Below are 61,606 nucleotides of genomic sequence, written 5' to 3'. Positions count from 1 at the left end.
AACATGCCATTCAATTCTCATGAATGCCGTCAGTATTATGCCCTGAGTGAAATTGAGCTACGAACTAGTAGTCCTCATTATCCACGCAGTAATGGGTTGGCAGAAATGGCAGTAAAGATTAGCAAAATGCTGCTACGCAAAAGTCAGGGCACTGATTTCAGAAACTTACTTCGTGAATATAGAAACACCCCTCTTCCTGGCTTAGACTGGTCCCCCTCTCAGTTACTATTTAATAGGAGACTTCGGAGTAAACTGCCTGTCTCATATAACACCCTCAGACCTAGGGTCATCTCCCCAGAACACGTGGTGAGAGCATTAATGTCAAAGGAGAAGCAGATGAAAGACGTATACAACAAAACGGCCAGGCGACAGGAGATAACATTCGTTAAGGGGGAAACTGTGGTTGTCAAAACCCACAAACATGACAAGTGGGAGCCGGGAGTCATTGTGGGCAAACACTCATCACCTCGCTCCTATTGGGTGCGAGGATCAGGTGATAGGATAGTGCGTCGCAATGTGATCCATCTGAGGAAAACCACGACCTCGCAGAAGCCCCACCAGTCAGCTCCACGCCTGCTCGAGGTTCCCAACACCAAGACTGATGGCGAGGAGGGTAACCGCCTGAAGCAGACTCCACGCACCTCATCATTGGAGCCTGACTTCTGGGGGTTTGAGCCTCAAACTTCGACGAATGCAGTGACTGATGTGTCTACTGTGCAGGGTGATGAATCTCAGGAAGCAACAGACAGCAGTGGCCATACCTTGGCTACCAAAAGTGGAAGGGAGGTGAAGCCTGTGAAGCGCTTAAATTTGTAATGTTGTCTGCTTGTCAATTAGTGTGTTGTAAGTGAGTTGTGAATTGCACATGTGTGTTTCATGCAGTATACTTGTTTTCTGAATTATAGTGTGTACTGTTAATAAGCAATTGCACAACTTTGTATGTAAGTTTGGTCTCAACAAGTAAACCTTAGAACCCTAGCAAGTGGTCACATGTCTCGCAGTATAAAGGGGAAGGTGTTGTACATCTGCCTTGCTCGTGATGGTTGGCATCACTGATAACAGGTGAATGTCAGTTCCGGTTATGGCGCCTGTATATGTACCACGGTGAACGGACAATAAAGAATATTAAGTGCTAACTACATGTACTTGCTTATCTACAACTTAAAACCTATGATCTCAAGTAAAACACTTACGACGCCCATATGCAGAGGGGCGAGTAGACACAGCATTAGGCACAGATCAGCCAGTCGCACCTTCCCAGTTGATAGTTACAGAGTCTACTTGTATCTCGGCGCAGCTTGGTCGCTACGCTTTGTTTCTTGAAGCTCTCGCCGTCTCGGACATCTGTCCACGTGGCACGGCGTTCTAACTTTCCCACGACAACCACGCCTAAAATTTGGGGACACTTGCACTAAAGCAGAATGTAATACAACGGAGCCTGTTTCCTTTTCACCTTATTAGTCAAACACACACCTTCCGCTCGTGATGAGAAAATCTACAGCAAAGCTGGTGGTCAGGTTGTTTTCGTATATCGACTGATTTGCTGATAAGTCTTCAGTGATAAAAAATATTTTTAAAATATTAAAATTATGCCTGCACATACGTCCCAAACAAACGGCAAGATACAAATATAAGGTGATTCAGGCTACTGAAAGTCTACATGACAGGGTTTTTTCATTATAAATATGAATCTATAAATTTTAAGAAACAATTTTGATAACTGTCAATCAAAGTGTAACTGTTTGTAGAATTTTAGAAAGGGTATTTGACAAATTATTTTCATTATTAACAAATTTAACCAAAAAAAAAAAAACGATTTATTTTAAAATTTAGCTGAAATACCATTGTTTAATAAATTAGCGAAAAATTGCATTATTGTCAAAGTAGCCAAAAAATAGCATCTAATCAAGATGCTAATTTTTCCTGACCCTACTCATGGATAAGCAGTACTGGATGAATCTTTTGTCAACCATTAAATTGAAAATTCCCTAAACTAGCACACATCTGCCCTGCTATTTCCTGATTTTACCTAAGTGATACATTTTCTGAAAGTTCCTTGTTTTCTCTGGTGATAGGCAGACAATTTAATGAATTAATTTAAATATTTATCACGAGTTTAGGTTCAAGTGAACATTTGAGAGGATCAGTTTGCTTCTTCAACAGGTGGAGAGTTGGCAAGATGGAGCCCGCCGAGCCCGGAGAAGAAATGTTGGAGTACATAAACAGGCACAAGGACCATCTTGGAATGGTGAATCTGCTTCTAAAAGACGTGATGGGGAATCTTGAAAATCACAATCGGTCCCTGGTCAAGTTGGTCAAGAACCAAAGAACGTTGGCCCAGCGCCTGTGGGAGGTGTGGAGGAACTCGCAAGCAGGAGTGACTCAGCAGGCGGGAGGGGATGGTGTTCTCAACAGCAATGGCATACTATGCTTCAGGGAGTACGGCGTTCAGTTGGACGAAGTCAAGGTGAACCACGTTGAAGATGTGGGTGACTTGAATGAAGATACGTGTCACTTCAATGAAGACGAGATTCACTTCAACGAAGTCGACGATCACAAGAAAGAAGCCCTGCCTCGCTTAAATAAAACTATGGGTCACTTCAAGGAAGTCACAGGTCTGTACAAAAAACGCTTGAAAATTTTTATCAAACACCTGCTCGAATTAAACCAAGACATGCACAAGTTATACCAATACACACGTAATTACCATGAACACATGCGTCACTTCAAAGAACACACGCATCAATTCTTTGAATTCTTGCGTGATATCACTGGCAAAGACATGAGTCACATTGACGAAGAAATATGCCACTTCGATGAAGACCTAGGTCACTTTGAAGAAGACTTGCGTAAAATCGATGGAGACATGTGCCAATTTAACGAAGTCATGAAAATCTTGGAAAACCTGGTTCACTTTGATATAGCCATGGGTCACTCTAAAGAAGACATGGATCACTTTGAAGAAGACATGGGTCACTTCAAGTTTGTCAGGGGCCAAACATGAGGCTTGTCACTCAAATAGGGTACAGTGTTTAACATACCTATGAAAGGGTGGTATTTTCTCTGTAAAGATAGGTGTTTTGGTTGAAAACTATTTTGGTGTGTGTGTGTGTATATTCCTTTTTTTATATTTTCAATTTAATGAAGCTTTAATCAAAATTATATATCAAGGTAAAGTTCTGCATGTATTTTTATTACTTTTTTCCAACTTAATAAACTATTTTCTGATATTATACTTGTCAAATTATCACACAAAGTGAATCCTAACTTTTTTAGAATGTAATTCTTAATAATTGAATTTACAATTATTATCTGTCTGATCATGGCTACATACTGATATATTCGTTTACTAGTAAGATTTTGACAGTAATTAATTTTGTCTGGGCTGAATAGTGGTTTAAATTCGTAATTGCTAGTGTAGAAATATAGGTCATAAGGTCGCACTTGGTTGTATACTAATATGCATTGGAAGAGCTGTGATTGCTTCTGGTAGGACCACTGGTATACGACAGTTTATGAACTTAACAAGATTGATGGGATGATAACCAATAAGCTTGGAAATAGACAAGAGTACAAAGACTTCACGGCACCTTCTCATTTAAACATTTTTATTCATACCATCATCTCAGTGACAATCACAAAATTACCAATGTGCCTTTACACCTTCACGTAGACTTCTTCCTTCCACAGCAGTCTGCAGCAGCCGTACACATACAGAACGAAGGTTTAATGACTACAAACTGGAAATAATGGAGTCAACCTTGAACATAACACACTGAGAAAAATCCGCGTTGGAATACTGAGACTCGAGTGTATGTCACTCGCTCGGCTTCAGTCCAGAACACGAACTGAACTGCGTTCAAAAGAATAGTCACCAATGGCATTAATATTCTGCAACTCACCAGCAAATTGTGAGCTCTCAAAGTTCTTAATACTCTCCATTATTTACTCTTCTCTAGGAAAAGCTACAAATTTGTAAACGATCTGCTTAAACCAACAGTCTCAACTACTGCTGAGCACTAGCCTCATTTCTTCTGTGCAAGCAAGAAGTCTTGTACTACACTCCATAACCGTCATCTCTGCGGTACTCGTTCTGAGACCAGCGTTCCTACCGCGTAGAGTCCCCACTTGACCAGAAACCAGAAACTGTCTCCCACTGGCTCAACTACAGACATCTCGGTAGCTTCGCTATGCTACTTACGTTTCAATAGTACTCACCCCGTAACCGATTTTCTACAGTAGCAAGTTTCGCTCGTTCACAGGGACTCACCCAGTGAGTAGCATAATGAAATGATATCGTTTGGGCAGAGCTTTTGCTTGCTGATACCTCGTTGCTAGTAGTTTTGTCGTTGAGATTCTGACCGCTCGTCTGCGGAAGCACTGCCAGTGTTAACACCCGATGTTCTGTGTGTCGACTGACTCTGAGGCTTGGTGTTGGGTAAGCCATTTTCCTTCACATCATCCTTGAAACACTCCCATTCGTTTCCTACTTTTCCTATCATCATCATCCTATCCTTAACAGAATAACACAGATTGGAAGAAGTTAAATAGCAAACATGTATAAAAGTTATAGTTAAAATAATCTGTTCATTAAAGTAATAAACATATTTGAATTAATGAGTGCAAATAAAAGTAAATTTATCAATTAAATTGTAGATTTCATTTCACTCCTTCTTTGTATCCATACAAAATAGTGATAATTCAATTTTATTCATAAAAGTATGCAATCATTTCATCAATGTTTTGTAATGACGTCACGTTAAACTATCGTCCGTAAACCGACTTTACAGACAACCGATTTTTTACATGTACAGACTTTACTGCAATTCACATACAAATGTAAAATATTCCAAGATAACTAGTTCCAACACATACATGTTTCGCAGCATGGGAAAACCCCATTCAACGATATTCGCATGCAGCAAGCAAGCGATATTTCATGCATTGGAGATAAGTCGAATGACGCAGTTAGAGAGTTAAGTCATATTAGTGGAGGCACAAATAAAACAATATGAACTGGATGAATGACTATCAACTACTGCTAACCTGTACCTAACATTTAAGAGAAAAATCACAAAAATGATTGTCCTATCCGAAAATTATTTGGTAAGTAGTTATCGTAGGATGCATATGTATCAAATGCATCATTCCATGCCAGATCATCCAACCAAGATACACACTGTCCACCATTTTAGATTGGATGAAATTTGGCACATGGTATATTTGGACAAATATAAGTACCTGTATTTTTCATTTTTGTAATGTTGGCTCTAGTTTGGACTTTAAAGCCCTTCAAAGTTTCTCTCTGCTTGGTGGAATTTTTTTAATCCACAACCAAAGTCGAGTGAAACATCTTGCTTCAACTTACATTTGTAACAAAAGTTATTAATGTAGAAACGTGAAATTCACCATACTTATTCATAATATTATGTCGATTTAAAATATCACTCGTAAAATGTCCTTTGTAGGTCTAAGCCTGTGAGGGTCTGGGTCTTTGTTAGAATTATTGTGTGAATTTTGAAACTCTTGTTCTTGAAATAACTTCGTCCTACAGTTGGAACACAGTTTTTGTCCAGGAACTAACAAAACACCAGCTCTCCTTTTCACATATGGCCATTTGAGAAGGGTTACGGGAGTTAACTACGCCCCCCTCTCACAGGACTTTGGAGAACTAGCTCCGAGTCTGTTTCGCCTGTGTTCTGACAGAGCGCGCTGCTTTCGGAGCGCAACAAGTTACCTCCGATGCCCCTTCAGTTAGGCTAACAACCACTTTATTTTTTTTTTCCCCGGAGCGATCTCTCAATTACAACCTCCAGCCAATCTGAAGCCTGTTCCCCACTTCCTAGGCCTCTGGGCTCCTAGCACGAGTTTTAACTACAAGCAGCCCAAGGGACAATTGATTGGTCCTTCTACCGTCACCGTGCTTCCGGTGCTTCTCACCCGCGAACACTTTCGCGAATCAGTCTCGCGGCGACTGGCCGACTCGCTCGAGGGATGTGATCCCATGAAGTCCGGGAGTGATCCCTATCTTATTTATTTCTTGGCTGATTATCATGTTATTTTTTTTTTACTAGGTAATCATTTAGCATGACTCGCGTGTCGCTCCCGCGAGCGTTAGTAAACCTCCAGAGGGAGTGATTTTCATCATTCCACTCCCAGAATGGTAAGTGGGAAATTCTACTCCATTCGCCTATTGTTTGACTTTTTTACTTAGTTTTTTGCCCTGATTTCACTATCCCTTTTTATCTCTATTCTCGACCACTGGGCCTCCTTTTCATTTGGTTCCAGTGGGGTCCAAGAGTTCGGGTCTGTCTCTGGCTCTCCAGTCCATTGCTAAATTCAGCCACTGGTTTACATCCCCTTCTTTCTTGAACTGACATGACTTCTACACGTCTCTCCAGCCGGCTAACATTTCAGCCGCCACCTCTTCTCATCGCTTCTAGTCAGCGCCAGCGAATGGTCAACGATATCTGATGATGTTAAATCAGGAATTGTGACCTAAATTATACATAGTCCCGCACTAGTTGGACTAAACATAAGGCAGTATTTGAAACATGAACTATCCAAGTAAAATTTAAAGGTATTTTTTTGTGAAAGCTTGATTATGAGATGTCTTAGTTGGTCAAAGAAAAAAGTTAAATTTGTTTTTCAGGTTCAATTAACAATCAATTTGTAATTGATAGTTTTTACGGCCGGGGCCCCAGTAACTTGTCTCTGTGTAATTTTGTAATTTTTGAAACTAACAAAGTCTCAGTTATTGGTTCTCTAATAGGAACTGCTAAAATATAAAGTTCTGTCTGCAATCTTATGTAACTAACACTGTTAGCAAAAAAAAATGAACGTGTACCAAACCACTGTCAAAAGAAAATAATGTAAACTATAATGCCAAATAACAAAGGTAAGCTTTGAAATAAACCACATTTTATTTATTTATATGAATCACCACTCAATCCACTTTATTCTCCTTCTTTCAGAGAGTATTTAAATTTGTTTAGTGTGTTCCCTCATGTTCGTCTCAGTTTTAATTGTACTCACCTTTACTTTGCCCGAGCAGCTTCCTTGGCTTAGCATGAAGTATTTAATGATGTACTCAAGAGAACACGAGGGGTGTGACAACTTGTACACTAATAGTATGGAACTAGATCACAAGGCTGCACTTGCACATGTATACACACGCATTGGAAGAGCTGCTATTGCTCCTAGCAGGATCTCTGGTATCCCTCGGATTTATAAACACAACTGATCAAGTGCAGTCAAGAAACACTGTTTCGAACGGCTGGTTGATCATCCCTCCCAAGTGCCTGAAACCTGAAGTACAGTCCACAGCCATGGCGTGTGTTGATGCAGCGTCTGCACCACACGCCTGTTCTCCGACATTGACGGGCAAACTTTTTCCGCGATGTACAACCCCACTACATATGCGGTTCCATACAAAAAATGTACTAAAATCACAGTTTTACTACCCAGAAATGTTTTTTTACATTTGTGAAACTCCAAACGAACAGTCAGACTAATATTTTAAATAAATGTACAAAATTTTTCTTTGCCACTGAGTGGCAGCTTATAGACAGCAAAATGCAGATGTTACCAAAGAGTTACAGAAGAATATGAATGAATTTATGATGAAAGCTATTGCTTCTCCTAAACTAAAAATAAACATATAGTAACAATAGTTTTTTTTTTTTTTTTCATTTTGGGCATAACATCTCATCAAAGAAGAAATCATTAAGATAACGAAATGGACACCAACACAAATAAGGGATATTGAGGGAAAGAATTGGCCGTGGCATATAAAGTAAACGAACCATCCCAGAATTTTCGCCTGGAGTGATTTCGTAAAACCATGCAAACCGCAATCAGGAATGAACCTGGAAGCTCTAAAACATGAGTCGAGTACCTTAACACTGGCCACCTAGTCCAGTAGTACTTGATCACTACAAAAGACACTCTTAGACAATTTCCCAGAGTTTTTCCGGTCCAACCAAAATTTTTTTCCCTGTCTGGCAGGGTTGGCCTATTTAAACCAAAGTGGTTTTTATAACAACACAAATTTTTTTTTACATAATGTATGTTTAGCTAGAATATCCTAATTCTTTTAATACAAAGTCTAATTCCACTCTAATAAAAACAAAAATTTGCTCATTAATGTTTCTTGTGATTTACAGGAACAGAAAATTATATACTAATCACGATTTTATCATTAAAAATATCTGAATAAATTGTAAATTATTCCCAGCTAAATACTACTCTAAATTTAAAAATTTAAATATCTAATTTGTATTCTGTGGGAAACCCCTGACTGAACTGTAAAATCGCTATTCTGTGGGAAACACCTATTCTATAGAGAACCCTCCTCCTGTGGGGAAATACCTATTCTGTGAGTAAGTCCCAATCAGATATGCAGATTTACTGGACTTCAGTTCTTTGATGTTACAACTTTTCTGGTTCTACAAGAGTGGCAGAAAGTGGAATGTTGTATGGCTTTCATTTGAACATGCTGAGAACCAAAATAACTAATGTATTAATAATAAAAAAACTGGTTTAGACAGAAAAAAATCTGGTTTGGACCATAATTCCTGGTTTAAATTTAAAAAAAACCAGGTTTGGTTTTTTTTATGACCTCCCCCCTCCCCCAACCCTGCTGCTGATTATGATTAATTTATCTCGAAAGAAAACATAATTATACAGAGCTACAAATACTTAAGAAAACACTTGAATTTTCTACTGCAAATGAATTTAACATGAAAATACAGACTGGTCTACAATATTACAGGAACACTTCAAAATTATGTAACAGCCACAAAAAAAAGGATGCACACGTAAAATTTGGATATAAAACTTGATTGTATAAAAAATATCTAATCCAGTTTGGTAATTAATACTTTGACAATTTTCCCTGCCTTTTCCAAGATAGGGAGACACCTTTTCAATTGCCTGAGTTTTCCATGTTTTCAAGATTGTTCCCCCCCGTCTGTAGGAACCCTGCTACGAGGCACAATTGGTAGTACGTCTGCTGCAGTAATGGATTCCCGTCATTTAGTTTTTCTTTCATAAAAAAAAGCATAAATCCTGGCAAAATTTAACAGTGCATGGCATGTTTTTATTTTTTTTTTCTATAGTCCGAGTTCCTCCAGTATTTTAAGTGTCAAGTGACACATTTCTGTGTTTTCAAACATGTGTCTTATATGGAGTCATTTTTTGTGGGTTAAAAACCAGAAAGAGAAAAAATAAGCACGAGGATGAGAAAATATTAAGGCAGGCATGTGTCCTCAACAGTTCTATTCGTCACGTCTGTGTGCGAAAGGTCAGGAAGTCAACAACAGTTGAAAGTAAACCAATGCAATCTGTTACAACAGCGCGTGTAGTTATGCAACCACGGTGTTTCACACACGCTTAACCACATTAATTTTTTTTTTATGACTTTCATAAATTCACAGGATTTTCTCCAGAGTTTTTCTACAACAAACCATCTTCACGGTGCATTCATTCATGGCACATTACTGGTTTCCCAATATTCCTAGTCGGGTATTCGAAAATTTTAAGTTCAATTAAAATCATTTGATATTCATTTCAAACTCTCAATTTGAATAATTGTTTTAAAAAAAATATTTATTGCATATAGATACCACAATAGCCAAAGGACTTTCCACTGTCAGCTGTTTTTAAAACAGAATCATAAAACCTCACTATTCAAGTCATATAATATAATTTCATATTTACAGTACTCTTAGATATTCTCTGATTCAATGTCATATCAATGCGGTTCATAACATTTGACACATCAGCCACCTTTAAAGAGGTAAAACATTAGCAATCCAAGTTTAATGCAATAATAAAAAGACGTTTCTGTATTTTGGTAAAATTATTCTTAGACTCCTTCGAAGTTTCAATTAAAAGAAAGTTTCACTGAATGTTTAAATTCAATTTCAAAATATTCACAATTCATAAAAAAAGTTTACACTTTATTTGAAAAAAAAAATGAAAAAAAAGAAATTTGCAGAAATCTACAAAAGTTCACCGTGAAGATTCAATTATTTTTCACACAAAGAATTGGAAATAGAGGATTAATATCACTATTGTAAGTAATAATGCAATACTCTCTTTTGAATTAAACAAAAGTTTTGTAATCAAAACTGCATTTCAATATAAAATATCAGCATTACAATTTTGCGAGACAATAACACTAATCAAATACCAGGGTGTCCACAAATACCTAACGAACAAATTGAACTGGGACTTTTTTATGACCTTTCAATAAAATACACCAATCCCTCTCTTAGCACGACTAATGGTTCCTAAAAATGATCGTGCTATCCAAAATCACATTCTGAAGCATTAGTCTCCATAAATAGCAAGGCTAATTTACTTATGTGATCCAAAATGTGTAGAATAATACTCGACGACAAATATGCCAAACCACTTATCTTTATAAGCCTACCATCAATTACTTTGTATGACAAATACGACTCTGCGTAACGGGAGAGTTATCGTCAGATGGCTGGTTGACTTGCCGCCCAGGAGTGACCTTCAACTCACATTGTGTACCTTTCTGCGAAATTTCCAAACCATCCTTTACTGGCAGTGAAACCGATACTGCAATCAAAGTTCTTAATCGCGTATCACCACTTGGTTTACACCAATCCTGTCAGGCCCATGATTTTTTTTTTTCATTGCGCACCAGTCATTTAACAACCTTTTCCATGTTAATTATTTAATCTGTCCATTTCTGTTCCAGTATCTAATGTCAAATCTATTCCGCTAGTACAACCAACAGCATCAGACGTATATAAACATTTGTTAGAGTCCTTATTTCGAACAATTGTACGCACAGTTAACTTGCTTAAAACTAAAGTGCGTCCAACATAAGAGTGGCCTTCATGAAATTCTGCACGCCGTAATACTTATAGTTTTGTCTCAAATACTTGAACACGATGTATGATTTCAATATGATTCCAACTGCAGGTGCTTGTGCATGTACAGTTACCGGCAGACATTACTTGTGTTTGTGTGAGTTCCCTGCCACTGGCTAGACTGAAGTTCATCACGACCCAGTCTGCGGCCGGGCGACTACAGTACGGCACGGCAGCATACACGTGAACGTAAAAACATTTGGTCCTTTACAGTCCATAGCTGCAACTAAACTTGCCACAGCTGATGTTTGTACAACAGCAATAGCGTAGTCAGACCTGCGCGCGCATCTCTTCCCCCCCTCGTACGCCACAGTACATCTGTCGTTTACCGAGCTGAAGCAGACTTCGTGGCGTCATGCCCAACTTTTTTTTTGTCTGTGACGATTTTGTGCTAACTGAAATTTACAGACGTGCTATTCAAGGCTGAGGCAGTAAAATTAACATTGCGCAAAATGAATTCGTGCAATTCAAAGACGTGCTAAGTGAGAGAGTGGTGTATTCTTACAATTTTTTTTATATCACAAAAGTCATTTTTATTTAAGTAACATATTGAGCAAAATTAAACATAACACAATGTACGTACATCCACTGTTCACAAAAATGTGCCAATTTTAAGTTGGAAAGCTAAAAAATTTTTCAAAGATATTTTCCACATGATTTAACAGACTGTCTCCAACAATTCATGTTGAATATAGGACTATTAACTGTAAACAGGCATCAAAAAAAAATATAGTAAAAGGGTGCTGAAAACTAAAGTTTCATGACTTACAGAAATCTTAATTCAGTGGAGTCACTATAATCCAAACTTCGGTAATCCGAAAGTCCGCTTAATCCAAAATCAAAAGTCAATGCCATAAATAGACTCTACTCCCTTCCTCTGCCACGCCTCACATCTCCAACTGTCATACACTGTGACCTGCCGTTAGTGCAACTTTCACTACTGTACTAGGCAGCGTTCCACTCTTTTACCACCCATTTCATCCTGAGAATTAGTTATGTTTAAACAGACCTCATGAAATAAATTGTGTGACCATGCATAATAATAAATATGTATTTATGTATTTAATGTATTTTATTATGTTATTTAAGTATATTTAAAGGATGATTTCACTTATTCCAAAAAATTTGTTTATACGAAAACGGTCTGGTCCCGATATTTTCGGATTGTCGGGAATCTACTGTATTCATTTCTAGATTTTTGTGTGACTTTTGAGACCAGTTGTCAGTTTTCATTTCTGTGACCTGTGGACACCCTGAATTTGTAAGAGATCATGAACAAATAAATAACAATTATAATAAAAATAGCTATAACTATGCTTACAATGCACAACAACAGTAGGTGCTGACATAGCATTAAAATAATAGGAAACAAACTACTTGACACAATATCCTGAAGTCAATACTGACCAATGGAAATCATGAGCACAACTTCCAGCGACATTTTCCACGAAGAGCTACAAATTCAGAAAATATCTAACTTGCAGTATAATTTACATGAAGCAAACCGTAAGACCACATGAGGTGGAACTATTCCCAATACCTCATATTCCTACATTTTACCTAAACAAACTGGAGTAGGCCAGTTAAATGCCTTTTAAAAGCAAACTCACTACGATTTCAGTTCAATAAAATTGCTTTCTAGATCATCCAGATCGACATTGCTTGACTGTTCCAGCTTTACGAGTTCATAAGTCTTGGGTAGTAACCTCAAACTTTGAAAGCGCAGAAATGAATGAGACATCTAGAATGCTCAAAACATTTTTTAACTAAGCATTACTTTCCTTATAACCACCTTGATTTGTAAGAACAACAGATGTGAAACAAATGGCTTCTTTGAGTCACATGTACTTAAAAATCTATAATGTTCATCACTGTCACTGTAACTGTCAGTAGGTATATTACCAATTGTAACCGAAAGTGGCAAGACCTGCGTGAGTGAAGCAATTACGTTTACCGGCAATTGAAAAAACACTAAGAATCAGTGGGAAATAATGTGTTCAGAAATGAGGATAGCAGCAGAATAAAGGTGGTGAGAGAGCACTAATGAAGCTAATTCAAGGCTTAAGTTCCTTATCATACCACTATGCACATTGAAAAAAACTTGAAGCATCTCGAGGAACAATAGAATTTCTCACAAATATTTGAAAATGAAGCTGGGTGAATGTAACATAATAGTGTGAATGATTTTTGCAAAATAAAAGATCAACCTAAGAAGAAAAAAAAATCCTGGCAGTGTTAAAAAAAAAAAAAAATTATAGCAGTGATACAGGGGGTGTGTATAGTCAGGGTGTGTGTACAAATCTTTAATAAAATTTCCCTGAATTTCCCCTGGCTAAAAATTTTTTTACTCATTTAGCAATTATCTGGAAGAAATAAAGAAAAATCCAGCATCCAGTATCCTTACAGCTGGCCAAGTTCTTTCTCCGGTTTCTTTATTTCTTTTATCAACTGAAAGATCTTTGCGTATGCCATTGTATAGTGTGTACGATCACTAGAGACCCGGAAAATTCGCGGGTTCATTTCGTGTTATGCTAATATTCAAATAATTATACCTTAGTGCTGTTTCTGTCATTGGTTCACTGTTAATCTGGATGACTGAGGGCCAATTAGAGACCCATCACTCACAGAAGTGACGAATCACAGGCCACCCAGTCGAGACGACTCACAAGTCAGCAGCCCAATGAACAGGTGGCATTTGCCCGAGTGTGTAGAGGAGGTCATCAAACCCGCGAATTTCCCAGGTCTCTAACGATCACGAACTGAGCAGGCCGGGGCCTGACGACTGCGGCCAGCGGGCAGGCACTAGATGGTGCACCGGGCGTGCGGGAAGGCGACACACCGCGGCGCGGCAGAGGGGGGCGGCCGCTAGGGGGCCAGCAGCATGGACACGCGCACCGCGCCGTCGCCCGACGCCGTGGCGCACGCCGCGCACTGGTTGGCGAAGGACCAGTCCACCGCGCGGGCCGGCCCGTGGTGGCCGCCCAGCTCCAGCACGCGTTCCAGGCCGTCCGGCGTGATCTGCGCACACCGTCACACCACATGTCCACATACCGGCCATCACTGGTGACACCACTCTAGCTCGCCGTTTGGAAGAGGCATCTCTGGATGGACAAGAAAGAGGGGGCGGTACAAGGACAGAAAGAACAGGGACAGGGGGAGAGAGAGAGAGAAAGAGGCAGTGAGAAAGGGGGAAGAGACAGGATGTCTCCAATATTAGGAGGAAAAAATGTCTTGTTCATAGCAGCCATCATAAGCAGTGGGTCACAATTTTAATCCATTTTTTTATATATATATTTTCTTTCTAGGTGATAAAAATTAAAAACCAATTTTAACTTCCAACTAGTGCAGGGTTCTGGAATAAGTGCTTCTTTCGCAGCACAAGTACGTGTTACACGATGGATGGCTCATACAAATGAGCCACAGATAAAGTTGTGCAGAATTGTTTGGTACCTTTAACACATCTGTGCAATGTCTGGAACTCTCAAACGAATTGAAGAAAGAAGGTGGATTTTTGAGTTTTCCGGACTTCTTCACGCTAACATTCGTAGAAAAAGATAAGCTGAAGAGTGCTCCCACTCACCACTCGCAAATTGCAGTAGGGGGAGGGAAACCCAGCATTACTGATGCGTAGCATCTCGAGGACGGATTCCACACAGCAATCTGCAGGCTGTCTGGTTTAGCGAGAGCACAGGCATGGATCAAGATTTTTGCTCGAAGAGCTTGCATACATGGAAAAAAAGGGGGGGAGAATTTATAATAATTTCATCCCTTGCAGTAAATTAATTATGGTTTATGATTTGTGAGAGTGAAACCAAAAATTTGGGTTTGTAGTTTTTTAGTATATAGTTCGGAGCTAAAAATTCAAAAGCGATTAATTTCTTTCCCATAGCAAAGAAACTATAATGGCTAGCCAAAATAAAACGTGTCTGAAAGAGGGAATTCTCAAAAAATTAAGTCCCAGCTCCTGCAGTTACAGCTTAATAATTAATTGCTTTATTTTGAAGTTGGAAACAGGGTTCACGGTGTCGGTGGTGAGACCACATGCAGTCACAATGCATGGTGATAAAATTTTTATTAGGGATGGGGCGAATCCTGATTTCCTCGAATCCGAATCCTAACTCGAATCCTCGACTGGAATTGCCGAATCTCGAACCCAAATCCGAATCTTTTAACAGATGATGTCCACATATATAATGTAAGTGAGATGTATTCTGCTTGCACTAAAAGTCCCTTGACTTTATCACATGTAGTTTGGTACATTTCTGGTATATCCTAAGTGTATATAAAGACAAAAAAATTTTCTTGAGAAATTTCAGTTTTAGTACAGATTAGCGGTTAGGATTTTTTCTATAAATAAGCTAAAGGTCTGCGAGCCTAAGAATTTTACTTCGCGCCGAGCTCGAGCTTTTGTGGTACAGTTACACTTTTGGGAAATTATTTTTATCTTAAACTTAGTATAATGTTTGAATAAAGTATTAAAATGAAGTGGGCTTATTAATTTTGGGTAACTATTTACAGTGTGTGTTTACATTTTGCACTGCTAGAAAAAAATAACATTTTTTTCCATTGAATCTTACCTGTTTCCATTGGTTCATTAGTAACTGATATCATCCAACTAACATAACCAAGTATATGTTTGTGTAAATGTAACATATCTTTGGGAAAATTTCATCCTTGTCAATTTTTCTGGAGTCCTTACTGAGCTTCAACAAACTTAACACCAAAAATCATGTTGTTTGAAAAGTACATTCACATTGTTTCAACATTTCCACTTTTCAGCACAATAATTCTGAGAGAGATTGTCACAGAGTATTAAATTCTGTTCTTTAATCTATCATGCAGAACAATAATTTGTTCTGCACGTTCAGGAGTTAAATTAGCTCTACGATTGGAGATAGTGTTTCCAGCAGAAGAGAAGCGTCTCTCGCTGGCAACCTGCTTGGCTGGAATGCTTTGGTAAAATTGCTTAACCTCTAAATTAGTGTCATAAATATCTGTAACTGGTCATTAAAGTTTTATCAATTGAAAGTAATAAAAATAAAAGCATTTTACTTCATTCAATTTACACATGCAAAAAAAACATAACACATAAACCTACATGGAAATTAAAGTCTTTTTTAATATCCTGAAGTCTGAAATATGTTTACTCATGTCATTTAATGTAGAGCTGTATTGAAGAAGCCGATTTTGCCAATATTTAGTTGAATCGGCATTTCTGCCGACTTCCGATTCAGTACGCTTGTTAATTTTCGGCCGATATTACTGAAAAACGAAAGAGACTGCCATAACCTAAAAATCCACGAGTACCATTTAAACTTTTCGTAGTAGTACTGCATTCTTTCAGATCGCATTATTTCTTCGCAACATGTGCCAACCGTACATATCAAAGTTTAACATCCTTTTTTTTTCAACAATGTTCTTTAATTTAATAAGTCATAAATAAATAATACATTACTATCACGGTAAATATACATCTCGGTTGTTACGGTAACTATAGTGCAAATATGGTAGCTATCATGCTTCTGTAGTAATTATGGTATTCTACAAAGAATCTTTAGTTCTTTTTATGGTAATTATCTTAAAATAACTATTGGGTTTGTACTGTAGTTATGGTACATCATACATATTTCTTCGTATGTTGTTGTTCATTTGTCTTTTCTTCATATTTACGTGCGCCATTATTTTAGAGGTGTAAAAGTAACGAAAAAATGTGTACCCGTATGTATTCGTTACTATAACAATTAGTACTCGTTACTTTCGTATCGTTACTCGTTACGTCTGATACCGCATGTCATGGCACATGCTATCTTATGTAACAGCATCTAATGGAGTCGTATTTCGTACGCGTACAGTATGACGTCGCGTAAATAAAAATAAATCGAATATAAACAATTAAAAATATTTGATAATGAACAGCTTTTGTTAACCAAGAAACAATTAACTCTCATTAGAGCGGCTTTATTATAATATATATTTTAAGATAAGAACATAAAACGTGAAAATAAGCGATTATAAAAAACAAAAACATACATATTTATAATTTGTAAAAAATACTTTCTTACGTTGTTTCTGTTCGAATCTAAAACTTTGTCTACACACACAATACCTTTAATAAACAGTAAAAAACTTGGACGACGAATTTCCAAATTATACTTTTATTAATAAACAAACATCGTTCTTTGTAACGAATAAGCGCGCGCATGCGTGAAACATACGAAAGATGCGAGTAACGAAATGCATTCGTGTGTAACGTTTCGTTCCTCGTTACTAGATGCCGCACCCGTTACTCAGTAACGAATACATACGGTTTGCTACAGCTCTACATTATTTGAGACAGGAAGTTTCAGAAAAAATTTTAACGGACATTATATCACACATTTAATGGCGTAAATGACGAGACCTCGGGCAATTTAAACGCTTTATACGGAAAAACCTACCATGCGGGACCTCGTAAGCGAGTTTTACTGACTTGATGTAAGTTTTTGGACATACGCCATTGCTAAGAACTTTTTCTGTTGAAGAAAAACTAATAAATAAAATAAATAAATAAAAATAAAAATACTCAAAAAAAGATACAAAAAACACACAAAATTAAGCAAACAATTGCTGTTGTCAACAAGGATATGGACACCACAAAATATTCCGAAACAGGAATATGGTCAGCAAACAAAGAAAAAACAAAGAAAAATGTACTAAGAGAACGAAAAAATCCCCACAAATGATGACAACACAAAAATATTGAAACCCAAAATAATTCAGCACAACAGTTGAAGCGAGACAAAAAACATGACAAAACGAAAAAACAAACAAATACAATAGTTTTACCTAAACAGAAACAAGCGACGTTTCGGGAACTGCTATCTGCTCCCGTCCTCAGGCAGAGACGCACATGGTACGGAAACACAGGTGCGACTGTGGTGTCCATATCCTTGTTGACAACAGCAATTGTTTGCTTAATTTTGTGTGTTTTTTGTATCTTTTTTTGAGTATTTTTATTTTTATTTATTTATTTTATTTATTAGTTTTTCTTCAACAGAAAAAGTTCTTAGCAATGGCGTATGTCCAAAAACTTACATCAAGTCATGCACTCCCATTGCACAAATCTTTTAAAGATAACATCAATGCCCGGTATGGACCCGGTATGCATATTTCTCTGAGGAAGTTGGAAAAGAGTCGCACCTGTGTTTCCGTACCATGTGCGTCTCTGCCTGAGGACGGGAGCAGATAGCAGTTCCCGAAACGTCGCTTGTTTCTGTTTAGGTAAAACTATTGTATTTGTTTGTTTTTTCGTTTTGTCATGTTTTTTGTCTCGCTTCAACTGTTGTGCTGAATTATTTTGGGTTTCAATATTTTTGTGTTGTCATCATTTGTGGGGATTTTTTCGTTCTCTTAGTACATTTTTCTTTGTTTTTTCTTTGTTTGCTGACCATATTCCTGTTTCGGAATATTTTGTGGTGTCCATATCCTTGTTGACAACAGCAATTGTTTGCTTAATTTTGTGTGTTTTTTGTATCTTTTTTTGAGTATTTTTATTTTTATTTATTTATTTTATTTATTAGTTTTTCTTCAACAGAAAAAGTTCTTATGTCCAAAAACTTACATCAAGTCATGCACTCCCATTGCACAAATCTTTTAAAGAGTTTTACTGTATTTTTTTTCCGTAAATAGTAAAAACCGAATCCTTTGACGAATCCTATATCAGACCCGCCGAATCTACGAATCCCTAGGATTCGGCGGATTCGGCGGATATTGGATTTGGTCGCCCCATCCCTAATTTTTATATATATACACATGCGCACCCACGCACACACGTGCACACACACGCACTCACACATGCATTCCCACGCACCCGCATGCACACACACAAACACATACACAAACACAAACTAACACACATACAAACTATTTAATTTCAAAAATTAATAAAAAATAAAACATCAGCTCATGCCAATGCTGACTAAGCAATAATTTATAAATTTTATTTTTATAATAAGTAAATTATTTTGTTTCATGGAAGTCTTAGTTCTTAATACTTAACATTGATGTAATTTAGGGTTCCGTTTCACACTACATACTTTCTTGGGCTGCACCTGGCGGCAGGTTTTCCATTGAGAATACGTAATGAAGTCCCTTTGGGGTGAGTTCAACCCCGTAAGACATTAGTTTAAAGTTGTTTGAGTCCACTAATAATAACTTATTTTCAAAATAGATAGTTCAGGTGGAACACCACATTTGTTATTCACCTGTCCATTAATGTAAACTTTAATTTCATTGACAATCACTCATTAAATATTATTAAAAAAAAAAAGTTGAACTAACCGCGAAATGACTTCACCAGTGGCAGATGTTTACGATGTCTGAGATAAACTCGCAGCCAGCAAAATAAAAGTGTTTGAGACTGTGGCTGGGAGGGAAATGATATGCACACAGTTTCATTTCTTGCTGGCGGCTGTCTGTCTCAGACAATGCTGTATGATTCACAGCTACGACACTGCACTCTGCGAGCATTATGTGGAACTACTTGAAGAGACTTCACACGGCCCTTTAAATGACTTGTGAGCAACTAACTAGTGCTTACCCTTCACTACTCCTGAGCAAATGATATAAGAGAGGAAATAACTGGGAGATGTTCGAAGGTGCATGAACACAATGTATTTTTTTCTGTTTCATCGGGACTCATTGGCTCACTGGCAAGGTAATTGAAAATAAGATGGTAACATATGACAGAGACCAGCGATACTGGGGCCAGAATTGGCCATGGCCGATAGAGAACCACCATCCCAGAATTAGTCCGGAATGATTTTGGGAGACCAACAGGAAAACAAAATCAAGATAACTGGGCCAGGACTCAAACCCACATTTTGGGTCTGTTTGAATACTAGTTTTTGGATGCTGACAAACTTAAAAAAATCTAAAAGAAGTGAAGCACAAAAATAATTTAGTAATGGTTAAGTATCGAATCAAAGAATTATCCATGTGTTTTTATTAAAATGAACATCCAGAAAAAAAAAACTTTAAAAAATCTAGCTTCAAACTTAACTTAAATGACTTTTAGGGTTCTTATTCAATTAACGACAATTAAGGGCTTTAAGGATATCAAGGAGGCGTACTAACCCTGGCTGGTTCACTGCCGGGCAGCTGAGCTGGCCTCCACTATGCTGGGACCTTGCAATATCGGCTAGCAGACGGTTAGTTTACCTGCTGCCACTCCCAAGTTACACCCCAAGAATAGTTTTGCAGAGTAATCCCGCAGAAATTCCAGTTACAGTGATTAGTGCCTCAATTTTTTTTGGCTTCAAAAAATTTTAAGATTTATTTCATTATACACAAATATGAATTTGCTTTATTCTGCTGTAAAAAATTAATTTTCTGTTAACTTTAGAAGGAATCTTGATTTGAAATATAGTGCGAGAGAGCCTAATTACCGCAATTTTCACGAGGGCTCACTTACATTGCATGCTCCTTCAAAAGTTTTAGGTTGCTTGAAAACCTTCTCTGGTTTTGGAAGATGCTACAGAAGACGTTTTGGCGTACAAACAGACTCGAGCTATCGTAGCACTCTTCTGAAAGCCATTTTGAGCGAATATGATGCGGTGTTGGGAAACTCTTAATTTCGTGCAATGTATCTTACCCGCACGACCATTTAGACAGCAGGTGAACATACGTGTTTATTGTGCGAGCAACAGCTTGTTTACATCGATACAGCTCAATTTTGGTTATTTTGTGGAAAGCACAATCAGCGTTTAAACTTCTGTTACTTTCGCATCAAAAAGGAGTCCGTTATAACCCACAGTGAGGCTGGTGAGTGGACATGCAACCTTTTTTGTGCAAATAAGTTTGAGACATACAGCACAGACTACAGCACGAACTTAAATGATTATTATTTTGGTCTGACCTGATTAAATCGCTAGGAGAAGAAACTTGCTAATTCCTATATTCAGACTTTAGCTTTAGTTCGCAAGACATTTCAATTTTACTTTGCAGTTCAGTGATATGTTTAGATATGAACAGTGGCGTAGCCAGGATTTGTGTATGGGGGGTGCTAAGAAGCATGCCCCCCCCCCCCCCCCCGGGAAAATTTGGATTTTAAGGTGTAAAATAGTGCTATTTTAGCAGTTTTCGGTTCTTAAATTTAATATTGTAATGGTAAAAATTTTATAAATTTTATTAATTTTAATATGAAATTTGTTTGAGTGATGAATAAGAAATTAATTAAAGATTTGGTGCTATGGGGGGGGGGGGGGGGGAAGTTTGAACCCCTAACCCCCCCCCCCCCCTGGCTTCACCCCTGGATATGAATAATGAATACTATGTGATGTTAGCAGAGAGACACTCGGCTGAACGATGATGATGACGATGACGATGACAGCACGTGGCCCCCGCCCCCCTCACCTTGTAGACGACGCCCCCGACAGGACCGCACGCCAGCAGGTAGCCGCCCGTCGGGTCGAAGGTGAACAGCTGGCCGTGCGGGCCGGGGCCCAGGGCCTGCTCGCAGTCCGGCACGGACGCCTCCCACGCGCACCGCCCCGCCTGGTTCAGGCTGCGCTGGCACAGCTGCGGCAACACCACACACGCAAACCCAGTCATCGCTGCTGTACAGCGTGCATCTGCATCGAGTTTCCTATTCCAGTCCACTTGAAACATTTCACAATAAACATCCATCCACATTTCATTTCATCATAACTACAATAAAATATATGTTAGGGGTGTGCAAGTACTCAAAAATATTCAATATTCGTGAATAATTTAATATTCAATTCAACAATTCAAACCAAATAAATTTATACTTATTCGTTACCAAAGGACACACAGAGGAAAGCTAATTTACTCATTCACAACAACTTCAATATAAAAATATCAAATATATGAAGCTAAGATGATTTCTTAATAAATTTAAATTTTTCTGTGACAGTTTGCTTACATTTTGATTTTATATATAACAAAGAATTTATGATTATGATTTAAAATTTCTAGTTATACTCTATTTTTATGTATATTTATAATCAGTGACAACAAAACAATTTTGAAATATAAAATTTTATTGGTTTAAAAAAATACAATGCCAAGTGTTTTTTTTTTTTAATAATTAATTCTTGGTTCTTCAATTAGTCAAACATTTCTTCATGAAAATTTTAATTTTACTTGCATAAAAATATATATATATATATATATATATATATATATATATATATATATATATATATATATAAGGGATGGGACGAATCCACATTTTGGTCGAATCCTCAGTGTTTGTCATCGAATCTCGAATCCCAGTCCCACACTAAACTTCACTACATGTTATTAAAAAAAAATCACACATTTATTTTAAAAAATTACATAGGCCTATGTATTAAAAAAAATACATGTGTATTTATAAAATTATAAAATAAGTGCATAGTGTATACACCTGATATGAAATAGAGGCAAATAACCTCAAAAACCACACACGTAAGTTTGCATCTGCCTAATTCTCTGTTAAATTAATCATTCCTATGTTTTCAATAAAATACGTTTGTATAACAGACACCATTTAAAAAAAGTTACGTTTTTTTCTGCAATATTATATTATTGAAGGTTGGAAATGATCGAGTAGTTATGTTAATTGACAAAATGCAGCGTAGTTTAGGTTATGTTTGTGCTATTTCCGTTACCTTTATAATATAGTTTAGGTATACAATTTTCTAGAGCTGGACGAACCTCAGTTCTCTGGTTTCGAAACGAGCCAAACCGAACCTCATACAGAAATAATTGTTTTGAATTAAAATGAACCGATGACCAGCATTTTGGTCTTTAATTGAGTGGTGAGAAAGAAAGGTTCTCCAGCCATATGTAAAATTAAAACATTATATAGCTTAGCTTATATATATACCAACTTTTAATTCATGAAGAAGTTCCATCTAAATTTCAAAAAGACTATCTTCCTTTCTCAGTGTACACTAACCTACATTTAAAAAAATATAATATTATAAAGATGACGAACATTCAGCATAAGGCCAAATAACATATTTTTGTGGTAGACATAACCTAACATTTTTAATAAGTAAAACTTTTTAAAAGGACATTAAAAAAAAGTTGAATGTGAATTAAGTTACCTATCTACATTACAAAATCCGCTGACTGCAGTTGCTGTTTTCTTGGAAGAATGCTGCTCGTCAGAAGAAACTTTAGACATTTTTTGGGGTGGTTCTGGGTCATCTGGGTCGTCATTATCTTTTCTCCATTTGGAAAACTTAAACGATGTTAGCCTGCTCATCGCAAATCACCTCAAGAACAATAATATTGTAAACGTAACGTAAGAAGTGTGGTTATAGAAATTTGCGTCGGAAAAAAGAAAACACGAGAAATAATGATGGCTGCCGCGACTACGATAGTCAACTTAGTACCGTACTGTAAAATTTACTGGACCAGTACTTTTAATACACAAGATTAAATTAATATTTTCAGTACCTGTCACCTGACTGTTATAACCAAAAAGGCCAAAGAAAAGAAATACATCCCAGTAATTTAAAATACGTAATCATTTCCTACCGCATTTGTTTTGTGTTAACTTGATCACGTTAGTTTTGCCGAAATACGAGAGTTCTCGTACATGCGCTTTAGTTTAACATATGTGGTACGCAATCTTTGGTGATTTTACAACACTTCTCGTACACGCACTATAGTTAAAGGTATAATATACAATTCCTTTGGCATTTGTACGATAGTTTATATTACGTAGTACGAGAAATGCATACAAAATTCTCTAAAGTAAACAAAAAGCAAAGCACGCCTATATGAAAAAATTCTATGCGAGTTATGCGACGATTAATAATTTTTATTTTTATTTTGTCTGCGCTTGAAACTGTTGAGGCGACGATTATGCGATAAAAGTCGGAATATTACAAGGAATGGAATTTTGTTGTGCTGTTTTGTGAATGGTCTCAAATGGGGGTTAGAAATTAGAAAAACGTAATTTTTTTTTAAACGAACGTTCAGTTTTTCGAATATATTTGATGAGGTTTCGAACCGAACGTAAGGGTTCGGTTCGGTTCGAAATTTTAGAACTTCGCCCAGCACTACAATTTTAAATTACTACCTAAAACTCTTAAAAACCCACCTCGAATCCAACCTCGAATCCCACCTCGGATCCTACGAATCCTCGAATCCATAGGATTCGGTATATTCGACGAATCCAAGATTCGAAAATCCCCTCCCTTATATATATATATATATATATATATATATATATATATATATATATATATATATATATATATATATATATATATATATATATATACATACACACACACACATATACACACACACACCCACACATACATATATATGAATCAAATTTCATATATTTCACATATAAAATTATTTTCACAATAGTAATATATTTTTGTAGCCACATTTCAACATACAATAAACTGATAGAAAAAAAAACAAGGCATACATAAATCATAATAGACTATTTAATACCAATGAAAATGATATATGAACTATATTCCAAAGAAAAATCAATATTTATGAATAAATCATCTTGGCCTAATTTTTTTTACATATTTTAATATAATTTTTTTTATTAATTCCAGTTGCTGTATCTATTTGTAACAATTAAATAAAATGGTTATTTTATTTGAATTATTGAATAGCCAATTCTTTAATTTAAAACACAAATGTTTGAATCCTCGCATAACCCTAATGCTAATAATGGTAAGAAATAATGAAATGAAACAAATAGTTTGTCATTTAAAACAACAGTATTTTTTATATTAAATTTTTTTATTCACTTTTTATAAGCATTTTCATTGAAATGGCTGCTTGGTGATTTATTTTGAATATTAAAAAAAATATTAGCATTAAAAGTAATGCCACTATATGCATTGAAAGTGAAACTTATATATAGAGGTATAGCCTAGGAAATTTTTAGGGTACACACAAATCAAAAAAAATTATTGGCAATCAATGTCTTCATAAATTTTCACAACTATAATAAAATTTTATCTAATTTTGAAAAACGAAACCTTTTGCTGTTCCATTCTTAATGAAAAATGCAGTACTTTAGCGTCACTTCACTAATGTTACCCCGAGAGCGAAGAGTGGGGTGCTGAATATTCCCCCCTCTGAATACCCTCTTCTCAGAGTTGCATTTCTCGTTATGCTCTGATGAGTCATCTCCTCTACTTGCCGCACCAGCTGCTAAAACATTTCTCTGCCTGATGTTAGCGGACACACGGAAGTGCGGACTGCACCAGCGACGCACCTTGGCGTCCCGCCCCATGGTGTAGCAGCAGGTGTAGTCGTCGGTGAGGCGGATGGACTCCACGGGGCCCGCGTGGGCGCCCCACGAGTCGATGCAGTCGCTGCGTCGCAGGTCGAATATCCGCACCGAGCCGTCGCTGCAGCCCGCCACCAGCAGCTGCCCGTTGTGGTTGAAGGTGCAGCAGTTGGCGACCACCGCGTCCGTGTCCAGGAACAGCGACCTCTGCCGGGAAACAAGACCATCGCGTGTCAGAGCGTCTACAACTGCAGCGTGTCACAGCCTTTGTTTGCAGTGTGCATTCTAATGGGCATTTTCTTTCTCTTTCCAATGCATGATTTTTGCTGTAAGTGCCGTCCTTGTTTCTGTGTCCTATCTTGCCAGGAAAAATAAAACAGTGCAAAAGTTTAAGACACAACTTTACTATTTAATAAAAATTTTGTAAATTCAGTTTCTAGTTGTATTTCATCAAGAGCATCATATGACAATATTAAAAATTTATTTCTAAGGAGTTGTAACTGAAATACTTCATCTTGGTTTCAACTGTTTTTATTATCAAATGTTTTTCTCTCTAGTGCCTGGTATAAATGGTGTAAGTCTTATGGACACAAAGTTTACTAGTTAGTGCCCTTTATACTGGGTACAAAAGTTAAATAATTTGATATTAATAATATAGAACATAATTAATGTGATACAGTGTTATTAATTAATGGTGACTAGCTGCTACAAATAGTCGGTAATATCTTCACCTTCAACACGGCTACAACTACGAATATAAGCAACTATTATTTTTGTTGTTGTTTTTTTCCATCAAATCTTGTTTCTTCATGAAGAAATCTCTTATAATTTCTATACATTGTAACCAAAACAAGGCCTGGTCAAAAAGATGTGTACATTTTAACATAACTAGTATGATGCTATGCTAGTTAAGATTAAATGAAATTGAGTTTTTTAAACTATAATAGGGTTTTATAATATTGTCCTACACATGAGTTTACTGAAGATAGTAGTAGTCAATTTTGAGTCCTGAAATGGAAAGTTCTGTATTGTCTTTTTTGTAATCCTTCTCACTGAGGAAAATAATTTTCACAATCAACTTTGTCAAAATATTTAGTTTTAAGTATGAACAGACATTTATTAGCTTTTTGGTTAATAAAAAATAAAAATATTGGGTTTAGAATAAAATGTTAATATTCTCATTTATTTAACAAATTATCTGGTATTTCTGCAAATAAATATGCATTTTCATTTTCACATACAATTTGGCCATTATTTCAGTTTCATCACAAATCATCGTAAAATCTATCCTGGAACTAAGCGGCAAAATCGTAAGCAAACACCAACACAGCTGTATGAACCTATGGTAGCTGTAATTCTGTAGTTGAGCATTTCCAAAGTGCGCACCGACACTGCAATGCGCAGTTTAGAGAGGCAAGAACCTGGGATATTCCCAGTAGTCAAGACTCGCTCTGCCTACCTCCAACTGCCTCGTCTTCATGTCGTACAGAAGCAGTTTTCCCTCGCCTTGAGGGTTCGCCGCGGAGCAGACGAACGTGTTTTCCACAGGGTTGCAACACACACACACTATCCTGCAAAAAAAAAAAATAATAATGACACACGTTACCAGCAAGAGGTTTCACTGAAATTTAAAGAGACACAATATGTTTCATCATTATAGAAAATTTATCATGTTCCATCACAAATGTTGTCATTAGGTACTTACTGTATGTTATAAAAAAAAGCCGGAGTAAATCAAGCCAATGTCCATGATTAAGTTAATATGCATGGCATTTTACCGCTCAGATGCAAAGAAATTAAAAATTGAAAAGAGCTCAAGTGATAAATTTACAGTAGACTCCCGATTATCCGGGTGCCAGTTATCCGCTTTGCAGGTTAACCATGCTCATATTTCACTTCCATAAACCAAAAACCACAAAAATAATTTTTTACTATTTATTTTTTATTTTATTTTTGCGATCTATTGATGTGACAGAGCATTTTATGCCGTGATTCAAGATGAAAAGTGCTGCCAAACATAGTGTGTACGTAGTCGGTAAGTGTTGGTGTGCATCATGAACTTCAAAACTGCTACAGCAATATAACAAACGCACCCCTGTGAGCCGTGCACGCTTGTGTTCCACGAGCCCTTGTGAACCCCAACGGCACGGCACGGCTGTTCTGTGACTCACGTGGCCTGCGTAGTTTCAAGGCAGCAGTCACAAAGCATCAGTATTTTTTTCTATTGTAATCTTTAGACAGTAATGTCTAACAACACACGCAAACAAGTGCTACTTAATATTCAACAAAAATTAAAAATTATCGACTATCTAGACGTAAAATATTACAATGTTTTAGCGATATATTCGACAATGCTCTTTAACCGTGTTTTTTTTTTATCCGTGGACCCCTTGCCTGTCATTACCTTGGATAATTGGGAGTCTACTGTATGTAAAAAAGTCCTTACGGCTATGTCTTATGTCAAGTTGGTTATTTCATTTTCCTGCCATTACTATTATACAAAGGATTTTCCTGTAAATTTAGTCCGATAGAACTCTTGCACTTTGAAGTTACCGTCAAATTGTAGATATTGTAAGCACACAATTCGCTTCGTGAACAAACTTATATTTAATTAATTTTTTTTAATGATTGATAATGCAATGTTTAGTTTTAGTTTTGTCCCAATTTTCAGGCAGCATGTTCTACAACCTAAAACATCACATTGCGAAACTTAGTCACATCTTAATCTTAAGAAAAAGTTACTGGTGACGGCATTGTAAATATACAACCAGAAACTAATTTTCAAAATGTACTTTTTGGCAGTGCCTCATGTATAGGCTGCTCTGCATGCTGGTAATATGATATGCACCGGCAGCCGAGGATAGGTGCAATTATCGCGGGGTGCAGCAGGAAGGAACTGCCTCATTGCCACTTCGCCCATCCTTCGTCATCCATCTCCCCACTGTCCCACGACGGGCTATGAAACAGTGGAGGCCCTTCTACAACAATCCCAACATGTCCTTATCCTGAAGTGAATGAATGACCTCCAATGTCGCATGGAAAACTGCCCTGTCTACAACTGCGATGTCTGATTACACTGATTTATAAAGTAGTCACCAGTTCGCAGTAAATGTATAAAACCAAAATAAGTGTGTTTTGATTGTTTTTATTTGTTTTCATGCATTGTAGATAATGGTATTCAGCTGTTCTGAATATTCATTTAAGTTGTGAATGTTGTGGGATTTCAATAATACTTAGTTATTCAGTAAAGCCAAAAAAAATGCTAATAAATGAATACTTATCACACTGCCAAATTTAATTTGTGTTTATGGCCTTTGAAAAAATATCGGTCATAAACGGACAGCACTAATCGATATTTTGTCTTGGTCTTCTCGGTTTCCATTTCCTACTACATTGTCCATTATTTTCCGTTTACCTTTTTGTAACAGGAACTGGCCCAGCAAATACCATGAATGTTCTTCAAAGCACATAGATAGGGACAAAGAGTTGATGTTTACCAATGCACTTGGACCAGGAAGATTCCGACCATCGCCCACACCACCCATGACGTCAGAGGGACATGTTAGATGATTAGTGATCAGTGTCCATTGGACAATTTAGGACATAAAACCCCTCACTGCATGTAATTTGTGTTCTTCGGAATAGTTCTCTAGTTGCTACGCTACAGCTATTGAAATAAATTGGTGTCAGTGTTTCAAGAACATTTCTCATCGTAGAAAGTCCATGAAGAAGCAAATAAAGCTTGTACTAGCATTTACAGGTCAAAATGAACAGTATTTATTTAGTATATGATCAAACAATTATTTTGAATTATTGAATCGGAACTTTTTTACAGCCAGTAAAGTAAGTCAAGGCGATGATGTAATAGCGTAACAACCGCGTAACCATTAGCGAGTGACAAAGAGTGCAACGATAGGAAGTGTGGCACTCAAAGGTGGATAGAGAAATGGGGCTGAGGAGTGGGGTGCTCAATTACATGTTTGCAACATAGCCCAATTGCTTACTTGATTACTTGCACACTTGTTCGCTTGTAATCTTGCTCACTTGCACAGATTAGACATTCCTACTCCTCTATCACGTACATATATTTTATACCTAACTTCTAATGCACATGGTGGCCAAGATGTTTTTTTTTTATGGGTTTTACGGCGATGGTATGCTTTCGTACGTAAAAACGTCAGTGCAATAAAAGTTGATGGTTGATGGTTTAATAGTTGGCATGGTTAACATGCATACAAGATTACCCACAACCACATGTTCAGGAGTCTACTTTACATATAAAATTATTTATAAAAAATCAAAGTTCTGAGTATACTTTTTTTCGATACCTCTGATACCTGTGCTGACACAATCGGTATCGGCTAAGAACCGAATTACGGCCGATATCCAATACCAGTTTCACGTATCGGAACAGCCCTACTTATATTCAGAACAATGCGGTAGACTCAGGTACAGATTTGTAAAATCATGGTTTGTGCCTGTTTAACGCCCCACGACCCCAGCTGAAGGCGCACCTGTGATCCTTGAGGGGCGAGACGGCCTCGGAGCCGATGTCCATGATGGAGGTCTTCTCGTGCGTGTCATACAGCTTCACCACGCCCGCCTTGGTCCCCGCCATCATGTAGCGGCCGCTCTTCACCCAGTCCACCGACGTGACGCTGGACTTGCACACGAACGTCGCCTGGGTCCTGGGCGGGACACGTCGCTGTCAGGGACCGACGTCTCACGGACGGTGAGGGCGTCCAGAGGCGAATGCACTCATCATCAAAGATCGATAGTGAATAACAGCGAAATTGAAGTCGATACACTTTAAAACACCGAAAAGCAAAGCAAAACACCAGATGCAGCTAAATTCACCTCATTTTGTCTACTATAATATTAAATCTTTAAGTTTAGGTTTTATTTTTAAAATTTAAAATATAATTTACAAATTTTAGTTTGTACATTATATTTTAAATTTAAGAAATTATTTTAATTTTAAAACTCTATGCAAATATTTTTTTAATGTAAATAAAAAGCAATCTACACCAGATACCTAAAGACATAGCTAAAAGCCTACAAGGAAACATCACAAGGAAATGTATAATCATTTCTGTTTCTCAACACTGCATATTGCTTATCTGATTCATATTTACAGTACTGAAATAATAAGACAATGACAAAAAGTAAAATTTAAAACTGGAATTATATTGTGTCCAGAAATACACAAACCACACAGTCAATCAAATCCTTTCTTCCCTTACTGCATAAAAAGTTATGCAGGTTAAGTAGTTCCAGTAAAACATTTTCTTGTTTTTTTTCTTCTATTTGTGTAATTTTACATATTAATAATGTATGATGTTTTAAAAATAAAAACGAAAACAATAAAACTTGTCAAAAATAAGACCACAAAAAATCCTGGCACTAGACAATACATTTAAAAAAATTGCTTAGCAGTATATTTTATTTTTATTATTATAAATATTTCTTGTTATAAGAAACATTAAAGAATAATATTAAATGATTTAATCAATCATTTTTTTGTTTAACTTACTCTTATCAATATATGTATTGTTTTATGTACACATATTTGGTCTCTTACCACAAATTGTAAATACAGTTGATCAATGCCATTGTTCTTGATATGCACTTAGTATTACATGTGTTTAATTTTTAATGATGATTAAGAGACACCCCACTGTTTTTAATGATGAAATTGTAAGCAACAATGCTGGAGTGATTTCTGTAAAACTTGGACAACAGATTCAAACTAGGATTCTCCGTAATGCAAGTCAAGTGACTTACCAAGGCACCACCTTGCTTCGTAAGTAGAGAAAAGATTTTATGGTGAAATGTGTTAAAACCAAAGTAACACTGAAAAACATGCCAATGCACCACACATAAAACTGCAATGCAAGCAAATTCATAGCACTGCACTGAAATGTGAGATAAATCATGAAATTACGCAGCTTTTAAACTAAAAGTAGTTCAAATCACATAAAAAAATCATTGCTTTTTATTTTTTCAATAGATGAATTCAATGAATTACATTAACTTGGACTCAAGTGTGTACCAATGTGTACTTATAATCCAAATTTATACAAAAGTTTTATTTTATTTTGTTTCATTTTGTATCTTTTATCAACTATTTTTAAGTAATAAAGATGTTGGTACATCTTTCAAGTACAAATATTTACTATACTTGTACTCTTCAAATACAAACCGATGTATTACATCTCATTAACAAGTGTTTTGAACATTAAAATTTGACAAAAAGAATGAAAATACATACCTGCAAAGCTTGCAACTAGTACAAAAATATATATAAAGAAAGTAAAATAGTACAAATTAGAACAAATCACTAAAATAAATAATTAAATAAATAAAATTTTAGAGTAATACAGTGTAAATAATTAAAATGTTAAGTAAGATGGTTAAGTTTATTTTAAATCATGCTGATATCATGCTAGAAAATCTTTGGAGGAGTGTCTACTAGTCATCAACACCATCATCAACTGCTTCCAGCCTGTGGTCAGGTCAGCTAGGTAAAATGGCTCCATTTTCCTCTGAACCTCCACCATTCCTCATTCTTCACTCACTAAAGTAGAAAGCAATTTTTTTTAAAAGAAAAAGTTTTATCCACAATTTGTTTTAAATAAATAAAAGAATTTAAGAAAAAAAAGTTTAATTTACCTTAATTGGGGTAATTTGGCACTATGGTTCAAACCCTACTTTGAAACATGTTAAAAAACTGGGGTGAATTGGTGCTCAAACTACAACCCAAAACTTAATATAAAACACCTTTTGTATAGAATATATTATGTAAGGAAAAATAAATTAAATTTAGATTTGGAACCTTAAAAAATAAAATACAAAGGTTTTATTTAAATAATATAGCAGATATTTAAACACACACTATTTTTTTATTTTCGCCAAATGTATGGGTAACCTATTGGTGTATTTTAGATATATCCAAGTAACATGAAAATGGACTTCCCCCCCAGTTTCAACTTATATCAACTTACCGTCAATTTACCCCATCTTACCCTATAACTATAAGTATAGACAAGATTTTATTGTTTTATTTTCAGGCCAATATAATTTTTTAAACATTAGATTTTGGTGTTATTATTTTATTTTTTATGAAATACATATGTTAAAAAATGATAGCATATTAGTGAAAAAATATGATACTTAAATGTTCCATGGAACTAATTTCTTAAAAGCAGTGTCATTTTGACTGAAAAATTATGCACTTTTTCAATTTAAGGATTTGTAATACGCATGTCGTACTTTTCAGAATAAATAAAATAAAAATATTAAGTAACTATTTTCATAGGTCTTAATGTAAAAATGAGTTACTAATAACACTTGCAAGATTAAAAAAGTAAACTTTTACCAATCTTTATGTATTAAATTGTGGTACAAAAGTCATGCTAAATAAATTACACTCACTGAATTTAATATTTAAAAGATAAAGTATTTCTCATTAGAGTTAAGCTTGGATTCAAAATCTTGATTTGTTTCATGATTTTAATTGCATTTCGGAGCTATATGGTGTATTAACTTAATGTTCAGTGTTATGTAGTGTACCGATATGCTTTTTGAAGTTATTTCAGTTTTATCGCAATCCACCATGTGATCTTGTCACTACCTATAAGTTGGCGGCTCTGCAAGGTTTTACTGCAGAAGCACCACCTTGCACGGTGAGGAAAAACGTGGACGTCACTCGACAGCACATGGCCATAGTCACTCATGGGGGGCAGAGACTTGGGCTGCAGACGTGAGAGATGCTGGGAAGATAACAGCAGTAGGTATGAAGTTCACGACGGGTATGTTGGCAGCTACGAGGCGAGACAGGATCGGGAATGAGATGGTGCGAGCAAGAGCTGGAGTGCAGGACTTGAATGAGATCATTGAAAAAAGGAAGAATGGCCATGTCTAGAGAATGGGAAAAAGCGAATCTGACTAGGGAAATGACGTAGTTGAATTATGTGGAAGAAGGCCCAAGGAGGAGGTGGGAAGCGCAGATAGTTAAAGGAGTGAAGGATGGAGAAGGACAGAACAGAGTGAAGGAGAAGGAATGGCGACGGAAAAGAGGAAGACGACCCAGCCGTAGGCTGGAAGCAGGTGATGATGATGACGACGACTCGACAGTACACAGTTATGGCTTACGGACGCAGAAGCGTAGGCCAGGAACGTACTTTGGAGTGGGAGAGATGGTCCACAGTTTGATCACCCCGTCCACGTCTGAGCTCAGCACGGTCGAACCTGATGGACTGAACTTGCACTGGCAAATGGCGGCACGATGGTCACTAAAGTCCTCCTGCACATCCGCAAAAAAAAACACATAATATTTCAAAAGCTGAAAAAAAAAAAAAAAATCATACTTATTACACCAGTTATGAGTAGGAGCATGTATTATTCACAATAAAACATATTGAGCATAGCTGTGTCTCATCACTGGTTGAGTTTCTTTCAGGTACACATCCACTTTCGCCATACGAATTGCAGCAATCCTGTGAGGAACCAAACACAACCTAAATGGCGGGGCCAATTAAGACAATGTCTTCTCTTGTACATAGTCAACAATCAAAAGAAAGAAATGTTGGGATGGGAAAACCTTAGTACAGTATAACGAGGGGGTCAGACTTTTTTGTGAAAATGACCTGCCTGCAGCTATGAGTCAAGTAAATTATTTGGTTCTACCAATTCTTTCACTACAAAGCAGAATTAAAAATGTGAATCCATCAATTACTAAGTTGCCCCCTACCCCTTCCTAATCACCCCTATAATTTTTTCACGAGTTCCCTGACTACTATTGATTTACCTACCTTTACTAAGTTTTCCAAACTTACAGAAACCATGCTTAGTTAATTAATTCACATGATAACCAATAAAGGAGTGCAAAAAACTTTTATTTAGTGAAGTCGAAGACGAAGATCTAAGACTTCACCAAAGAGTTCATAAAAAATAAAAACAGTAACACCGAAATCTCTTTCTTTAAAAACGAAATTGGCCCAAAAATAAAACCATTATATCCTAGGTCTACGTATGAGCTGTCCATCCCCTCAGCTGTCAGTTGTCACAGCTGTCACATCTGTCACACTTTAAGCCCCAGAGGGATGCCCTGACTGATGTGTCTGGCTGGCATATGGCTGGAGGAGAGGTCACCGCGGTTGGGGGCAGGGGGGGGGGGGGGGGGTGTAGACTGGCCAGAATTTGTGTGTGCACAGTCAGCGCGATTTTATCTTGAGTTAACTTTCCCTCTTCAGTAATTGTAAATGACCGAAAACTAACAATGTACGTGGAGGCAATCTTCAGGTGAAAATCACAACAGATTTTCATTTATCGTTTTCTTGTGCCATTTATTTCCCACGCTTGTAACTGAAACAGTTCATGATGAGCAATGCAGCCACATCCCTCGCAAGATGTGCATTTTATTTCTGTGACAATCTTTGATTTGTGGAAACTGTTCCTGGATTAGGTCTGTGAAAAGCACGCTTCGGATAACTGGTGTATTGAAGTGCTACTTGTATATTCCTCCAGCCTAGCACATGTTTCTCTGCGTGGTAGTTATATGAGGGACAAGGAAGGGGAAAGAATGACTTGCCGCCGAGGGGTAGAAAAAATAAATACAAGGAGAAGTAGAGTGGGTTACTGCCGCCTCTCCAGCAGACAGAAAAAGACTGCATGGCGACACATTGCCATGTTGTTTACGTTCCAATAAGCTGTGAGAAATTCAAGACTTCGCTGCCAGGAAGTAGTTTGTGATTGGCCAAGAAAGTCTATCACCTGGAAATTGTTAACGTAAACAGAGATAGAGAAAATTTGTGACCAGGCAACAAATCCACGAGAGCTAGCGTGGTAAATTAGAGGAATAACCCATAAATATGAGCAATGAAAAAAAAAAAAACTAACAATGTGAATATGATAACAAGCCTTTAGAGCAGTAAATTATTATTTTTTCCAAGAGATTATCTCGAAAGTGTCCGGACAAACTGGAACGGAACACAGAGTCCAGAACTTTATCAGGACCTTTTCATAAAATAATTTTTAACTATTTCATATAACAATAAGTAAAATTAAACATGACACAAATCTCCAATCAGAGAATATTCCAATGAGCAGGCCTATATTTATAGTCAAATCTAAAAACTTTTCTTCAGAAATAAATTCCACATGATTAAAGAGGGCAGTCTCCAAATATTTATATTTAATGTGCAACTAAAAACTGAAGGAAGACGTCAGAGAAAAAAAAATGCAAGTTAGCAAAAGGTTGTTGGGGGTGAAAGTTTCATGACTTCCCCAAGCGGCTTATTTCGTGGCTTTTTCGTGACATTTTCCTATCCAGTTCTGTAATGTTTTAGTTACTATTGTTAGTTGAAGACACACTGGGAATGTTGCACGCACCTGGCTGAGAAGCAGGAAGGCTGATGAGGAAGGCTCGCGAGGAAGCGGAGCCTGCCGGGGGCCGGCGTGCCTCTCCGCGGAGGGGTCCCGGTCGTGGTGGGGGGTATCCCCGGGGGCGGCGACGGCCGGGAGAGAGGTCGCCTGCCTGAGGCCCGGTCGCTGCTGCTGCTGCTGCGGTCGCTGAGCCACGCGCCTCTGCTGGTCCTCGGCACCGGGGGAGACGCTCACCTTCGACTTGCCTGACCCTGCACCGACACACCATCACACCGAGCTGTCAGTTTAGACTTATCCATCAGAACTCAACAGTCGGAACTGTCGTGTGTGTGTGCGAGGAGGGTGGACTGATCAGTCGGAACTGTCGTGTGTGTGCAAGGAGGGTGGACTGATCAGTCGGAACTGTCGTGTGTGTGCAAGGACGGTGGACTGATGGATCGGAACTGATGGACTGACGAACTAATGGTTTCCCATCAAACAGGACTGTGGGTTTGACAACCTCAGTCCGAACTGCTGCGTGTGAGAACAGCATCTCGCCAGTCCAAACAATCAGTCCATCAGCTGAGTGTCGTGGCAGACATCTTTGTTTATTCTTTTTCGCTGCTTTGCTATTTTTATCTCCCTTTCCAACTAAAATTGCAACTGCAATTGCCACATCCAAAGTTTCTTCCATATTCTACGATAAAACGATACATCCAACAGCAACAGCAACCAAAAGACTTACCGTGTGGTGAAGGATTCAGCTCTGTCCTAACTGTCAGTTTGGACTGAGCAGTCCGAACTGAGTACCTGGATTGATCGAGTGTGCAGAGGGCGTTTAGTGGCAGTCAGCATCTTGAACGCTTGTTCTACATGACTGACATTTATTAGTGAAAGACTGAGCAATGGTTTAACATTTTCACATCATATTTCCAAAAAATTCTAATTTTACAGGTGGTAATTATTTCTAGTAAGGATGAGACGGTTCAATCCTCAAACACTTGGATAACAATGAATTTCTAGTATTAGAAAGAATTGAATTTCTAGGGAAAAAACTGGAAAGAACACTGATGGTAAATTCTAAAATTCTACACTGCCAACTCTGAAGTTTACTATGTCCATTTCCCATTTGTTGTTTTCTCTTTTTTCCATCTTATTAATGTTTTACAAGATGTAGTACTTTATAATATAATTATGTAACTTAAATTATTCAATATCTATTGATTTTGAAAAATTAGTCTTGAAACAAACTGTTACAGAGTTGAATGTTTTAACATCTATAAAAAAAAATTTTATACTACTTGTATATTATTTTATTGTTCAACCTTGAGACTAAGATTTGAATGGCATAATATGTATTACATGAACAGTGAGTATTTATATTGCAATGTTACGTACAGCTTAGACAGCTAACAAATCTATAGAATATGAAAATATTAGAATCTAACTCACAATTCTGAAGTGAAACTTCTTTGCCGAGGGGGCTACAATTTTCGATCGTTACTAAAATCCAGATCGCATGAGGGGAATAGTTAGGTAAGTGGCGGGGGAACCGGTAGAGGAGACGGCAGGGAATAGTATAAAAGACGCACCATGCTTGCACTCTCCCATACTTGTGCAAAACCATAATTTATCTGTCACATACTTGCATGTCTTTTTTTTTTTATATGCGACCTCAGCCAAAGAGGATTTTAATTTTCTAGACCCAATAATGTAATAAGCAAGAAGCTACACTCCGAGCGCGCAGACGTACGTGCGTCCTGGGCGGCGGGCGGCTGCGACGCCTTGCGGGCCAGGATGGGGCTGCCGGGCAGACCACTGCCGATGTTGCGGATCAGCTTCTTCAGGGTCCTGGGCTGGCTCTCCGCCCCGGAGCTGCCCTTCTCCCTGCCGGCGAGCCACACCCCTCACCCACTGCACTGCGCGCCGTCAGGTCAAGGCAGGGTCATCCCGCCCGGGGATTGTAGGAGGTGAAGTGGGTGATTGTTCCTCGTTGCATACCAAGTTGTATTCTTAAATTAAACACTAGAATAAAGAAACTAATTGGATGCGTTTGTCATTAAAAGCTGTATAATTACAAAAAAAACATTTGAGGGCATATCAATAAGCAATGCACGTAATGTAAAAAAAAAAAGAATGAAGCAATTAATGACAATATGAAACAGAAATGAAAGTATTATCCATTTATTACTTTTCCACAAAACTTCCATGTACACCGCGATATTTGTCCCAAAAACGATGGATCAGTTTGAAAAGCCCAGTCTCAAGGACCTCGCCAACTTTCTTTCCTTTTGCAAAAAGAAATCTTATCACAGCTTGTTACTCTTTCACAGTTGACTATGTAAACAATAACTCCATTTTACCGGTGTCTGACGAGCGCTATGATTAAGTGGAATCACAAGATCTTGCATTATGCCCTCTAATTTGCTTTTTAGTAAATAATTTAATTTGTACTAATTATTTTCCTACTTAAAAATTGACATGTACATTACTTATTGATACACCCTCAAGAAAAAAATTTTTGTGCAACATATCCATTTGTATTTTAACATAAAATTTTTTAATAAAGTAAGCAGTTGTATGTGATTTGAAACTGTAGAAATTACCAAAATACTTTTGATTTTTATGATACCCATTACAAAGCTTTGATATAAACTCTACACACAATAAGGAACCTTATCCCTGGAGAGAAATTGTTCTGTATACCGTATACAATAGTATTTTAATGTAAAATATTAAAATAGAGTAAGTAATATAATGTGATTTTGAAAATATGAATGTTAAATCTTTGATGTGCAATGAAGAACAATTACCGTAAAGTTTAAATGATGTAAATTTTAAGCTGAGGATGGCCACTATGTGTATGTAATGAGGAATGGTGGTGGAAAAGGTTTTTTTTTTAAAAAAAAACCTTCTGCGCTGCTTCCTTGCCCCTTCCCAGGCGGCATTACGATCAGATGTCTGCACACCGAAATAATAATCAACTCGGAATTCTACAAGGCTTTCAGGCTCCAGCAACATTAGCACCAGCAGTCAGAGGCGGCTGGGTGTTAGAAGGGCGAGCTGGTGTCTATTATAGCGCTTTTGTGTTTCCGTCTAAATAAAAATATGACATTGAAATTTGATTATGAGTGTGAGATATGTCATGGAATATAGGTGGAGAAGTGAGAAAATATTAGGATTATCAGTGTGGCATGACTGGCTGAGAGACAGTTGTGTTGTGCAAGCGTTGCCAAGGCGCCGATCTGCAAGTACTGTGAAAAGTAACAAACAGGTGTACAAGGAACACAACATTGGCGGCGAGGAGGAAAGTGTAAATGTAATTCAGTAAATAACGGAGACGGGACTGTCCAGTGTTGCAGGAGTAATGACATTGATGGCAGCATTCTGTTAGTTTGTAGAGGGTACAGACAACTGGAAGACATACTCCGAGCATTTGCAATTATACTTTCTAGCAAACAGAATCACCATGGAGGATGAACAAAGGGCGATATTTTATACTCTGCCAGGATCCAACTTTTTGTGGATTGGTAACTTTGATCGCGCCCAAATATACATCAGAAGTGGTGTTAGCTGACGTCCTAACATTGCTAAATAATCACTTTGAGCCAAAACCGAGCAAAATGGTAGAAACTAGAAACTTTTAAATTTCATAAAAGAGATCAGAGCGAAGGAGAGACAGTATCACAGTATGTGCCTAAAAAGGACACAATGGAGGTTCGCAATTCTTGTATCAAACACTGCAAAAAATAACCTGCTGAGAATCTTACAGTTGTCTGACCCTCTACTTTATTTGTAACTAGCTGAATTGCCCAGCATTGCCCGGGCTTTACATTGAGTGAATAAATTAAACTACCAGTGGCCACAGGGCAGAAACATGTAATGGGCCCTGGCGCTTAAAGGATCAATGTTAGGAAATGCAAAGAGGAGGAGGAGGGGGAGTAGTTTTTATTTTTGAAGTGAAACTTCTTTAATGAGGGAGCAACAATTTCCGAGCGTTACGAAATTTCCGAACACAAGAGGGGAATTGTTAGGCACGTGGTGGGGGAACCGGTAGAGCAGGAGAGTGCATCAGCGGCGACGCCACTCCAACGCAGGAGCTTGCAGTCGAATGGGAAATGGCAAAAAAAAGAAGGGGGGGAATACATACGTAGCAGAGCATGCTATATGCTAGTTGTAACAACTAGCAGGGGAGAGGTAGAAATGACGGAATTCTCGTAACACTGGTTGTGTTTGTCTACTCTTCAGTTTTCGTAATGGCTGATGATTGACGCTGCCATATTTATTTTATTTTATTTATTCCTGTGAAAAAGAGTTATTGTATTGTGCAATTGAGTTTATAATTATTATTTGTCTTAACGTGGATAGTTGGATCGAAAATGAAATTAATTTATCTATATCTATTCATAAAAAGCAAGAAGTTTCACTTGTCACATGTTTGACTCCACACGCACATTTTTTTTTTTTCAATGACAGAGGTAAGCATTGAATTATTCCCACTTATTTTGAACGTCAAGTGACAAAATTTCATCAAGTCGGAGTGGTGGGGTCTCCTTGAACTTAGTACCTACCTGGGACGGGCACTTGTTTGCCTGTAGAGACTTCACTGTCCTGTGAACTGTTTTCATGTCGTGCCCACCTACAAAATGTTTCTAAACTGTTGGTAAATATTACAAATTTTTAAAAAAAACAAATAACATAAAAACCCACAGACACTCCTCTTTTTATATATAAACATACCCCTCCCCTCTCTCAATCACAGAGCGCCCCACTCTTCATTGCTACCAGTTGCAAAGGGTTGTCTCCACTCACCACCTACGGCTAGCTCAAAATCAGGTGATGAGTGGAACATACAGGTTATGTAGCAGGTCACGAAGAAATTATTATACTCAATGTTCGATGTATTATCTGGTTTTTTTATCATATAAAAATCACACTACATTCCGAACAGAATAAATAAAAATATAATATACCAAAAAAAATACATAAAACACTGAGCCATCGCCCGACCACGGCCTGCTCGGCCCGGTGTCCGAACAACGACCGTCCGGTCCGGTGCTCGGACAATGACTGAATTATACAGCCTTCCTTCCCTTTGTGCAGGCAGTGTCCTGGGCTCGCTGACGTAATTCTCAGCCAATCACGGCGCATGGCAACAGAGGCTTCCTTGAATGCTTACTTCTGTTCCCATGACGCAGCGATTTTGTCTCTTTCTCACACTCCCGTGACCGTGACTCACGCGCCTAGCGTGTGAAACAAAGCCTCGGTCGTGGAATAACGAAGGAGAATTACGCCAGCACACCTTCCCACACAACGAAGACTGCAAAAAAAATAAATACTTCAAAAAACTTAACTTATATTTTAAAAATAAAAACAATAAACCTGGAGAATTACGTTCACAATAACTTCGAAAGGAAACAACATCATCGTTGAGGATTGTGTCGCGACTGGAAATACAGAGGCTGATTCTGTTTTTTTTTTTAAATTTTAGTTTATACTGTGCGGGCCTAATTTGTCTGTAGCAGTCCGTTCTGAGAGAAGTAATTAATGACAGTCTTGTAAGAGTGTGTTGCAAGTTGTGTTGTTTTGTATGACGTGAAATAGAAAATGTAGCTACTCAAAATTAAATCTTACAAATAATAATAATAATAATAATAATAATAATAATAATAATAATAATAATAATTGAACTAAAAAAAAATTGAACAAAAATTGGGCAAAATCATCTAACCTGAAGTTTGACAAATCGTTGTTACTGGACTGCATGAGGAAGGTTGTGACTCACAGGGCGATGACGTAGAAGTCGTCCATGAGCTCCGTGGCGGGGGGGACGTCCAGGCCGGGCCCCTCGGGCAAGGGCCCGGCGCGCGCGCTCTCGGCCAGCGCGGCGAAGCGCTGCCGCAGGGCGTCGTTCTCCTCCTGCAGCTTCTTCATGCGCGCCGCGTCCTCCTCGTAGCTCGCCAGCGTCGGCAGGGGCATGCACTGTCCACAGCCGGGGTCCACCCTCAGCGTTTACTTATTCACCTCCAGGGATGGTTGCTACGAAATCTAGCATCTATCAAGCGTTCGAAATGGTATTCCATCTTGAACACACTCGACACGTATTCAATCACTTTTTGTTGTTATTGAGGATTAAGGACAGTAAAAATCACAATATCACAATAGTTCATGGAATAGAAGTTGATGTGCAGCAGTGCCATCTAATGGCAGTTACATCAAAATTGACAGAATAAAAAAAAACCTTCTCCAAGAAAATACACTCTTGGTGCCAACTTTCATGGTGATCAGTCAAACGGTGTTGGAGTTAATCAACATCATATATACCAACATCCATTATATTTATTTATTTTATATATATTTTTTTTTCCAGGAAAGTTTTCCTTTTTCCCACTACCAGTGCTACTAAGTACTACGGTTATTCAGTAATTAATATCTCTTAGTTGTACTGTGCCACTTTTAGGTAATTTATGGCACGTAAAAATTTTTAGTTGTTTTTTTGTTAATTTGAGTTATTACTTTAGAATTATTAAAGGAAATTTTTATTTTAAGATATTTATATAGTTTTCCTTACCCTTTCAGCTCGGCATCTACAGCATTCTGTCGCCAAGCGGCAGTGTTCTTGTTTTATTTAGTGTTGTTCACAGCATTTCCTGTTTCCCGTGCGCAAGCACATCACGCCACTCTACCTCCCTCTACCCCCGCCCAACCTTCTTTCCAACAGTGCCAGAATCACGCAAAAGTCTTTCCCCATGCCCCACGCCTGAATCCTGTTCGCAACTCGGCAGCATCCTGGCCTGCCCACTTTTAGCCTTCCATGAACTACTTCTTGTGAAGTTGTTTTTCTAACCCCTCTGGCCCTAACTCCCATGTTTGAACTGCCCAACCTTTAGGTCCAACTTTTGCCACCCTGCACACTGATACACTGTGTAGCCTGCGTCCCTCTGCTCTCGCAGCAGTGCCACGAGTGAGTCCTTTGCGTCAGACGCAACCACCGTGCTCGTCTTGAGTTATTTTGCTGTGCAAGTGTTAGTGCTGGATTTGTTTCATTTTTTAATGTGCTAGCCGAGGTCGACTAGTGACCAAAAGCATTGAACGTCCCTACTTTCAACCAGTTCAGGAGTTGGGCTGGTAAAATAGAAATATTTTTTCATTAAAAAAGACAATTAATGTTTTCAGATTTTTACTTGGCTCTCTATTTGTTTTTAGCTTTTAAAGTAAGATTTTGCTTTAATGTGTTTTCAACCCACAAGGCAATACAGTAATTTTTTTGAATTTAATGATATTTGAGATTCAAATAGTTTGTTGACACCTGTTACGGGGAGGTATTTCATATGTTTATTGGTGGGAAGGTTGGGAGAAGTGGTTGGAAGTGATCACCCCCATGCTTTTTCTTTACCACATAGTCAACTCATACAATGGAATACTTACTAGTTAATTTTTCAGCCTGCCATTTTTTCAAGTTTGAATTATGTCCTTGTTTGCTCTGAAGTACTGTATCTATGGTTTTTTTTAGTGTTTTGTATTTTTATATTATTGGTGTTGTTTTGAAACTGAGTTATTGCATAAGTATGGAAATATATAATATTCATAACATTTTTAAAGTAAATATTCACAGAGAATTTTAAGATTGAGGTTTTTTTACATTTTGTTGGGAAAGTAGTTCACATTTTGATTGGTTGGGAAGGTCGGATATGTTATTGGAAGTGCGCACCAATGCCTTATCTGTAAAGACAAGATTTTATGGTTTTATTTTATAGTCCAATTTCATTTTTAAAACAGATGATTTCAGTTTTATTGTTTTTATATTTATAAAAGTTGTTTTGTAATACTTTCTCCACCAAAACAAGGGTAAAATTTATATGCTGCATTTTTATGGTAAAATAGTTTTTAATAAATTAGTTTACAACACATACATTCAGAATAATAAAAATTAATTAGCAAGCATTTATTGTATAAAATTTATCTTATAAGAGATGCACAATATAACAAATTAAATTAATATTTCTGATCCATGCACTTTGGTACAATTTTTTGTTCAGCCATTCCTTGAATTTCAAACAATAAAATATTCCTTTTTATATGTTTTGAATTAAGTTTTGGTTAAATGCTACCATGTTATATCATGGTATAATTTTAATTTTGGTGCTTTATGCTGTAGGTATTAACTTTCATTTTGGTTTCATGCGATGATTTGACATGCTTTTCGGTGTTATTTCGGTTTTATCGCAATTGACCACATAATCTTGACCCTACATATCTGCAATCCAATTGAATTATAATGTGAAATACTAGTTATATTAATTTTTTTCATACTGCCATTAATATTTTTAACTTTGATAAATTTTTATTACTCTGAATTAATTACATATTGTAAATGGTTTGTTTTGAAGACACTTTAATTTTTGAAGCAGATATAGTATGAATGTACATGTGTATAATTATGTAACAGAATTTTTTTTTGATGAACATAATAATTTTTTAGCATATTGACATGGCCGCGGCCTAACCGTCCTTATGCTAAGCGGGGGTTCGCGTCAATACATGTACTGAGATTAGTTTGTGGGCGCCACCGTGCAAGGGGCACGGACCCGGGAGAGACTCTTTTTCAGGGTCGCGACGTCGCCCATGTGAGGCGTGATTTTAACCCCCCTAAAGCCAATCCTAGTACTCGCCACTGGTCCGCTCTCAGCGTCGGGTACGCTCTTCACCTACACAGTGGGCTCTTACGGCGTCCCACACGCCGTCCCACACGCTGTCACACTCAGGATGTTGAAATAAATACAAATAAAATCGTATGCCCTGGTTTATTAGTTGCTACTTCGCCTACACCTTTGATTATGTCACACCACGCCTGCGGCACGAATCGGTTCACGTGGTGCGACCTGACCACATGGTCACACTCTACAATTAGGTAATTAGCATAAAAATTATGGTCACTCACACAATCATTTAAACAGTCCCCCCGACCGAGAGAAGCCCCGAGGAATTACGAACGAAAAATTTAAGATGATTAAGATTTAACAGAACTACTTAGCAGTGCAGGCAAGTGGTGAGGTCCCCGGGGTGCTGATGCGTCTGCTAAGGACTAGGCTGAGCTCAGGGCTCTCCTAGCTTAACATGGCGTCTCCACGCCGAACCAATTACTGTTATACCTATTTACGATTACGTGCCACAGGAAGCTACAGGTAAAACATGAAACACTCTTAATAATTAGATTACACCTAATGCACGATAAAAACTATTAACTAAAATTACAACTTATTATTCATGATAACCCTAGTCCGGCTTCGGTGGACTTCGGTTCGCCTCGTGCATGTTCGGTACGTATTTTCGTTGTTTATGCCTTAACTAAATATTAATTACTTAAAGTACATAAAACACTCCCGGCCGATCTGCCGTCACATGCCACTTGGGGGAAAATAAGCAAAAAAGAATTACAATGTTTATCTCTAGTTAAAGGGGTGTGGTGCACTGCTGCTACAGCTACGGGAAGTGGGCGAGGCTGACCAGGCTTCTGGGGAGCAGGCCTGGTTGATGTCAATATGTTGGAGAAAAGACTTGTTTACATGTTAAGGGAAGATGGTTTTTATGTATTTTGTTTACAATGATAATGAAACATGATAGATGGTAAATATTTTTTCGTTGAAAACGGAAACGTAATGACATTTAAGGAAAAATTTTATGTTTGATTAATATATTTAACCTCAATTTGTCACAAAACCAACCAAATTTCATATTGTTGTTACTGTATGTTCAATTTTTTTCTGGTATAAACTTCATCACTAAGACATTAGTGTGTGATACAATGAATATCATGAAAGTTCTATGAATTTTTACAGTTATCAAGAGTAGGACCAACAACCTACATTTGTTATATCCACATACGTCCCTTCCAAAAAAAAAAAAAAATGGTGGTAGCTTAATGGTCACATGACTCACCTGGAAAATAGTGGAGAGGAAGTTGTGCAATGATACCAACACTGTGTCCTGCCACTGGCGGGTGAAGTGAGCGGCAAAGCAAGGCACCTCTTCCGGGTTCTTCACGAACGGCAGCACTGAAACGAGTTTCGTACCGTACTTTAAACAGAGCATACAAATTGCTGCAAGTCCAAAAATTGGGGGTGGCCAACACACTCACCACTGTAAAAATTTGGCTATAATTTTCTGAGCCAGTAATATTATTGATGTGTAAAATCTTTGTTCTCAGTGTACAGCATTTTCTAGTAGTCATTCCACGAATGTAAAGGAAGTCGCTCAAACCAGAAATGTGTAACAACGGTGCTGCCATCTGTGGCGGATGATACGAACCAAAGTTCACACAAACAAAGGGAAACTTTATAGCAATAACTGTTCAGTGAATTTTAACAAGATGGGCAGTATTTTTTATAAAAAAATTCTTTGAAAATCTGGTGCAAAGCCAGTGTTTAGTATTTTTTCATTTTTTTTTTATTGGAGCAGTTTCATTATATGGTTTAAAATTTCTACAAATAATGATTCAATAGTTGATATAACTGCTTTGGCAGCAAATTCTAGCGGCGGGTGCAGCTGATACCAATACTAAAACATTTCATTGGTAAATTGTTACTTTATGTTTTGAAGCTAATATCAAGAATGCAATAATTTCTCAAACCTACCACCTTCCCACCGGCTTTCTCAAAGTAAATGACAGCAAGAAAATATAGTAACGAGAATTAAATATGTGTTGACCTCATGTTACGACACGCCTCTACAAAATCTCTGAACATTTAGGAGCTACGCAAAAATCTAGGAACCACCAATAAAAAATATGTATGTATGCTTTTGTGAGTAGTTAACTCTTAGAATTTATTAATTTATTTTAACATTAAAATATTAAATGGTATATAACATCAGTAATTAGAGTAAACTTATTATAATCAAAATACAATCCTGGTTTCTTGGACCCTGTCAATTTTGTACAAGATTTTGTACCAAAAAAATTGACTCATGTTTTCAAAATCACAGTATAGTTTATATTGTATATTTAGGTATCTTGGCAGAAGTTAGTTGCTAGCAAGGAAAAGTTAGGTGTTGTGGTAACCTGGCACTTAGGAATTGTATAGCCCTGTGTTACGACATTTCAAAACAAAAACATGTGAACGCGTCTTTCAGTACTCCCCAGAGATGTGTTAACATCTAAACTCGTTAACGAGCAAACTCATGTGTTATGTTGCGAATACACTTATAATACGAAACTCGAACACAAAATTAAATGCGGAATTATTTAAAATAGTGTCAAACATGTTAAATATACATGCAAACAATGTTTCCGACAATTTCTTGACACGAATCACAAGTAGTTTCATCACTGGCCGCTAGAAGCTACATCAACTACTACTGAATCATTTGATTAGCAGACCAAATTTTTAAACTATGTAATGAAACTGCTACGACAAAAGCGAAAAAGGCTTTGAAAAATACTAAACCCCAGCTTTGGACCTGACTTTCAACAAGGAATTTTATTAAAATACTGCCCATATTGTTAAAATTCATTTATCAGTTAAAACTAAAAGTTTCCCTTTGGCTATGTGAACTTTGGTTCGTGCCGTCCTCCGCAGATGGCAGCACCAAGGCTACACATTTCCATTCCATTCACGAAACTACTACTACCAAATGCCGTTGAGCGAGAGCTAAGATGTTACACATCAAAAATAATTGATTCCAATAAATGTAGTTCTGTTGCGTTGACTTACTGAACCAGTCTTTCCACTCTGCTTGTCCTTGCAGTTCAACGCTGTACTTGTTGAAAAACTCCGTCACTTTGTCTGGCTTGTTGTTCACCACTGCATTCACCAGGTACAGCTTCAGCACCGCACTCTCCAGTTTGCGAACCGCTGGAAAAAAGGAACAGTAACACATATTAAAAATAAAATCCACTCTTTGCTATTATTTATTTATTATTTATTATTTATTTATTTATTAAAATTTGTGACATGCACACCAACAGCCGAAGCTTTAGAGGTGTGCACAGAACAAGTAATACAAACACGACACATACAAGCGAATAAATACAACATAAACAGGATAATAATAGACGACACATACAAGCGAATAAATACAACCTACACAGGAAAATAAAGGACGACACAATAACAAACAAAACAAAACAAAACAGCAACTGAGATAATTTTAACTAATTGATCTAAAATTGGAAGAATAAACAGGATTATAAAATTACTCAGAATATTAGGGTAATCATAAAAATTAAAATTTGAAGTTTTTAATAAAATTTTCATATTTATTGAAATTTGAGATAAGTCTGTAAATTAAATCATTATTATTGTGTAAGGAACATAATAGGGATCGAAGGCGGCTTTTGAACTGCGGGACTCGAATACCAGAGTTATCAAGTAAGTATAAGCAATTAATTTTTGAACTATAGCACTTAAACACAAACAGGGCATCCAGATGGATGCGACGATTTGAAAGAGATTCTAATTTGGGTAATTGATGGTGTCTAGAACTAATTATTTTGAAAAATTTATTTTGTATGGATTCAATTTTGTCACTGTCGGTGGTGTTAATACTGTTCCAGATAACTCGGTGGTTAAGTTTGGTCAAGTATGACATCCCAGGGGTTCGAGCGGTTTTCTTACGGCAGGAGTCGGTTTTTTGGCATGGGTGCCGCAGTGTGGATGGGCACACAGACCCGCGTTTAAGGACCATGATGTAACCCGTGCGTGGGCAAGACTCGAAGTTACGCCTCTTCGTTCAACCACAGAAGCTGGCTTGCTCTGTGTGTCGGGCACCACACTATGACTTCACTGGTAGATGGTCGCTAGTGAGGCTCTTACGGCGTCCCATACGCCACTGTTCCTTCGCATGAATACTCAAGACTGTCTGGTGGTCAGGATTTTATTGACACATACTGTAAATTCATTACTCCACATACTAAACTAATTAAAATAGTTGTAAAACCAAAGGCCTGTGATCAATTTAGATGTGGACCAGAACACTATGTGACCTGGTCTAGAAAGTTAAGTCGGCGTTACATTTTAAATGTCCATCACTGAGATGAAATTATTTAGGCTAAACATAATAGGCCTCAAAAATAAAGTTTCAGATTAGTTAAAAAATGGTGGACACCAACAAATCTGATTCTCACGAAATGGAGTCAAGAGGGCGCGATCGCGGCAGTGGTCAGGGTGTCATGGCGGCATGGATCGTCTTCCAACGATCGTTTGCAGGTCTTGTTTGATGTTGTGTTGTTGGTAAAACAATGTTAACTCTTTAAAAACATTGCTTACTAATTTACAATTATCTGGAGCTAATAATAAATAATACATACATATTAAATTTAAAAACTAAACCTCTCAAGTGAGGATGCATTCCAAAATGTTTGCGCAAAGCGCTGCTCTATCCTTATTATACCACACCTGAAAAAATGGACACGGTTTGGGCACTGAAGCCACTCTTGCCTCTTCCGGGGCAGGATTGTGATGTCACAAGTGCACATGCCCGTCGCTGGCAGGGAGTTCAAACAATGAGCGATGAAATGTGGAAGCTGACAGGCCCCTGGCTGATGTCAAGTTTATTGCATTCATTACATATTTTATGTGTGTACATGTCTGCACAAAGATACCGAGGTTAATTACCAAGCAGCGGGCATGAGAAAAATATAAGAAAAAAGAAAATATTTAAAAATGCCATCTCTGGACAGGTCACATTAATAATTTTAAAAAATCAATTTAAAAAGTTATATATATGCATAAAAAATATTTTTTCCTAATAGTAATGGTTTCATATAAAACCATAACTGATGTTGTTGTAGATCTGCATGTAAAAAAAAGATGATACAAAAATAGTAAGCACAAGTTGCAAGTTTGTATTACATATTGATTACTAGCGACCCCACCCAGCTAATGCAAGAATGTAATCTAATAATGCAGTGTCATTTAGATTTATTAAGTAAGTACTTATTAGTAACAATTTCTCGTAAGAGGCCGATGTTAACAAAAATTTGTAACCATACCAGCACGTACTACCTTTACGCTATAACTAAAGAATTTCTTCGTAAACAACGTTGACAGCTTTTCTTTCCCCATGAGACACCACATATACTGTTAAGAAGTCACACATGAGAGGGCTACATATAGCTGTTCATGTGAAAAGCACTCAATGCTCAAATCTATTCCTGCAACTGTGGGTCATCCTTAGAATATAAACATACGCTATTGTGGACTTTCCTGTAAAATTTTTTAATACCTATAGTTCTGTAGTACATTAATTTAATGTCTCAGTCATGTACAAGTCAGATTAGATGTCACAGGGCCTTGAACGTAGATAGTTGCCACCGTATGATTATTGGGCACACGGATCCAGCGGAGACTCCTTAGCAGTGTCCTGACGCCGCCCATGTGTGGATGAGACTCGAACTGCCCCACTTAAACCTCCTCAACCCTTCCGGACCTGATTGATCTGGGCGTCGGACACGCTTACTCGAACAGCACCTGATACCAGAAGTCGATCCAAGAGAAAGAATAGAACACATCTCAATGTTGGCACACTTTATTACTTAGCACGATTACGTACACTTCTCTCATTATAACGGTAAAAACGCCTCGCAGCACAAATCTGCACAGTTGTGGTCGGTCACCCTTGTGGCCAACAAGCTCTTCACGCAGTAATTTCAAAAATTCTAAAAAGAGTTAAAATTAATTAACTAAACAGCCTGTCTCCTGACGTAGGCCCCGACGATAATACTGAAACGATTAAAAATATTTAAGTGTGTAAACACAAGTAATGGGTCAGTGAAAGCAAGCGACAAAGTCCCCGGGGTGCAGACTCTTCCTACCTCGGGCGGTGATGGTCTGAGACTGGGGCCGGATGTCAGGAAATGGCCAACGACCAAGTCTCTTCCCGCCTCGCCGATGACAGTTATTATTTACCAGATGCGTGCCGGTTATGTTACAAAACTTATAGATAAAATCACTTCGCATAATTAAATCAAATTTTGTTATGCTAAAAAACCCTTTACAATAACTTTATTCTAACATATAAAGTTTTCAAATAATATTGCTGCTCAGGGGTGAGTTGCGGAGTGTCCGAGTCCGCCTGAGTACAACAGAATTAATGTTATTTGATAAAAGGTTGTGCGTTGTAGCTGAAAAGAATCAGAGCCCTTGGGAAATGAAGAAAACAAATTACAAAATTGTATTGAAATGTATTTATGGGAACATCACACTGCTCCTAGTGGTAACCACTCACACCCTTCTCCGGGCCGTTAGAACGCTATTTGAATGCCGGCACACGTCACAATTAAGATCTCTCTGCTATCTTTCAATTTCACATGACTGTATTATACACAGAAACCTATCGGAAGAAATTCTATAAATGCTGGTGAAAACCACATCAAAATCCATGGTGTAGTTTAAAAGCAGTTAGCGAACAGACAGGCAGACCCAGATAGTGACTTTGCTTTAAACATTTGGAGAGATAACTCAAATATTCAGAGACAGAATTGAAAATGTGTCCAATTATGATTTTTTTTTTTCCTTCCTTTTTTGTTCTTTTAAAAGCTATACATTCAAGGAAGCACACTCTTGTAAATGTTGAGGCAGCTTGTTGAATTGCTTGCTTCCTGGGTTCGGTCAATTCTGTTCCAAGGCTAGGTTGACAAGAAGTGTATGTAGAAAGTTTTTAATTCTTATACTGCGATCATATAAAAGATTAAACTTCTTAAAGAATGTAGGGATTGTAGACAAAACAATATGTAGTAAAGAATGTGATGAGTTAAAACTCGAAATAATTATGTGCTAATTTTGACATAAAATTTGAAGACTTACCTCAATGACTGAATTGACCAACTAAAAAAAAACATGTGGCACCTTCTGCTATTTCATCATAGGAACTAAGGGTCAATGTGGAGCAAATCAGTTTTCTTCAAGGAAATAAAGCTAATAATAACGGAAGTGGGTAGTTTGCTAGTAGGATCAGATTAATAATACTAAAATCTTTGTTGAACTATTTTTATTCTCACAAAAAAAATTATTCTCCATTAACAACATTCACTTCAATTATCATTCGCCTTATTTTTCAGAAGCTGCTACCTACTCTAAAAAATTACATGGCTCAATTTTTTAGGCCAGCCAAGAATGTATCACCCAGGTCGGACGGAAAATATGTATTCACTCTATAGTGCATCTCATCCTTAGATTGCAGTGTGAATTTAAATGGGCATTTACTTTCTTTTTCCAGTGCACGATTTCTGCCATTAGCTCTGTGTTTGTTTCTGTGTGCTCAGTTGCCAGATGTAAGTCACAGAGCGCAAAAGTTCCAGACACCACTTTGCAATGTAATGAGAATCTGTTCAATGTACTGGAGCAATTTTATTTTCTACTGTAAAATTTGGAATGAGAATTGTGGAAATACATTATCCTGGTGTGTTTCATAAAGAGTATCATCTGATAATTTCAATATTTTTATTTTTTATTTCTAAGGTGATATAATTGAAATTTTAAGAAGTTCGGCTCTTTTCAGCATTGCACATACATTCATGGAATGCCTTGTTATTAATAGTGAATTAAGTGTTACAAATAGAAATAATAATTGATGTTTGGCATTTTATTATATTCTTCTGTTGGCATGACTACAACTGCAATAAGAATGTCAGTAGACACTATTTTATGGTCTTAAAAAAAATCAAGAAATTATTAATTTAAAAATTATATTTAAACTCATTATGATTAATGATGTTATACAAAATAATATTTTTAATTCTAACAATCTGGGTGGTATAAATCTGGCAACAGTGTTGGCAATTTCCTCTGTACTGCAATCTAAGCATGAAACAGACTATAAGAGCTGTCCAACCAACCTGGACTCGTACAACAGATGAAACGATGGAAGATTCCAGGCACCACGTACCAGCTGTGAAGTGATGCTCCAACCTGCTGAACATTTTCTGGTCCATGTGACTCCACAGCTCTCGCAGCGACACCAGATCATACACTGCGACATACTGCATCAGCTGGTCAACTATCTTGTCCACCTGATGAGGGCAAAATGAAAATTGTAGCTTTGTTATTTCAAACCCGACTCCACAAGTAAACAAACAATTAAACACAAGACGATCAACTACCAACATTTTATCTCACATTATCGAAAGGACATGTGACCTACAGAAAATAACTCATTTTATAACAGTAATTGTACATGTCGACACATTGCACTTGGTAGTCATATTCATGTTGCGATAAAATGTAAAAATTATAATAAAATTTCTGAAATTTTTTTTTTACTTGCATGTTTCTCAATCATTATCTATGCGGGCACTGTGATACTTCAAGTAGTTTACCATGATTAATTCATTTTAAAAAGAGATAATGTTAGGTAAGTTGCATTAAAAATATTGTAACATCATGACAATGGTTGGTTGAGTCAGATTGCTTACATTAAAAGTAAATTATAATTGTGTGGGAGTTCAAATAATTTAAAATTTGTGAACTTTTATTAGGTTCAAGGTTAATCACATTAGGTAAAATATGTGAATAGTTGAGTTATCTTTATAAAAAATACTATCAAATAGTATAAATGGTTGGTTAAGGCCCCCGCCTAGCCGGCACACACACGGTCCGCAGAGCTTCAGGAAAAACAACGCAATTTGATAGCCACTCAAGATATCCCAGTGGGGTCTGCTTACGAAAAGAATTTAAGAGTTCTCTGAGGGCCAAAAAGTACTTTTGATTTCTGATGAAGTTTTTAAACGGTATTTTTAGAAGAGTTAAAATAGCTAAAACGCGTGTTTTCAGAGTAATTTTTAGGCATAAAACAACCGGTACAGATTCTTGAAAGTACTTAAGGGACTTGCATTACACCTTTATCTTCATTCCTCAGGCCATATAATGTTACGGTCACCGCTCAATGCACGACGAGAAGACTGCGCGCCAGTCCAGAGGAGACACCGCGCTAGAAGCACCAGCCAGCGTCGCGCTTATCATCCCGCCTCAATAACGCACATACACCCCTGACGAGGCGGGCCACTTAAGTGAAGTAAGCTACATTTTATATTGGTAATTCGTAACCAATCGTTTAAATTATTCTATGTATTGGGTCTTTTCTAGATAGCGATACCAGGAAATGCAAAAGCTTTTTACATGTTGAAAAAAAAAGTATAGGAAATAATGATGTCATAGGAGTAGGTGAATAAGGTTGGAATCAAGTCTTGGTAACAATGGAGTTGACAATGTTGACGTATGGTTGTTTCATTGTTTGGGAAGTAGTAAGCTTCATATTATAAGTATATTTGGAACATGAGGCCACATTAATTTGCTCGTTACCAAAGTTAGATATTAAACATCACTGGTGAGTACTGAAAGTATTGCTAAAAAAAATTAATTTTTTGCATGTTCGCCATCATTGGGGGAATTTATACTGCTTCTTTGCTTTGTGAGTTAAGGGCAGTAATTGAAGTTACAGTCCGTGTGTGATGTGTCATGTTCGTAATAAAGAAAGTTACAAAGATCAAGAAATGTCAGCATCAAGTACACAAATTGTTACTAAACTATGTTGGGATTGACTGAAGAGAAAAACGTAGAGGCGAAATTAAATTCCAAAAAGAGTTAAGTCTGATATGTACAATAATAGTGTGAATGGAAGAATTAAGCGTGATGGTTAAATGAAGGTGTAGATGTAAGCATAAGGTCAAATGTGAAATTTAAAACGTAAGGTTAGCACTCGTTTCGGTAACGTTACATGTTAATTCTACGTTAGGTAAGCTACATTATAAATACTTCACTATAGTCTGGATGGAAGAGAGTAATGTGAGATAGAGGTTGGTTATCGCTTAATGAATAAGCAAAGGGAAACATGAGTTTTAGCCAGAGTACTGAAGATGCAGTATTTTTCACTTAATTTATGTAAATTAATGGTTTTGGGTATCATAATGAAGACTAAAATTCTACCCAGTCTAGTTTGGTTTTTGATACCTATATTTAATTTTTTTTAAATTGAGCATTTTCATGATCTAATTTTCATGGTATCATGAAGTAGACTACAGTCCCACCCTGTCAGGTCTATTTTGCAATACTGGTACTTAATTGGTTGAAGTTGAAACATTTTGAGGTAATTTTTCTCTGTATCGTGAACTAGAACACAGTCTCATCTAGTTAATTCTATTTTGCTATAACAGTATTTCATTCCTCATAGTTTAACACTTGAGTAGGCCTATTAATTTTCTAGATACCGCTGTTAAGTTGTAATGTCTACTGACATATTTCAATGATATTTAAAAACTGTAAAATAGAATAGAGAAAGGGGGATTATATTTTATGATATAGGAAAAATATAATATTAAAAAATTTAATGTGTTTGTAGTTCCCAGCCCAAAACCCCCATATTCCCGCGCTTGTCCCATAATAAAGTAGGGATGGTAATGCTGTAAGCAAGCCATCATGGTGACGTTATCAGTATTATGGTATCGCAATCTAGAAAAGTCCCACAGTATTTTTACTTAACTATTGTCTGCTATACTAAAAAAATAATAATTTTTAAACTAATCCAACCTACCATCCACCATATTATAAAAGTGTTTTTAATGTAGCTCACCTAACCTTGCTGACTGTTCTCACAATAGAACAGTATTTGTAATATGAGACCTAACACCTTGTTACAACATGGTAAACTACTGGCAAGGAATTTTTTTTTTCTTCTGAAAATTGGCTTTTAACAGAAACACCCAAAATTTTAGCTTTGTTACTTCAAACCCGAATCGACAAGTAAATAAACAAAAACAACACAGACAAACAAATTACATTTATCTTACTATATTGAAAGGACACATAACCTACAGAATGTAACTCCGTTTATAACAGTAATCGTACATCTCGACACGTTGCACTTAACGGTTTATTTTTTTTTTTTTATTACTTATTAACCTGCAATTGGGCTTTCACCCGGTGGCAAGAACTCCCACTCACACCCCTCTCCCCCCCCCCCTCCATCAGCTTTCTCCTCAGCTCCCTCCCATCCCTGACCTCCACCATTTCCTCCCCCAGCCCATTCCACTCCCTCCCCGTCCTCACCAGGAAGGTGTTCCGCCCTCTCTCTGTCCGCCTCCACACCCTCTGGAGCTTACATCTGTGGTCTCTTCGTCCTCTGTACTCCCCTCTATGTACTTTGCTTCCCAATTGCCCCCATCCCCCTTCCCCCTTCAGCACCTTGAACATCCTGACCAACCTTTCCACTCTTCTTCTCCTCTGTAACGTTTCCCACCCCAACTCCTTAATCATTTCCGTTGGGCTATGCAGTTTCCCATCCTGCCCCTCCCTCCTTCTCCACATTCCCATCACCCACCTAGCCGCTCTGCGCTGCACCCCTTCCAGCTCCTTCACCTCAGTCACCAGGTAGGGGTCCCAGACCGCCGCCGCATACTCCAACATTGGCCTGACCAATGTGGAGTATGCCTTCTCCTTTGTCCTCCTCCCAGCTCCCTGCAGGGTCCTACCAAGCAACCCCAGCGCCTGCCTTCCCCTCTTGACCACCCCCTCTATGTGCTCCGCCCATCCTAGGTCATTTTTCAGTGTCACCCCCAGGTACTTATATCCTGCTGCCTCTCTTATCTCCTGCCCCTTCCAGTAATATACATTTCGTGTGACTTTCCTCCTCTTTGTAAATCTGACAACTTTTGTCTTACCAACATTCAAGGACATTCCATTTTTCTCCGTCCATTGCTCCAACCTTATCAAGTCCTCTGCTAAACATCCCCCTTCCCCCACAACCTCATACACTACACAGTCATCTGCAAATAGCCTCCATCTGGCTTTCATGCCCTCCCCCAGATCGTTTATCATAATTGTGAACAACAGAGGCCCCAGCACACTCCCCTGTGGCACCCCCGACGTCACTTCCCCCTCCTCGGAGCTTTCCTCACCCACTCTCACTCTTTGTCTTCTATTCCTCAGGAAATCACCCACCCACTCAGCTCATTTAACTTAACGAAACCCTTACTGGTAATTTTCTTACCCTGAACCCCTTGTCTTTATCAGTTTTTAGGTCCGAGTCGAAAGCTTTCAGAGTTCCCCCGAAACCTCTGAACAGCAGGTATTCACGAATTAACTCGTCCATGTACTGGATGTGCGACATTTCATTCGTAACAATAATTGTATATATTTTCAATTCAACACATTTTTGACACACAATTTCAGGCACTAGCATTAATTTTCCATTTGACCCAACGGCGAATTTGACAATTCTTACAATCAAAACATATACGTATGTTGTTATGTCAAGCTTCGAGCATATATCATATACATCATAGAGAGCTTATTCGTCTTTTCTTTGGGAAACCAGGTTTATATTTAAACAGCTGATTAAAGGCAACTCGCTGTATACCTCCCATAACAATAAATGTAGTGTCTGACTTTCGTGCGTAATATTTTGTTTGTGTTAGCTGCTGTTTCTTCTTATATCTGTAACTGCGTCCGTAAGAGATTGTAGGTTTGGTTTCTATAGTTAAATGTATTAATTAACCAAAATGTATATACATTATTAATGAATGTGCCTAAAGAATGTTTTTTTGGAAATTACATTATTTAACACCGAAAAACAAGCGTTGTTTAGCCTAATTCAAATGTATTAAATTAATATGGTTGCTTTTTGTGTTGCGTATGGATGTAATCAAAGATTTAAAAAAGAAGCAGTGTTTAATTTCACAGATAAGTTTGTGAATAAATATATTTAATTTAAGGGCTTTAAAACAAGTTAGATGTAATGAACTCTTGAGATCTGGCTATAACTGTTTTAAACTTCGTTAATTTAGAATTTTTTCGCCTTTTACGAAAGATCAACATCTGTGGAATCAGCTCGTGCGTGAATCGGGGTTTTTGGTGATTATAGTTAGCTTTCGACTACGATTCGTGTGCGAGATGAATCCTGGACGACTCCTGCATCAGAAAAAATGAATGTGAGTTTATCTCTTCATTAATTCGAACATAAAATGCTATTTACAAAAGCTCATTTTTCCTTTGTGAATTGTGTAAACAAACTTGGGGTAGTATGTGCACCAGCGTGGCCAACTGCCGCAGCGGCCATTATTTGCTTGACTTGAGCTGAGAACTATTGTGACTGAGTACTGAAAACTTTCATCTGTCATTTAATTTATATATAAATATTCCCCTGTGTTGTTGCTTTGTACAGATCCTGTAAATTTAAGTAATAATAACAGTTACGAACTTTTTAATTTTCTTAAACGCTGGATAATAATCAACTAGGTACTGCCTATGTCCGGTCAAATTATTCTTATGTTGTGTTGTCCCAACTTTTCTCGGTGCTTCATCCTGTGGTTCATTGGTTTTTGTCATGAAAAATCGGGGACGCGAATTTGTGTCGAAAAGAATAGTGACTATTCCGCCTAAACAATGGCAAAAAACGGATTTGTGTCGAATCGGAATAGTCACTATTCCATACAAAATTTAAATCTCACAAGTTGGCACGGATTTGTGCCGACCCGGAATAGTCACTATTCCGGCACAGCCTGTGATTCCGGTTCGACACATTTCCGTGTAGTGAAGATTCCGGGTATGGTGGAAGTCGGGTTAGTTGTATGCGGAAAAGTGTGGAATTCATATAGTTTGGTCTAGGGATGGGTAGTTCGCGAACTACCAGTTCATTTGGAACTGTTCTGACGAGTTAACTAGGTGACTAGTTCGCTGTTACCAAAAACAATCGTTCTTTCGTTCTTTGCGTGTTTCTCTTCTCCTACTCTGTTTGGTCCTTACTGCGCATGCGCGAAAGATTACCCCCCCCCCCCCTTGCCAACCACTGTCACCCAATATGCCACGTCTTTCTTTCTTGCTTTCTTCCCTCTCTTACGTTTGTTCTTTATTTTGTCTCATCTCCCCCCTAACGTCGTACATTGAACAGAGTTTGCGCAGGGAAGGACAGCCGTAGTCGGTCTGTATATTCACGATTTCAGCTGCTCCGTCGTCACACAGTTCTCGTAGCCATTTCTTCTGTTCGGGTCCGGCAACGTAGATTATACCACGCGGATTTTGCAGTAGTAAATCTTGAAGTGTGTTTTTCACTTGGTGGTACGGAATTTTTCCTTCGTCCCACTCTAGTCCATGATAATATTTACATAACCATTCGTTCGACCGTTTACTTTTTTCGTCTAGTAGTTTCCATAGATACGGGGGTCGGAAGCTGCGGGTTCGAGTCCGCCCGTCGTGAGTGACGGCAATTTCCTTGAGCACGAATCCATTTTGGCTCTGGAAACCCTGCAGGTTGCAGTACATCTTGTCGCTAGCAACGGTTGGTCGTAACTAAATTAATATCGAAAACGAAACGGTATTTATGTCAGAATTTTCACAAGTTTGTCTCTACAATTGTACGATGCAAGCCGATCGTGAAGTATCAGACAAAAAGCATAGGTGTTTGGTGGAATATTTCCGCTAGTCGTTATCTCGATCCTACAGTCGATGATGTTTGAATTTATACGATCATCCTGTTTGGAAACGTCAAACACCATTAACGGAGCCTTGTTCTTGAAACTGTCAGGACTCAGTATCGGTGACTGTCTCCGCCCATAGTAAGCTTGCTGAAACTTGGCGTACATTTGATATGCTAGAAGATATCTTCCACTTTCAAAATCCATGTTCATGTCAACGTACGGATAACTTTCGCTGTTTAAAAATATTTTTACATTGCGTATTTGACAGTTATCGAATACGGAGCGACTTACTCCTGCATTGAGCTGTCTTCCGGTCTGAAGCCCAACGATGATGTATCTTGGTTTTTCCGTAGCGAAGCTGGACTTTACTATCCAATTGATACGCTGACTATGAGGCAAGCCAGGATAAGTTTCCAGGCTCCAGGATCGGAATGGCACATCGAAGTTCTTGCCATTTTCTATGTTCTTCAACATCTTGACTCGTTCAACGGTGCTCACTTGGATGTGGGGCAGCATCCACTCGATAGACTGTAGTGTTAGCGAGACATCTTGAGGGTTTTCTGCAGCGGCGACAATTGCATTAATGTGCGTGTTGGCTAGAAGCAGTACGAGCTCTTGTTTCGAATTAATGATTATATGCTTGTAGTCCTCAGCGAATCCGAGAAGCATGAACAGAGGAACACAAACTTCGAACTTCCCTTCGGCATAAACCGGAAGCTTATATTCATCCTCGAGAGCCCAACCGGCCATCTTTGCAGCAGACAGTTCATTTGGCGTGAGCGAAAGGTAATTTTTCATAGCAGATGTTATGCCTACATCTCTCGTCTGGTCTACCTCGACGCCATTGAGTACATATGTAATGCGCTCGATTAGGTGAAGAATACCATTGCAGGATATTGATGTCGTTGTCGGGTGCATACCATCCGCTTTTGTAAGCGTGCCTCTTATACGTAGAAATGACTGCGAAGGTAAAGTACAAATATCTTGGTGCTGTAAAGCAATGCGTACTTCCGATGGTAGTGCGTACGGTCCGAGCAGGAAAGGCTGGTACTCGTGCAATTCCATTTTCGTAATGCTGTCTTCAAAAATGACCGGATCTTCCACGTTGAGGATTTCGTCTTCCATATTTATTCGGCACTTGTCCAATACTGAGAAGATACTTTATGTTGTCAGGTGTTAATGCACCGATGTCTGGTAGAGAACTGTTCTTATTCACGGCAATACGATTTCTTTTATAACTGTTCGGTGTTACGAACTTTATGCCCATCGCTTCAAGTGCAGACGTAATGTAATTTCTTCGTCTTGAAAATTCACCAATCGTCCTCGCTGGTCAACGATTCGGACGACGACTTCGTGTGCGCACTTCACGACGACTGGAACGTAAATGATACTTTGCGGTACTTCTACCAGTTTATATCCTGGTGGGACCATCGGCGAAAACTCGTGCAGCATGTTGCTTAGTCTTCCGTTGAGATACGTTCCACTTGCCAAATTACAGTTTATTCTTATGACATTCACAGGCAAAATGTTTACTGCGCACGTAGATTCGTACGTTCTTCCTGTATCATACACCTTTGATTCGAATCCGAGCATGGTACCTATGGTGCCAGGTTTCGTAAAGTCGACATTTTCACTGCATGTTAGAATACTTTTTTGAGTGTTTGGATTTCCACGCAGTTGAAAGTCTACATCCTGTGGTAACATATCCCTGATGTAATTTGCAATGTCGTCAATTTCATAAGAGCCAACAAACAGGTAACTGTATTTCATGAGCGGACCCACCGCTTTTCAGGAAGCAAATCTTGCAGTTTTCCTCGTCGATATTAGGTATGGCATTATACGTTTGAAAGTCTACGAGTCCGATACACCATTCTCCATCTAAATCCAGAGGCGGGAAATGAACCGCCCGCAGTTCAGATGCGTGACCTGTCAAGGTAAGTGTTATCGACATGACTAATAAATTAACATCACTGCACAACCTTTAAGTAGCAATTTATATTTGTCAGCTAATTTTTGTTTGTTAAAAAGCGAAGACACAAGTGTCCGCAGTTTGTTTGATTAGGCCTCTGTTCCATTTCGTAATTGTAAAACAACGTAGTGGACCGGCCCAGGTACTGTCGCAGTTCTGGCGGAGGCCGTAAATTACCGAAACTGTCGTAGTAAGTGGCTTTTTTTTTTTCCAGACTTTATGTACGCCACCCAGTGCGTGCCTCGACCCGACGACGTGTCTAAATTAATTATGGCGCGCTCACGTGTCTTTGGCTTGCTGGGCAAAGTGTCTCGCATAAACACACCGCGGAAATTTGGTATTTTCAGTTTGCGTGCGTACTTTATTAAATCTACGTTGGTGAGCGGTCGTTTTGGTAGGGAACTTAGGATTTTTTCATTCGTTTCTTTCTCATGCCTCGGCCTGTCTTGTGAGGTCGCAAGTAGAGTCCTGCACCGTTTTTTTTACCGATGGCAATGGCTTCCATGCTAGCATTGTGTCGCTGTGCTTCTTTTAACTGCTTGCGCTCATTCTTCGAAGTGTTGACTGCCCGCACTATACCGCTCGTTGCACCGATGAGGCCGCAGAGAGCACCCAATGCAGGCAAAAGCAAAGGAAGAAATCCTCCTATAATCTTCTTGTCGAGAGTTTGTAATTTTTGCTTGGCTTTTTGC

At 37.8% G+C, this 61,606-nt stretch overlaps 2 protein-coding genes across 2 annotated transcripts in view; one reads left to right on the top strand and one right to left on the bottom strand.

Moving 5' to 3' along the window:
* Positions 1 to 3,256, top strand: part of LOC134540589 (uncharacterized) — an 11,514-nt gene extending 8,258 nt beyond the window's left edge. The window contains exon 2 of the mRNA XM_063383415.1: positions 2,164 to 3,256. Coding sequence (XP_063239485.1) covers positions 2,180 to 3,004 — 825 coding nt within the window. The 5' untranslated portion in view covers positions 2,164 to 2,179 and the 3' untranslated portion in view covers positions 3,005 to 3,256. The remainder of the gene's footprint in view (positions 1 to 2,163) is intronic.
* Positions 3,257 to 9,097: 5,841 nt separating this feature from the next.
* LOC134540584 (WD repeat-containing protein 91) lies at positions 9,098 to 56,774 on the bottom strand. The gene is made up of 13 exons (XM_063383411.1): positions 56,521 to 56,774; positions 52,426 to 52,549; positions 47,253 to 47,393; positions 45,481 to 45,596; positions 41,327 to 41,523; positions 37,295 to 37,428; positions 35,569 to 35,813; positions 33,360 to 33,481; positions 29,691 to 29,864; positions 26,636 to 26,747; positions 25,162 to 25,383; positions 21,303 to 21,467; positions 9,098 to 13,928 (listed from the first exon to the last, which is right to left on the bottom strand). Exons 1-13 carry the CDS (start codon positions 56,710 to 56,712, stop codon positions 13,776 to 13,778), a joined length of 2,097 nt encoding a protein of 698 aa, XP_063239481.1. The 5' UTR covers positions 56,713 to 56,774; the 3' UTR covers positions 9,098 to 13,775.
* Positions 56,775 to 61,606: the final 4,832 nt, after the last annotated feature.

This window comes from Bacillus rossius, chromosome 17 (genome assembly GCF_032445375.1).
Source record: "Bacillus rossius redtenbacheri isolate Brsri chromosome 17, Brsri_v3, whole genome shotgun sequence".
In the NCBI taxonomy this organism is placed as follows: domain Eukaryota; kingdom Metazoa; phylum Arthropoda; class Insecta; order Phasmatodea; family Bacillidae; genus Bacillus; species Bacillus rossius.
This window is presented reverse-complemented; position numbering and strand designations above follow the sequence as displayed.

Excerpts from the sequence above, each read along its gene's own strand:
- LOC134540584 (XM_063383411.1), bottom strand. The coding sequence starts at position 56,712 with ATGCTAGTGCCTGAAATTGTGTGTCAAAAATGTGTTGAATTGAAAATA. Across the intron at positions 26,748-29,690 it reads TCGCCCCTCAAGGATCACAG|GATAGTGTGTGTGTGTTGCA; the intron begins GTGCGCCTTCAG and ends TTTTTTTTGCAG. Across the intron at positions 13,929-21,302 it reads TCGGGGGCGTCGTCTACAAG|ATCACGCCGGACGGCCTGGA; the intron begins GTGAGGGGGGCG and ends CGGTGTGCGCAG.